General features: G+C 52.5%; 1 protein-coding gene and 2 long non-coding RNA genes across 3 annotated transcripts; 1 reads left to right on the top strand and 2 right to left on the bottom strand.

Moving 5' to 3' along the window:
* Window positions 1-25183: 25183 nt before the first annotated feature.
* Window positions 25184-27333, top strand: LOC142910747 (uncharacterized). The gene is made up of 3 exons (XR_012933082.1): window positions 25184-25275; window positions 25554-25667; window positions 26003-27333. It is a non-coding gene; the product is annotated as an uncharacterized LOC142910747 (long non-coding RNA).
* An 8354-nt stretch (window positions 27334-35687) lies between these two features.
* On the bottom strand, window positions 35688-52250 carry LOC142910705 (volume-regulated anion channel subunit LRRC8E-like). The gene is made up of 9 exons (XM_076060102.1): window positions 51946-52250; window positions 46037-46194; window positions 45471-45584; window positions 41881-42185; window positions 40093-40602; window positions 39688-39835; window positions 38786-38944; window positions 37986-38135; window positions 35688-37793 (listed from the first exon to the last, which is right to left on the bottom strand). The coding sequence occupies exons 2-9, from the start codon at window positions 46178-46180 to the stop codon at window positions 36783-36785; spliced, it is 2541 nt and encodes an 846-aa protein (XP_075916217.1). The 5' UTR covers window positions 46181-46194; window positions 51946-52250; the 3' UTR covers window positions 35688-36782.
* Window positions 52251-66522: 14272 nt separating this feature from the next.
* LOC142910704 (uncharacterized) lies at window positions 66523-71672 on the bottom strand. Its single transcript, XR_012933069.1, has 3 exons — window positions 71130-71672; window positions 69852-70193; window positions 66523-67227 (listed from the first exon to the last, which is right to left on the bottom strand). It is a non-coding gene; the product is annotated as an uncharacterized LOC142910704 (long non-coding RNA).
* Between the last annotated feature and the right edge of the window lie 417 nt (window positions 71673-72089).

Raw genomic sequence — 72089 nt, 5'->3', positions numbered from 1 at the left:
TAGAGGGCTGACGAGTTGCCACACCTGGGCGGCGTGCCTCTCGCACACCGCCTCCGCTTTGGCAGCAGAAGCTCCCCGGCGGTTCTCTAGGCCGTTAGAGCGGCGTTATCTTTTCACCAGGTCGCGTGACGCCGCGCGCGCGGGACCTGCCGTGCCCGTCTCCGCACGACGCTTTGGGGCTTGTCGCGCCACGGTCGCGCCCCCCTCCTCTTCTCTACGCTTGTGACAACGGGGACCCTCTTTGTCCCCGAGCGCCGGTTGCGCCGGTTGCGCAAACATTCAGGCCGGCTCCCCGCCCCCCCCACCCCCCCACCTACGATCCGTCACGGTTTAATCAGGCCGGATTGTGCGAGGAGCAAGCTGGCTGGAGTCACGTAGCCCGCGTGTCCGGCCACCGCAAACCCGCCCAGGCATCTTACGATTTGTTGGATAGAGAGGGGGGGCTGAACGGACGCAAGGGACGCGCGTGAGAAGGGACGGGCCCTTGTGTTGCCAGCGGCGTGAAGATCGGCCTCTGCGGAGGAGGCTCGTTAAGGATGCTACCGGGCGGTGCCGGGCTAGGTGCGCTCTGAGACTACTGGGCAGTTGGAGGCAGCAGCCCGACAGCAACAGCGGAGGGCAGAGGAGCGACTCTCGCAACGACGAGCGCAGCGCCGGGCGGCTAGAACACAGCGAGGGGGGGGGGGCTCGTTGGGGAAGCCCTCATCCGGCGGTGGATCGGCAAGAGGACTGCACGTGCTTGTGCGATCGTGTGGTGGTGGTGACGGAACGTTACGCGTGTGACGCAGAATGCCAAGGGCTCCAGGAAGCTCCAGAACTTCGGCAAACGCTCGAATTCCATCCGGCGGAACCCCAACGCGCCCGTCATGATCCGGGGTTGGCTTCACAAACAGGTGGGGTGGATTCACCGATAGACTCACATAGAGACCCACAGACTCACAGAGACCCACAGATTCATCACACAGAGACGCACAGACTCACACAGAGACCCACAGACTCATAGAGACCCACAGACTCATCACACAGAGACGCATAGACTCATCACACAGAGACCCACAGACTCACACAGAGACCCACAGACTCATCACACAGAGACCCACAGACTTGTATAAAGACCCACAGACTCATCACACAGAGACCCACAGACTTGCATAAAGATCCACAGACTCACAGAGACCCACAGACTCACACAGAGAGCCACAGACTCACAGAGACCCACAGATTCATCACACAGAGACCCACAGACTTGCATAAAGACCCACAGACTCACACAGAGACCCACAGACTCACAGAGACCCACAGACTCATCACACAGAGACGCATACACTCACACAGAGACCCACAGACTCACACAGACCCACAGACTCATCACACAGAGACCCACAGACTTGCATAAAGACCCACAGACTCACACAGAGACCCACAGACTCACAGAGACCCACAGACTCATCACACAGAGAGGCATACACTCACACAGAGACCCACAGACTCACACAGACCCACAGACTCATCACACAGAGACCCACAGACTTGCATAAAGACCCACAGACTCACAGAGACCCACAGACTCATCACACAGAGACCCACAGACTCACACAGAGACCCACAGACTCACAGAGACCCACAGACTCATCACACAGAGACGCATAGACTCACACAGAGACCCACAGACTCACACAGACCCACAGACTCATCACACAGAGACCCACAGACTTGCATAAAGACCCACAGACTCACAGAGACCCACAGACTCACACAGAGACCCACAGACTCACAGAGACCCACAGACTCATCACACAGAGACCCACAGACTCACACAGAGACCCACAGACTCACACAGAGACCCACAGACGCATCACACCGAGACGCATACACTCACACAGAGACCCACAGACTCACACAGACCCACAGACTCATCGCACAGAGACCCACAGACTTGCATAAAGACCCACAGACTCACTGAGACCCACAGACTCACACAGAGACCCACAGACTCACAGAGACCCACAAACTCATCACACAGAGACGCATGGACTCACTCAGAGACCCACAGACTCACACAGACCCACAGACTCATCACACAGAGACCCACAGACTCATCACACAGAGACCCACAGACTTGCATAAAGACCCACAGACTCACAGAGACCCACAGACTCACACAGAGACCCACAGACTCACAGAGACCCACAGACTCATCACACAGAGACCCACAGACTCACACAGAGACCCACAGACTCACTCAGAGACCCACAGACTCACACAGACCCACAGACTCATCACAAAGAGACCCACAGACTTGCATAAAGACCCACAGACTCAAAGACACCCACATACTCACACAGAGACCCACAGACTCACACAGAGATGCACAGACTCACAGAGACCCACAGATTCATCACACAGAGACCCACAGACTTGCATAAAGACCCACAGACTCACACAGAGACCCACAGACTCACAGAGACCCACAGACTCATCATACAGAGACGCATACACTCACACAGAGACCCACAGACTCACACAGACCCACAGACTCATCACACAGAGACCCACAGACTTGCATAAAGACCCACAGACTCACACAGAGACCCACAGACTCACAGAGACCCACAGACTCATCACACAGAGACGCATACACTCACACAGAGACCCACAGACTCACACAGACCCACAGACTCATCACACAGAGACCCACAGACTTGCATAAAGACCCACAGACTCACAGAGACCCACAGACTCATCACACAGAGACCCACAGACTCACACAGAGACCCACAGACTCACAGAGACCCACAGACTCATCACACAGAGACGCATAGACTCACACAGAGACCCACAGACTCACACAGACCCACAGACTCATCACACAGAGACCCACAGACTTGCATAAAGACCTACAGACTCACAGAGACCCACAGACTCACACAGAGACCCACAGACTCACAGAGACCCACAGACTCATCACACAGAGACCCACAGACTCACACAGAGACCCACAGACTCACACAGAGACCCACAGACTCACAGAGACCCACAGACGCATCACACCGAGACGCATACACTCACACAGAGACCCACAGACTTACACAGACCCACAGACTCATCACACAGAGACCCACAGACTTGCATAAAGACCCACAGACTCACTGAGACCCACAGACTCACACAGAGACCCACAGACTCACAGAGACCCACAGACTCATCACACAGAGACGCATAGACTCACACAGAGACCCACAGACTCACACAGACCCACAGACTCATCACACAGAGACCCACAGACTTGCATAAAGACCTACAGACTCACAGAGACCCATAGACTCACACAGAGACCCACAGACTCACAGAGACCCACAGACTCATCACACAGAGACCCACAGACTCACACAGAGACCCACAGACTCACACAGAGACCCACAGACTCACAGAGACCCACAGACGCATCACACCGAGACGCATACACTCACACAGAGACCCACAGACTCACACAGACCCACAGACTCATCACACAGAGACCCACAGACTTGCATAAAGACCCACAGACTCACTGAGACCCACAGACTCGCACAGAGACCCACAGACTCATCTTACAGAGACGCATACACTCACACAGAGACCCACAGACTCACACAGACCCACAGACTCATCACACAGAGACCCACAGACTTGCATAAAGACCCACAGACTCACACAGAGACCCACAGACTCACAGAGACCCACAGACTCATCACACAGAGACGCATACACTCACACAGAGACCCACAGACTCACACAGACCCACAGACTCATCACACAGAGACCCACAGACTTGCATAAAGACCCACAGACTCACAGAGACCCACAGACTCATCACACAGAGACCCACAGACTCACACAGAGACCCACAGACTCACAGAGACCCACAGACTCATCACACAGAGACGCATAGACTCACACAGAGACCCACAGACTCACACAGACCCACAGACTCATCACACAGAGACCCACAGACTTGCATAAAGACCTACAGACTCACAGAGACCCACAGACTCACACAGAGACCCACAGACTCACAGAGACCCACAGACTCATCACACAGAGACCCACAGACTCACACAGAGACCCACAGACTCACACAGAGACCCACAGACTCACAGAGACCCACAGACGCATCACACCGAGACGCATACACTCACACAGAGACCCACAGACTTACACAGACCCACAGACTCATCACACAGAGACCCACAGACTTGCATAAAGACCCACAGACTCACTGAGACCCACAGACTCACACAGAGACCCACAGACTCACAGAGACCCACAGACTCATCACACAGAGACGCATAGACTCACACAGAGACCCACAGACTCACACAGACCCACAGACTCATCACACAGAGACCCACAGACTTGCATAAAGACCCACAGACTCACAGAGACCCACAGACTCACACAGAGACCCACAGACTCACAGAGACCCACAGACTCATCACACAGAGACCCACAGACTCACACAGAGACCCACAGACTCACACAGAGACCCACAGACGCATCACACCGAGACGCATACACTCACACAGAGACCCACAGACTCACACAGACCCACAGACTCATCGCACAGAGACCCACAGACTTGTATAAAGACCCACAGACTCACTGAGACCCACAGACTCACACAGAGACCCACAGACTCACAGAGACCCACAAACTCATCACACAGAGACGCATGGACTCACTCAGAGACCCACAGACTCACACAGACCCACAGACTCATCACACAGAGACCCACAGACTCATCACACAGAGACCCACAGACTTGCATAAAGACCCACAGACTCACAGAGACCCACAGACTCACACAGAGACCCACAGACTCACAGAGACCCACAGACTCATCACACAGAGACCCACAGACTCACACAGAGACCCACAGACTCACTCAGAGACCCACAGACTCACACAGACCCACAGACTCATCACAAAGAGACCCACAGACTTGCATAAAGACCCACAGACTCAAAGACACCCACATACTCACACAGAGACCCACAGACTCACACAGAGATGCACAGACTCACAGAGACCCACAGATTCATCACACAGAGACCCACAGACTTGCATAAAGACCCACAGACTCACACAGAGACCCACAGACTCACAGAGACCCACAGACTCATCATACAGAGACGCATACACTCACACAGAGACCCACAGACTCACACAGACCCACAGACTCATCACACAGAGACCCACAGACTTGCATAAAGACCCACAGACTCACACAGAGACCCACAGACTCACAGAGACCCACAGACTCATCACACAGAGACGCATACACTCACACAGAGACCCACAGACTCACACAGACCCACAGACTCATCACACAGAGACCCACAGACTTGCATAAAGACCCACAGACTCACAGAGACCCACAGACTCATCACACAGAGACCCACAGACTCACACAGAGACCCACAGACTCACAGAGACCCACAGACTCATCACACAGAGACGCATAGACTCACACAGAGACCCACAGACTCACACAGACCCACAGACTCATCACACAGAGACCCACAGACTTGCATAAAGACCTACAGACTCACAGAGACCCACAGACTCACACAGAGACCCACAGACTCACAGAGACCCACAGACTCATCACACAGAGACCCACAGACTCACACAGAGACCCACAGACTCACACAGAGACCCACAGACTCACAGAGACCCACAGACGCATCACACCGAGACGCATACACTCACACAGAGACCCAAAGACTTACACAGACCCACAGACTCATCACACAGAGACCCACAGACTTGCATAAAGACCCACAGACTCACTGAGACCCACAGACTCACACAGAGACCCACAGACTCACAGAGACCCACAGACTCATCACACAGAGACGCATAGACTCACACAGAGACGCACAGACTCACACAGACCCACAGACTCATCACACAGAGACCCACAGACTTGCATAAAGACCTACAGACTCACAGAGACCCATAGACTCACACAGAGACCCACAGACTCACAGAGACCCACAGACTCATCACACAGAGACCCACAGACTCACACAGAGACCCACAGACTCACACAGAGACCCACAGACTCACAGAGACCCACAGACGCATCACACCGAGACGCATACACTCACACAGAGACCCACAGACTCACACAGACCCACAGACTCATCACACAGAGACCCACAGACTTGCATAAAGACCCACAGACTCACTGAGACCCACAGACTCGCACAGAGACCCACAGACTCATCTTACAGAGACGCATACACTCACACAGAGACCCACAGACTCACACAGACCCACAGACTCATCACACAGAGACCCACAGACTTGCATAAAGACCCACAGACTCACACAGAGACCCACAGACTCACAGAGACCCACAGACTCATCACACAGAGACGCATACACTCACACAGAGACCCACAGACTCACACAGACCCACAGACTCATCACACAGAGACCCACAGACTTGCATAAAGACCCACAGACTCACAGAGACCCACAGACTCATCACACAGAGACCCACAGACTCACACAGAGACCCACAGACTCACAGAGACCCACAGACTCATCACACAGAGACGCATAGACTCACACAGAGACCCACAGACTCACACAGACCCACAGACTCATCACACAGAGACCCACAGACTTGCATAAAGACCTACAGACTCACAGAGACCCACAGACTCACACAGAGACCCACAGACTCACAGAGACCCACAGACTCATCACACAGAGACCCACAGACTCACACAGAGACCCACAGACTCACACAGAGACCCACAGACTCACAGAGACCCACAGACGCATCACACCGAGACGCATACACTCACACAGAGACCCACAGACTTACACAGACCCACAGACTCATCACACAGAGACCCACAGACTTGCATAAAGACCCACAGACTCACTGAGACCCACAGACTCACACAGAGACCCACAGACTCACAGAGACCCACAGACTCATCACACAGAGACGCATAGACTCACACAGAGACCCACAGACTCACACAGACCCACAGACTCATCACACAGAGACCCACAGACTTGCATAAAGACCTACAGACTCACAGAGACCCACAGACTCACACAGAGACCCACAGACTCACAGAGACCCACAGACTCATCACACAGAGACCCACAGACTCACACAGAGACCCACAGACTCACACAGAGACCCACAGACTCACAGAGACCCACAGACGCATCACACCGAGACGCATACACTCACACAGAGACCCACAGACTCACACAGACCCACAGACTCATCACACAGAGACCCACAGACTTGCATAAAGACCCACAGACTCACTGAGACCCACAGACTCACACAGAGACCCACAGACTCACAGAGACCCACAAACTCATCATACAGAGACGCATAGACTCACTCAGAGACCCACAGACTCACACAGACCCACAGACTCATCACACAGAGACCCACAGACTTGCATAAAGACCCACAGACTCACAGAGACCCACAGACTCACACAGAGACCCACAGACTCACAGAGACCCACAGACTCATCACACAGAGACCCACAGACTCACACAGAGACCCACAGACTCACACAGAGACCCACAGACGCATCACACCGAGACGCATACACTCACACAGAGACCCACAGACTCACACAGACCCACAGACTCATCACACAGAGACCCACAGACTTGCATAAAGACCCACAGACTCACTGAGACCCACAGACTCACACAGAGACCCACAGACTCACAGAGACCCACAGACGCATCACACCGAGACGCATACACTCACACAGAGACCCACAGACTCACACAGACCCACAGACTCATCACACAGAGACCCACAGACTTGCATAAAGACCCACAGACTCACTGAGACCCACAGACTCACACAGAGACCCACAGACTCACAGAGACCCACAAACTCATCACACAGAGACGCATGGACTCACTCAGAGACCCACAGACTCACACAGACCCACAGACTCATCACACAGAGACCCACAGACTCATCACACAGAGACCCACAGACTTGCATAAAGACCCACAGACTCACAGAGACCCACAGACTCACACAGAGACCCACAGACTCACAGAGACCCACAGACTCATCACACAGAGACCCACAGACTCACACAGAGACCCACAGACTCACTCAGAGACCCACAGACTCACACAGACCCACAGACTCATCACAAAGAGACCCACAGACTTGCATAAAGACCCACAGACTCAAAGACACCCACATACTCACACAGAGACCCACAGACTCACACAGAGATGCACAGACTCACAGAGACCCACAGATTCATCACACAGAGACCCACAGACTTGCATAAAGACCCACAGACTCACACAGAGACCCACAGACTCACAGAGACCCACAGACTCATCATACAGAGACGCATACACTCACACAGAGACCCACAGACTCACACAGACCCACAGACTCATCACACAGAGACCCACAGACTTGCATAAAGACCCACAGACTCACACAGAGACCCACAGACTCACAGAGACCCACAGACTCATCACACAGAGACGCATACACTCACACAGAGACCCACAGACTCACACAGACCCACAGACTCATCACACAGAGACCCACAGACTTGCATAAAGACCCACAGACTCACAGAGACCCACAGACTCATCACACAGAGACCCACAGACTCACACAGAGAACCACAGACTCACAGAGACCCACAGACTCATCACACAGAGACGCATAGACTCACACAGAGACCCACAGACTCACACAGCCCCACAGACTCATCACACAGAGACCCACAGACTCACAGAGACCCACAGACTCATCACACAGAGACCCACAGACTCACACAGAGACCCACAGACTCACACAGAGACCCACAGACTCACAGAGACCCACAGACGCATCACACCGAGACGCATACACTCACACAGAGACCCACAGACTCACACAGACCCACAGACTCATCACACAGAGACCCACAGACTTGCATAAAGACCCACAGACTCACTGAGACCCACAGACTCACACAGAGACCCACAGACTCACAGAGACCCACAAACTCATCATACAGAGACGCATAGACTCACTCAGAGACCCACAGACTCACACAGACCCACAGACTCATCACACAGAGACCCACAGACTCATCACACAGAGACCCACAGACTTGCATAAAGACCCACAGACTCACAGAGACCCACAGACTCACACAGAGACCCACAGACTCACAGAGACCCACAGACTCATCACACAGAGACCCACAGACTCACACAGAGACCCACAGACTCACTCAGAGACCCACAGACTCACACCGACCCACAGACTCATCACACAGAGACCCACAGACTTGCATAAAGACCCACAGACTCAAAGACACCCACAGACTCACACAGATACCCACAGACTCACACAGAGATGCACAGACTCACAGAGACCCACAGACTCATCACACAGAGACGCATAGACTCACTCAGAGACCCACAGACTCACACAGACCCACAGATTCATCACACAGAGACCCACAGACTCATCACACAGAGACCCACAGACTTGCATAAAGACCCACAGACTCAAAGACACCCACAGACTCACACAGAGACCCACAGACTCACAGAGACCCACAGACTCATCACATAGAGACGCATAGACTCACATAGAGGAGTCTCGTCCTAACGCAGTGGCTGTGTGGCTGTCGGCACCACAGGACAGCACGGGGATGAAGCTGTGGAAGCAGCGTTGGTTCGTGCTGTCCGACTTCTGCCTGTTCTACTACAAAGGTGAGTGGTGCACTCTGACCCCTGACTTCTCAACCCGAGCCCTCACCATCTCGTTACCCCGGTTACTTGTGACGTGCTGGCAGCCGAGTCGCCACGAGTGGGCGGGCCCGGTCGCTCCGCCGTCGTGCCGTCGCTGGGGCCTCGATGTCTGACGTTCCGCCCCGTGCCACGGGAGCTCCCTGGCAACGGGCTCGCTGTCCCCCCCCCTGCCCTCCCAACCATGCTGACTCTGCCCCCCCCCCACCCGCCCCGTGGCCCCCTGCTGTGGGGGAGTGCAGACAACAAGGAGGAGGGTGTCCTGGGCAGCATCTCCCTGCCCAGCTTCCAGGTGAATCCGGTGGAAGCCGACGATAAAATCAACCGCAAGTTCGCCTTCAAGGTACGGTGGGCAAGCGAGTGGGCCTAGCGGGCGGGCCTGGCGGGCGGGGCCTAGCGGGCGGGCCTGGCGGTGCGGCGTGTAAACATCGCCACTGAGGAGACGAAGACGGCCGGGCGTGGTGCCAGCCACCCACACCCTCGTCGTGTGCCGGGATGCCCCCTTCCGCTCGCACGCGGGGGGCCCACGGCGCGTGGTCACCGCCGCTCACTCGCGTCACCGACCGTCGCGGTGAAGTACGGTCACCGAGACAACGACCGCGGCACGTGGGAGGTGGCAGTGGGGGGGGGAGCCTTTCATCCCGCGGCGGATTGACGAACGCCCACACACTCTCGTTTTTGTGATTGTCATCACAACAATAATATTCACCATCGTTTTAAGTGGCCGCTGGTCACGTGTGCTTTGTGTTCTCAGATGCGACATGACGTGAATGTGCAGCGTGCTCGTCGTTGCACGGGGGGGGGGGGTTGTTTTTATTAATTTTTTTCGGCTCGCTAACTTTTCGACTGCCCGCCCACTAACGGATTTCCCTGCCGCGCGCTCACTAACGCCCTGCTCAGGTGGGCAGGGGTGGGGGCCTCGGGTGGAGGGTGCGGGGGGTGCGACCGCTTGCCCGCTACGCCGCTCACGCTGTCCCCTCGCTCACGTAGAAGGCGTGATGTGTGACGTACTAGCGTGTGTGCGCGCGTGTGTGGTATTAACGTGTGCGTGTGTGTGTGGTATTAACCGCAGTAATCACCACGCACCATCTGCTTCATTCAAAGTGGACGTTGAGAAATTCTGGATAGCTCCATCACCCCCACCCCACGCCACACGTCTAGACTGTTCTAACGATTGGCGTTGCGGTTTGCTCGCAAAGCGACGCTGCGTCTCGACGCACATGGTAGTAACGGCACGGCCACCGAGGCGACGTCGGTTTGCACCCCCCCCCCTCCGTGCACTTTCAGAAATTACCTTTCCTGCACGGTCTCCGTGCCGCAGCCGGCTGCTGCAGCTGCTACGCCCCGTACAGCGCGCGAGTTTGAGAAACCGCCGCTGTGCGGTGAGACGGTGCGGGGGGGTCTGGGTGCGATGCGGGGACTGGGTGCAATGCGGGGACTGGGTGTGATGCGCGTGGCTGCTTGTGCGTGCATCGCCGTCGTCAATGTGTTCCCCCCCCCCGTGCCGCGTGACCCCCTGGGAACTCTGGGAACGCCTCTTCCTCCTCTCCGTGCCTCTCTGGGTGCCTTCTCGGCTGGACCGTCGCTCCTTTCACTTCGACCTCGCGAGCCACTCGCTCGCAAGGCGGCTTCGCTCGCCGGACAAAGGTACGCGCCCGCATGGCTGGGCTCGGGGTCGCGAGGATTTGGGGATGGACGGAGGGGGGGGGGGGTTCTTGCTGCGTTTTGTTTTTAGCCAAAAACAGCTCATCGGCTTTTCAGATAAAAATTTCCGTGCGGTCGCCATGGGGCGGTGGATCTCTGGAGTGGTTCTGGGACGCCTCCTTCCTCGTGGCGTTCTCCGGACATGCCTGGGCGCTTCCGCGGTGGGCTCCTGCTGGCGGATGCTGCTCTCTCTCGTCTCCAAAGGAGTTCAAAAACCGGCGACGATTTTTTTTCAAAAGCGGAAATTATTGATGTTGCCGTACGTCGATTAAAAAATAAATGAAACCTTTATAAGACGTGGGGGAAAGCCGACGGGAGAAAATACTCGCGTCGAATTTTCTTTTTATAAAACGAGCTGACCTGCACGTCGTCGCACAGGGCTAAAACAATAAAAAATGCAAAGCTACTCGAGAGGAAGCTGTTGGCCAATCAGGTCGGGGGGCAGGGACCCTTCTGAGGAATGGAGTTTCGGAGACTCGCTGGGCCCGAGGCTTTCCAGAGTGGTGAAGTATGGCCAAACAACCCCCGTGGCTGACACGGCATGAGGAGGGCTTCATCCGGCAGTGGATTGGCAAAACGAGGAGTTGATAACAATGGCTATTTTAATGGGCTTTCATTGATGAATCGATGACATTAATGAATATTTATTTACGATGTAATTTTGGTGCTCTGGAAAGCCTCACTTGTATGCGAACAAATACGCACTTGTGTACATGCGTGCGATGTCTGTGTTCGCGCACGCACACGCATTCACGCAAAGTATGTCTTTTTTATCTCATAAGTTAAATGCCAGACGAATACAACTGCAACAGGGAAGTTACACTTCGCCGTTACTTCGAATGCATCAAAGCAATGCAGGCAAAAACGGGAAATACAATCGCGACGGAGTTCACGACGTAAAGTCCGGCCGGGTTATAATGCAGCTGACCGGATTATAATGCAGCTGACTGGGTTATAATGCATCTGACTGGGTTATAACGTAGCTGACTGGGTTATAGTGCAGCTGACTGGGTTATAATGCATCTGACTGGGTTATAACGTAGCTGACTGGGTTATAGTGCAGCTGACTGGGTTACAACGCAGCTGACTGGGTATTAACGCAGCTGACTGGGTTATAATGCAGCTGACTGGGTTATAACGTAGCTCACTGGGTTATAATGCAGCTGACTGGGTTATAATGCAGCTGACTGGGTTATAACGCAGCTGACTAGGTTATAATGCAGCTGACTGGGTTATAACGCAGCTGACTGGGTTATAATGCAGCTGGTCGGGTTTATAATGCAGCTGACTGAGTTATAATGCAGCTGGTCGGGTTATAATGCAGCTGACTGGGTTATAATGCAGCTGGACGGGTTATAATGCAGCTGGCTGGGTTATAATGCAGCTGGTCAGGTTATAATGTAGCTGACTGGGTTATAATGCAGCTGGACGGGTTATAATGCAGCTGACTGGGTTATAATGCAGCTGACTGGGTTATAACGCAGCTGACTAGGTTATAATGCAGCTGACTGGGTTATAACGCAGCTGACTAGGTTATAATGCAGCTGACTGGGTTATAACGCAGCTGACTGGGTTATAATGCAGCTGGTCAGGTTTATAATGCAGCTGACTGAGTTATAATGCAGCTGGTCGGGTTATAATGCAGCTGACTGGGTTATAATGCAGCTGACTGGGTTATAACGCAGCTGACTAGGTTATAATGCAGCTGACTGGGTTATAACGCAGCTGACTAGGTTATAATGCAGCTGACTGGGTTATAACGCAGCTGACTGGGTTATAATGCAGCTGGTCAGGTTTATAATGCAGCTGACTGGGTTATAATGCAGCTGGACGGGTTATAATGCAGCTGACTGGGTTATAATGCAGCTGACTGGGTTATAACGCAGCTGACTAGGTTATAATGCAGCTGACTGGGTTATAACGCAGCTGACTAGGTTATAATGCAGCTGACTGGGTTATAACGCAGCTGACTGGGTTATAATGCAGCTGGTCAGGTTTATAATGCAGCTGACTGAGTTATAATGCAGCTGGTCGGGTTATAATGCAGCTGACTGGGTTATAATGCAGCTGGACGGGTTATAATGCAGCTGGCTGGGTTATAATGCAGCTGACCTGCGTGCGTGCCTGCGTGCCTGCCTACCTGCGTGCGTGCGTGCCCACCTGCGTAGCTCCAGCGGCTCCAGCGGCTTCCCAATATCGGATGGTAGTGTGGCACAGGGTGGCGCAGGGTGGCGCAGGGTGGCACAGGGTGTACACCGCCCGGCACGTACACCGCCTGGGAGTTCACAGCGACGTGGCCACAAACGATAGCTCAACGAAGTGGACATTACTCGCAAGCCATACACTCTAAACCGTTGATTTAGGTGACAAACCTTGCTCAATGTCGGTTGGCTGGTGGGTTCAACGCCATATTTATATCAGTTTAACGCCTAGGCTCTTAGGTTGACTCAGTAATCCCCCCCCCCCCCACTTTGTGCAAGAGCGCAGAAGTGTGGTCACCACATCTACGCCTCTATATAAGGAACGTAGCAGGTGGAGGACTTCTCCACAAATCTGGCTGTCGCCTGATGAATCTGGTTGTATTTACTGGTGAAACGTCACGGTACTCAGACTGTAAATGTTGTGGTTTGGCTCTCCAACACACAACCGGTGTGCTGTACTAGTACACTACACTATACACTACATTATACACTACACTACATTATACACTACACGACTATACACTACACTATACACTACATTATACACTACACACTAGTGCTGTACTAGTGACGAATTGGCCACGTTCTGTTTACGTGACAACCCTTACTAGTTGGCTGTGTCGGGTGGTTGTGGGTTTTAACGACACAACATTTACACATTTACGCGATCTAAACCAAGAAAAAAACCTGGGTTATCGATTCTAAATGTGGAGAAGAATCCACGTGACCCACGGAAGAGAGAGTCGGGATTGAACCCACGACCTCCCACGTACCAGGCGAGGTAGTCAACATCTCCCAGCCACCGCGGCGTCTCACGCGATCTGATCCCAACGCCAGCAATGGCGGTGGCGGCGGCGACGGCGGGGGCAACCGCTCACGCGGGCGAGCGGCGGCGGCGGCGGCGGAGGAGGCGGGGGGGCAGGTGCTCGTCGACGGGCTCCGTGGGGCGCCGGGAGATGTTGCGGCGCTGGCCCGGTGGAGGCCGCCGCGCTCCGACGACGAACGGGGGGGCGGCCCTCGTGGCGATGTGGAGATTGTGACGGAGGAGGGGCCGGCTCGCTCGCGGGCCGGCACGGACGACGACGACGACGCTGCGGCGGCAGCCGTGGCCGCGGAGGAGCTCCGGCGGCAGCTGCGCGACGGCGATGGCGAGAGGGGGGCAGCCGCGGAGCGGCGGGACGGCGACGAGAGGTTCGACCCGTCGGCGGGCCCAGGCCGAACGACCGCGGAGGCCGCCGATCGCCCCACCGCCGGCGCCGCGATCTTACGGCCGGAAGCGGCGGCGAAGTCCGGCGTGGTTCTACGTCACCCGAACCAGCAGCAGCAGCAGCCGCAGCAGCCGCTGCAGCTGCAGCTGCGCCTGCAGCGGCACAGCATGGACGGGATGGGGCTTGTCGGCAGCAGCAGCAGCAGCCTGTCGGCGCTCAACCAGGACGAGTTTGGCTACGGGGCGGCTGGCGGCGCCGGCGAGGGCCACCGGGCGGCGGCGACGGCGGCGCTGGAGAGGCAGACGCGTGACTCCACGGTGCAGCTGGAGCAGTGGATGATGCGGTCGCTGAAGGAGAAGAACGAGAGAGACCGCTTGAGGTGAGGGAGACGCCGGGGTGCGGTTGGGGGGGGGGTAGAGGAGGGGTGGGGGGGGAGCAGCTCAAAGATTGGTGACAGGGAGTGAAGGAGGAGGGGGGGGGTGAAGATGGGAGGTGGAGGGAAGGAGGTGGAGGGGAGGAGGTGGAGAATGGTTAGAGACGAGATGGGGGGGATGGACACGCGTGGCTGTGAACCCTGCGGGTCGCAGCGGTGAGGCGTCGCTGTGAAACCTTGAGCAAGAAACGGGCCCTGACCCCCTCCATCCTCCTCCTCCCCTCTCCTCTCCTCTCCCCCCCCCTCTCCCTCCTCCCCCCCCCCCCCCCGTAGCATCGCGTCCACCCAGACGCTGCCCAGGTCCATGCCCAGCTACCGCCAGTCGCTGGTGGTGGTGGTGGGCACCCCCGGGGGGGTGGACGTGGCGGCGGCCGCCCCGGGGGCGCGCCGGCAACGCGCTGCCGAGTTCAGCCACGGCCACGGAGCGCGGGTACGGCTGCCCCCCCCCCCCCCTCCACACACGTATGGCACTGTCTGTCGGGCTTTCTGTCTATCGGGCTGTCTGTCTATTGGGCTGTCTGTCTATCGGGCTGTCTAACTGTCTGGCTGTCTGTCAGGCTGTCTGTCTGTCGGGCTGTCTGTCTATCGGGCTGTCTGTCTATCGGGTTGTCTAACTGTCTGGCTGTCTGTCAGGCTGTCTGTCTGTCGGGCTGTCTGTCTATCGGGCTGTCTGTCAGGCTGTCTGTCTATCGGGCTGTCTGTCTATCGGGCTGTCTAACTGTCTGGCTGTCTGTCAGGCTGTCTGTCTGTTGGGCTGTCTGTCTATTGGGCTGTCTGTCTATTGGGCTGTCTGTCTATCGGGCTGTCTAACTGTATGGCTATTTGTCAGGCTGTCTGTCTGCCGGGCTGTCTGTCTATTGGGCTGTCTGTCTATCGGGCTGTCTGTCTATCAGGCTGTCTGTGAGGCAGTCTGTCTATCGGGCTGTCTGTCTATCGGGCTGTCTAACTGTCTGGCTGTCAGGCTGTCTGTCTGTTGGGCTGTCTGTCTATCGGGCTGTCTGTTTATCGGGCTGTCTGTCTATCGGGCTGTTTGACTGTCTGGCTGTCTTTCCCTATGGTCTCGCAGTGCACGCAGACGCTGGATAGGAGGCCCACACCGTCCATGGTGCACACGTCCACCCCGCAGTCCACCCCGCAGTCCACCCCGCCCAGCCTGCAGGGCCGCACGGTGAGACACACGCCGCTCACCCCCACGCTCACCCTCGCCGATAACCCCCATGCTCACCCTCCCCACTCACCCTCCCTGCTCACCCCCGCGCTCACCTCCACGCTCACCCTCGCCGCTCACCCTCCCCGCTCACCCCCACGCTCACTCCCGCGCTCACCCTCGCCGCTCACCCTCGCCGCTCACCCCCACACTCACCCTCCCCACTCACCCTCCCTGCTCACCCCCGCGCTCACCCCCACGCTCACCCTCGCCGCTCACCCTCGCCGCTCACCCCCGCGCTCACCCCCATGCTCACCCTCGCCGCTCACCCCCACGCTCACCCCCGCGCTCACCCCCATGCTCACCCTCGCCGCTCACCCTTCCCGCTCACCCCCACGCCCCCCCACCCTTCGCAAAAGAAGTTCAACGAACATTTACCTCTTGACCTCTTGACCTTTCCTTCCGACGGCGAGTCAAACCGCTCTCGCCCCGCCCGACGGCTGCGCCACCCGGTGGCCGTCTGGTCGGTGCGTCCACGGCAATCCCGCTATCGGGGTGGACAACGCCGGTGCAATGGTAACGGGGTGGCGGCCGATGTTGCTCCGTTTGTGCGGCGATGGCGGTGTTGATAATGCTGACGCGACGACGACGATGATGATGATGATGATAGCAGCGACGACGGTGATGGCGGTGGTTACGCACAGCCAGAGGAGCTGACCCTGCTGCTCATCCAGCTGCAGAGAAACCAGTCACAGGTCCGGCACGGGGGGGGAGGGGTCACGAGGTCACGCGGGAGGTCACGGGGCCACCGGGGGGGGTCACACGGGGGTCACACACAGTCACGGAGGGTCACAGGCGGGTCTCCAGGTCACACGATGGGGTCACAGGGTCACACGGGGGTCTTGGGGGATCGGAGGTCACGGGGGGCGTGGGGATGGGGCGCCACATCGGAACGAGGACGGCTGACACGGTAGCGGCACGCTAGCCACGTGCTCGACACGCACACGAGGTGCAAGATCGATTCACTGCCTCTGCGCTAGACACATGCTTAGTACTTTATATATTATAGACACGTGCTCGATTCTCTGTACTCTAAGACACATGCTTAATACTTTATATATTATAGACACGTGCCCGATTCCCTGTACTCTAGACACACGCTTAATACTTTATATATTATAGACACGTGCCCAATTCTCTGTACTCTAAGACACATGCTTAATACTTTATATATTATAGACACGTGCCCGATTCTCTGTACTCTAGACACACGCTTAGTACTTTATATATTATAGACACGTGCCCAATTCTCTGTACTCTAGACACATGCTTAGCACTATATACTCAAGACACACGCTACCTACACATAATACATGCCCCACTCACAACACATGCTCTACCCCTTATATCGTATTTCACACACACACACACTACCCAAAACACACACACACACCACCCTGCCATCCTCCCACACACCACCACCCACCACTCTCACCACACTCCCTGGCCACGCTCACCGCGCTCGCCATCCCGTGTCTTTGCTGTGCCACCCACGACTCCCCCGTGCCCCGCTGCCTGCTCAGTCGTTGGCACCACCACCTGCAAAGGAACCTGCGCTTGATTGAGAGCCAGGTGAGGCAGTATGGCATCATCCTCACCAGCATCCTCACCAGCATCCTCACCACCACCACCACCACCATCCTCACCACCACCACCAGCATCAACCTCACCACCATCCTCACCACCACCATCATCACCACCACCAGCATCATCCTCACCACCACCACCAGCATCATCCTCACCACCATCCTCACCACGACCATCATCCTCACCACCACCACCATCATCATCTCTCACCTGCATGGCCCCCACCGTCCCCATGGTTGCAGCCAGTACCCCCCCCAGCCCCCCATCCATCGCCCCCCAGCCCCATCGTCACCTCGTTACCCGTAAGGTGCCCCCTCGTCCCGTGCCTCGTCACGGACCTCGTCACGTACCTCTTCAAGTGCCGTCACACCAACCCCCCTCCGCCCCCCCCCCCCCGTTCCCCCTGCCCGGTAGCTCCCCAGTAGCCCAGCGGCGTAGCTGCCGGTGGCGTGTGCGGGGCGGGCCGACCGCGGGGGGGGGGGGGGGAGCCCCAAGTGGTCACACAGCGGGAGCAAACGTCGCGAGTGCTGCAGGCGGTGCAGTCGTACCGTTGGTGAGGCCCAGGTGCCAGGCTGACGAAGGGAGGAAGAGAAGGGGTTGGTGGAGGGGGGTCCACGCCACCTGCACCGCTACGCCACTCGGGGGCCCATCGCATGCCTGACGTCGCGTTGCTGAGGCCGCGTTATCCCTTTACCCCGTCGTTTAGTTACCCCCCCGCCCCACGTCACGAGAGGGTCACGAACGGCGGGGTCGCACAAGCTCGATTGCGCCGCCGCCCCCCGCCGGGTCTGGCTGGGTTGGAAAATAATTTCACTGGAGGGGTAGGGGGAGAGACAAAGGCGGCCAGGCATGGTGGCGGTGGTAGTGCCGGCCACCCACCCACCCGGCTCGTGCGCCACAGTGCCGGCCTTCGCAGGCGCCGCTGCAGCGGGCAGCTGCAGCGGCGCTCGCCCCAGCGCCCTCGTTGAGGCTGCGTGCCGCCGAAATCGCGGTGTTATCGGCAAGCGCGGAAAAATATTCGGCGACAAATGAAACCTCCCCCACCAATCCCCTGGGGGATGGGAAATCCCTCAGCCATGAAAACATCGTGGCACGAAATATTGGAAGAAGTCACCCCCTGTGAGTGGCTGGCTGAGGTGCCATCTGTTGAGGAAGTACAGAAGGCGATCCGGAGTCTGAGACCAGGAAAGGCAGCGGGCAGAGATGATCTCCCAAGCGAAATGCTGAGGGAGGGTGGCGTTTGTGCACAGACTGCCCTATATGACATCATAACAACAGTCTGGACCACTGGACGGGTTCCGCAGGATTGGAAGGATGCCCTGGTGGTCCCCCTTTTTAAGAAGGGGGACCGCACAGACTGTAACAACTACAGGGGCATCTCACTCCTCAGTGTGCCGGGAAAGGTCCTGGCAAGGATTATTCAGCATCGCCTTGCCAGGCACGCTGAGGAGAGGCTTGCGGAGCCCCAATGCGGTTTCAGGAAAGGGCGGTCCTGCACATATGCCATATTTTCTGTCCGTCTGCTACAGCAGAGGTGTAGGGAATTCCAACAAGACCTACATCTCTGCTTTATTGACCTGGTCAAGGCCTATGATACCATCAGTAGGCCTGGGCTCTGGGTCGTTCTTCGTGCTTTTGGAGTACCTGACCCTCTGCTCACGATCATTAAGGACCTTCATGATGGTGAGCGGGCCCGGGTAAAACTACGTGGCCGGGAGTCAGAGCCATTCCCTGTACACCTTGGGGTGCGACAGGGATGTCCTCTGGCTCCCACATTATTTAACATCTATTTTGACCACGTAGTTCGTGAAGCCTTCAATAGCTGTACCGGGGGAATCTCCATATGGTACAGATATAATGGGAGGCTAATCGATGCCCGGGTGCGGTCAAGGGATGGCTCCCTATTGCTCAACCACGTTATGTATGCTGATGACTTGGTAATAGCTGCTCAGTCAGAGGAGGAGTTGGAGACGCTGCTGCTGAGACTGGAGCGTGCCACTAAGAGGTGGGGCCTTACCATCAGCCCCACCAAAACTAAGCACCTGCCTGGGTATTTTGTACCATCGGACACTCCACCCCCACAACTCCCAATCGGTGATGGGGCAGTTGTGGAGAGAGTGGAGAGTTTCCCATACCTGGGCAGTGTGCTTATGACTGGCTCCAGTTTAACAGCAGAGGTCTCACTCCGAATCAGTCGAGCGGCAATATCTTTTCATCGGTTGCGTAACGCTGTGTGGAAGCTACCTGGTCTGTCGCTCCGCACTAAGCTTCAGGTCTTCTCGGCCACGGTCATTCCCTCCCTTCTCTACGCTTGCGAAACGTGGACCCCCCTAATGGAACATCTTCGCCGGTTAGAAACATTTAGGCTGGCCTGCCTACGATCCATCCTGGGTTTAACCAGACTGGATTGTCTGAGGAGCTCACAAATCCTTGAAAGATCTGGGCAGGGTCCCATCGGTGAGCTCCTCCGGCAGGCAAGGCTGCGATGGCTGGGTCATGTAGCCCGCATGCCCAGCCACCGCATGCCGAAACAGCTTTTGTTTGGCCGGATTGAGGGGGCTAAGCGGGCGCGGCACGGGCTAGAGAAGAGATGGAGTGATGTGGTACAGGAGGACGTGGAGCTGAGTGGACTTGCCGATGACTGGTACCAGCGGTGTCAAGATCGGCCTCTGTGGAGGAGGCTCGTGAAGGATGCTACTGGGCAGTTGGAGGCAGTCGCCCTCCAACAACAACGGAGGGCGGAGGAGCGACGCTCACAACAGCGAGCGGAGCGCCGGGTGGCTAAAGCACAGCAGGTTGGCACAGTAGGGGGCACAGGTGGTGCATCAGCCAGTCATCTCAGTCAGTCGACCCGTGGCACCTGGGTCTGCCCCGTGACCTCCTGCCAGCGGGCGTTCGACACTTCACGTGGCCTCAGGGTGCACATAGCCTGGCACAAGCGTCGTGGTGACGTCACCGCCACTTAGTGGCGAATGGCGGTTGTTGTTGTTGTTGTGCCTGTGGCCGCGAGACGCGCTTGCCCCAGCGGTCTCTTCAAGGCCTCCACTGGGCAGGGGGTGATCTTTGTCTGTTGTGGCTGCGACAGATGAAGCTGACGCGGCTGTGTGACCTCAACAAAACACTTCACGAGCAGGAGACCAGGCTGAGGCATCTGCGCAACGAGAAGGTAAGTTCACGATGGTGAGGAGGTGAGTTCACGATGGTGAAGAGGTGAGTTCACGATGGTGAAGAGGTGAGTTCACGATGGTGAGGAGGTGAGTTCACGATGGTGAGGTGAGTTCACGATGGTGAGGAGGTGAGTTCACGATGGTGAGGAGGTGAGTTCACGATGGTGAGGAGGTGAGGTCACGATGGTGAGGAGGTGAGTTCACGATGGTGAGGAGGTGAGTTCACGATGGTGAGGAGGGGAGGTCACGATGGTGAGGTCACGATAGTGAGGAGGTGAGTTCACGATTCCCGCTCACGGCCAACACTGGTGACGATTATCTGAACCGGGTACTGGGCCTCCCCTAGGTCGACTCGGCCTCAAATGAGTACCTGGTACGGTGTGTATTAAACATCGCCACTGGGGAGACAAAGGCGACCGGGAGTGGTGTGCTGTGCCAGCCTTCATAGGTGCTCGCTTACAGCACTTTCCCCAACAGTCTGTTAAGGCTACTCAGGGGATGTTTGTCTTTGTAGCGCGCGTGATGCTGACCAACCACCCACCCGCTTGTGCTGGCCTTCATAGCTGCTGCTGCTACTCGCTAACAGCACTTGCCCCATCAGTCTTGTCAAGGCTATACGGGGGATCTTTGTCTCATTCATAAGCACTGCTGCTGCTACTCGCTAACAGCACTTGCCCCATCAGTCTGTGAAGGCTATACGGGGGGTCTTTGTCTCATTCATACGCACTGATGCTGCTACTCGCTGACAGCACTTGCCCCAACAGTCTGTTAAGGCTATATGGGGGATCTTTGTCTCATTCATAGGCACTGCTGCTGCTACTCACTGACAGCACTTGCCCCAACAGTCTGTCAAGGCACTTTTATTTGATTTTGGAGAGCGATGGTGCAGTGATTAGGGCCACGCTTGCGCTGAAACCCCATCTACCCGAGTTCAATTCCCGCTCAAGGCCTGCATCGGTGACGGCAATTATCTGAACCAGTCCTGGTCCTCACCGAGGTCGACTCGGACTTAAATGAGTGCTCTGTGCGAAGTGGAATCATCGGCAGTGGGGGGACGTGGCGACGCTACTCGCCGTGACGGCACTTGCCCCGACAGCTTGCAAAGGCTACCCGGGTGGATGGAAGGCATCTTTATCTTTGTGCGTGTGTGTGTGCGTGCGTGTGTGCGTGCGTGCGTGTGTGTGTGTGTGCATGGGTACGTGGGTTCGTGCGTGGGTGCGTGGGTGCGTGCGTGTGTATGTGGGTGCGTGCGTGTGTGGGTACGTGTGTGGGTGCATGTGTGGGTACGTGGTTGCGTACGTGTGTGGGTACGTGCGTGTGTGCGTGGCGGCGCAGGCGTGCATCGAGTCGTCCCTGGAGGTGCTGCACCTGCAGATCGCTCAGCGACGCTCGCACGAGCAGCAGCAGCAGCAACGGCTGCTGCTGCAGGCCGACCTCGTGCACCTCCGTGCAGACGGCGCCCGGCTCAGCCGGGTGAGAGGGACCCCCATGCCCCATCCCCTCACCCTCCCATCCCCTCAACCTCCCATCCTCCCACCCACCCATCCCCCACCCGATCACCCCCCCCCCATCCCTCTCATCCCCCACCCAATCAGAGGCGACCTGGCCACAAATGTTGTGACCGTCACTCGTTGTTGTGACCGTTTGCTCGTTGTTGCGAGCGTCGCCCATTGTTTGTCACCGCCGTCGTCATCATCGTCACCATCGTCGCCGCCATCGTCATCGTGGCCATCGTTTTTGTCATTGCTAGGAGCGGCCCAAGAGCGCGATGGACGCGCTGTACCCGGCGGGCGGTCCCGCGGGCGGTGCCGCCCGGGGCAAGATGACCGCGGAGGAGCAACTGGAGCGGCTCAAGCTTAATCAAAAGGCGGCGGCGGCGGCGGCCGGGAGCGGCGTCGGGGGGGACGCGGCGACGACGGTGACCCCGGGGGGATCGGGCCGACGCGGCCACGCGATGACGCTCGATCGCCGGACCGTCCTGGCGGCGCGGTCGCCCACACGGCCCGCGTCCGTGGACGTCTCGCGGGTGTGTGAGTGTGTTGGGGTTGGCACGTGCCCTGTATGTGTGGGTTGAAGATGGCACGTGCCCTGTGTGTGTGTTGGCACGACCGTGGTGCTGGCCAGCCCACCCCCTCGTGTGCCGTGCCGGCCTTCATAGGTGCTGCTACTCGCTAGCAGCGTTTGCCCCGACGGTTTGTTTGTTGGCACCAGTAGGGGGGCACAGGTGGTGCATTTGCCAGTCTATCTCAGTCAGTCAACCCATGGCACGTACAAAGTAGCACAGAGAGGACGGCCATCCCAGTCAGTCGACACGTTCCACGAGCCGTGGCTTTTCGCGCCGTTGCTACGTTGAGGTGCCGCCATTTCCGCGTCATTACCACTCGGTGGGCCTGGCGTCAACCGATGTGGCGCATTTTATCGCGGGGGAGACACCGTGGCGAGACTGTGGGCGATGCCTTGGGCCATGAGGTTTTGGGCCACGAGGCCATGGGCCATGAGGCCGTGGTGGTGTGGTGTCCGCCTGCCTTATCCAACACCGCCGCCGCGTCATTGCAGCTCACGAAGTTGAGGCAGCGCCAAGACGACCTGGACATCGCCGAGATGGAGCGCGCTGTGCAGGACGCGCCGGCGCCCGAGACGCCGGCGCAGGAGATCGCGCGGCTCCGCACCGCATTCACGGAGCTCGACGGCAGCTACGATCCGGGGTCAGAGGTGAGATGCAGCCGGGGGTTCGGGGTGAGAGACGGTGAGGGTCAGAGGTGAGAGACAGCCAAATCCTGGGTGAAAGTGGGAGGTGAGATGGCAGGGTCATAGGGGTGGGACACAGCCTGGGTCAGAGTTGAGACACAGCCGGGGTCAGGAGTGAGACACACTAGGGCCAGGGGTGAGAGACGGCCAAGGTCAGAGGTGAGACACAGCCAAGGTCAGAGGTGATCCAGGGTTAGAGATCAGTGGGTAGAGATCCGGGTCTGGATTGAGAGCTATATCCGGTTGATGAGTGAGAGGTGGGGGGGGGGGGGGTGTTGGGATGGTGAGAGATGTGGTGCTTGGCGGTGATGTTTCAAATGCTGCTGAGAGTTCTGGGATTTTGGGCTTACGAGGCCTGGGTTCCAATCAGGAGTCGGAGGTCAGGAGCGAAAACAGCTGGACCCGGGCAGGAGGTCACGGAGAGAGAGATCCAAATCTGAGCATTGTTCTGTGTCTGTTGTTAGGTGCTGGTGATCACAGCCATAAAGGCAATGGTAGCGTTGTGATGTAGAAAATGATTTTGATTATAGCAATGCTAATTATGTATATGATGATGGCAAAGGCAGCAATGATAACCGTAGTTACGACGACGATTGTCATGACGATGACAGTGGTAAAGAGAGCCATGACGATGTCAGTATTCATGACCATGGTTACGATGTTTGCAACGGCATTTGATGGTGACGATGACAGCGAGCGATGACGACGATGTTTACCGATGATAACGGGAGCGATGATGTTGATGACGAGCCGGTCACGGTTATGCCCCCTCCCCCCGGCCCGCAGGTGCCCCCCCCTCGTCGCCACGTGACGGTGCCCGAGCTCCACGTGGACGAGGACCCCGAGGAGCCGCCGATCCCCCTGGGAATGGAGGCGTGGCAGAAGAACACGGAGTGGATCAAGGCGATGCTCGCCAAGTCCAGGTACAGCGTCGTCACGCTCGCGTCGTCACGCACGCGTCACGGTGCGTCGCGGTATTAACCGGGGCCGCCTTCCGGTTTCGCACCGCCGCGACCGCCCGCCGTCACATTTCCCCGCCCCCTCCGCGTTGCCAGCGTGCAGAACGCGGCGCCGCCGCCATCGCCGGCGAGCTGCGAGGCGACGCGGGGCAAGGCGGAGGTGCACGTGCAGGAGCTGGAGCGCATCGTCAGCATGTCGTGCGCCCTCGCCGAGGAGGCGTGCCAGCGCAGCAAGGCCGGTACGGCGCCACCGCCGCGGGCGGCTCGGCCGCGCGTCGGCGGCACCTGGCACGCGGTATTCCAGGGGTCCCCCTCACGGGGTTTGGCGCCTCGCCATTTGTTCACCGGGTCGCCGGTAAACTGCGGTAGGTGGCGCTCGACTCCGTGGTATACCGGACGCGGTGTGCCGGAGCGGGGATATATTTTCCGGGTGACCAACCCGGCCGAAGCGAGTCTCCGCGTTCCTCACGCCCGTCGCTCCGCTCTCTGGTTTTGTTTCCTGCCGCCCGCCCGACAGACAAAGTCGCTTCCCCGACGAAGGAGGCGTCCCCTTCCCAGGATGCATCGGCGCCCGGCGACGGCAGCCATTCTACGCTTGTTTAAAACGCCAAGGTTTCCGCTCAGCTCAGCGGTGAGAGACTCACTCGCTCACCCACTGGCTCATCCGCTCGCTCACCCACTGGCTCATCTGCTCGCTCACCCGCTCGTTCGCTTGCTCACTCACCCACTCGATAACCCGCTTGCACGCTCACCCAATCGCTCAACCTGCTCGCTCATGGACTTTCTCACCCACTCGCTCGCTTGCTCAGGCACTCGCTCACTCACTCGCTCACCCACTCGGAACAATCTCGGGCTCACGGCCACCGCTGTGGTTGACATCTCGGCATGAGTACTCGTGTTGCCGGTGGTACCCTCAGTTTCACCGTTGCTCTTGAAATCCCCTACCCCCCCCCCCCCCACCCCCAGGTGTCATACACCTGGCGGAAGAGGTGAAGGAAGAGGACGACGACGATTAAGGGAACAAGAAGAGGTGTCCGCGAGAACGCGGCCGCACGGGGAGGAGGGGGCGGGGGGAGAATGCAGGACGCCGCCGCGAACGGCCGTGCGTCTGTCGCCGTCGTCATCCCGACGATCGTTACAGAGCCCCAATGACGAGCGGCGTCGTTACCGGATGAAGAAGTGGCGGTGCGGGCGGTGCAGGTGGTGTGGGCGGTGCCCCTTCTCCGCTCACAAAGAGTTTCTTCAAGTGTTCGATTCTCGTAGAAGGGAGAGGGAAAGTTGTATCGGCATTCTTAGCAGATTTTATAAAAGTGTACAGTAGATTTAGCGACCCTAGGGAGCTACTGTTTGTATGCCCACGTTAAATGGTGATAACTTTAAAATGACCCCCAAACGATTTTATAACCACACTTGCGTTTGGAATATTAATGAGGATGACGACGATGCTCAACCGTCAAAGACAGGATAACAACACGTGACGATTTCCAGACGCACGCATTTTGTTCAAATGCTCTCGCTGCGGGGAGAAAATGGCCTTTGATTGTATTCTTACCCCCAGGTATCCTTTTTTGCAAGAGACTTTAGCCCCCCCCCAACGCCCATATCGATGTCTGGGTTTTAATGTGGAGGTCGGCGAAGGTAACTCTCTCTATGGCCGTCCTGGGTGCTCTGGGTGAGTCGACCCACGCACGCGGCACCTGGGTCTGTCCCCTTCGTCACGGCCTCAGGAGGGCCGCCACCTCGTCTGGCGCACAACGCCGTGGCGGACGTCGCCGCCACCTCGACAACGAGTAGCGGTTGTTGTTTGTTTGTTGGTTGTTTGTTGGTTGTTTGTTGGGCCAGCGACGCGCGCCCTCTCCCAACATGCGCGTGCCGCACCCCGACCTCAAGCGCGCCCGTGTCCGTTGTGACGTGGCCCGTTGTGACGTGGTCCATTGTGACGACGAATGGCGTCAGCCAATCAAATCCATCGTCGCACGCACGCGCCTTGAGTCACCCCCCCCCCTCCCCCCCCAAGGTTGCGTTTTTAGACTTTAAGCGACAGCATCTCGGTGCCTATATATTGACGTGCCGCATTTGGCAAAGCAATGCACCCCCTTTTACCCGATGGGTGGCATTTGCACCCAAAAGTTGCTGCAAAAAAATAAAAATAAACTACTAGCGGTGTATTAAAAGTTAATAAAAAAAACAAACGAAGTGATGCAAAAATATGTAAAACACGCAAAAAAACATGACACTTCAATACAGCACGTTGGTAAATTATCCCGTTACATTTGTGGTGGTTATAAATTGACGAATAAAACTTCTGATCAGGCAACACATGTATCATCTTTTATAAAAGGTCCCTAACACAAAGGGTTTATCGGTGTTGAGTGTGTGTATCAGTCCCTTAACCCGATGCCTGGGGAGGTATGGCCTCTATGAGCCCTGTCACTGGGCAACTCGCTCTCTATCACTGGGCAACTTGCTCCCTATCACTGAGCAACTCGCTCCCTATCACAGGGCAACTCGCTCCCTATCACTGGGCAACTCGCTCCCTATCACTGGGCAACTAGCTCTCTATCAGTGGGCAACTCGCTCTCTATCACTGGGCAACTCACTCCCTATCACTGGGCAACTCGCTCCCTATCACTGGGCAACCCGCTCCCTATCACTGGGCAACTCGCTCCCTATCACTGGGCAACTCGCTCCCTATCACTGGGCAACTCGCTCTCTATCACTGGGCAACCCGCTCCCTATCACTGGGCAACTCGCTCTCTATCACTGGGCAACTCGCTCCTTATCACTGGGCAACTCGCTCTCTATCACTGGGCAACTCGCTCTCTATCACTGGGCAACTCGCTCCCTATCACTGAGCAACTCGCACCCTATCACTGAGCAACTCGCTCCCTATCACTGGGCAACTCGCTCTCTATCACTGGGCAACCCGCTCCCTATCACTGGGCAACTCGCTCTCTATCACTGGGCAACTCGCTCCTTATCACTGGGCAACTCGCTCTCTATCACTGGGCAACTCGCTCTCTATCACTGGGCAACTCGCTCTCTATCACTGGGCAACTCGCTCCCTATCACTGGGCAACTCGCTCCTTATCACTGGGCAACTCGCTCTCTATCACTGGGCAACTCGCTCTCTAACACTGGGCAACTCGCTCCCTATCGTCCTCCGGCTGGGACCTAGGGGAGGCTATCTGACCCCACCGTCCCGGTCCGTGGGTTCTGACCACTGGCCTCACTGAGCTCCGGCCCTTAGAAGGACATCAGAGCTTGGGGTCCAGGGTCCTCTCTTCAGCCCAGGTCTTCGTTCTTCAGCTTGCAGATGACTGAGCCAGACCTCTGAGAGGTCCGGCTTATATACTGGTTCGTAGCTTGCTCCGCCCTAGCCACGCCTTCCTTCTGGAACATTCTGGAAGGTTACGTCATCCCCCGGTTCCCCCCTCCCGGGGCCCCGGGCAATGTGTCCCAGGATCCGTTTGCTGGGTTTTGTCGTTGGTCCCTTTTTGGGCCCATGGACATTTGCCTTGTCGTGGTTTATTTATTTCAGTTTTTTTTATTTTTTTATTTTGGTATAGCCCTGTGAGCCATTTGGCTCTTGAATCGGGTGCAACCACAACAAACAAAAAACATTGCTCAACCTCTATCATCTGACCTAATAATTAAGAGTAATCAAATTAGTAAACATTAAATTTATGTTTTAATGGAGCTGTGAATATATAAGCGTTTTGCGCATGTGCAAATGTGTGCTGTCGCGCGCTGAGCGGTAAAATAATAAGTAAAAATCTCACTAAATCGTGAATTAAACTACCTTAAAGTTTAGGGATGGGAAAACGGAATAGCCTATGCCAAGCAGGGGGCTTAGGGCTTGCCGCCCAGCAATGTTATTTTTCTACGCGAACCCCGCGGTTAGAAAGCCAAATCCCTCGCAAGCGAGCGTCGTCGCTTCAAGACGATTCTAAAGGAATCTACAACCTTTGATTCCTTTGCGCGATTGAAATAATCGATTCTTGGCGCGCTCGGATTTTATTTTAAACGGATTTTATTTTAAATTAATGAGTTATCTTTTCATTTGTATGTTAAGTTTTTAAGTTTTCAGACGTTTTAAAATGTTTCCCCGCTAGTAGCAGTATATATCGACTCTATAGCACAAAGTACTCACCTGACAGATTGCCGTGACGAGGCCTAGTCCCGTGCAAAGCCTCCGGCCTCGCCTAGATTGCCCGGCCGGCCGTGGCTGTGGGCTGGGCCGCTACCCCCCCCCCCCCACCCCACAATAATCCTATTTAATCGCTATATTTTTAGTATCTACGACCCTATAATAGTAAGTGCACACATTGGGGTGGAGGGGGACAGAAGAGGACGTGACACTTTGATGAATTTACCTCAGCGTCACGTGTAAATTTTTAGCATTTTGAATGAGAAATGGCGTCCCCCCTGCGGCGACGGCGTCTGTGCATTGCCAGGGGCAACGGCGTTTCGCGCATGCGCAGCAGTGAGCCGGTCGGCAAAAGTAAATAAATAAAGATAAATCGCACCAAAACGTTAATTAAAACACTTTAAAGGCGACGGACGGGAAAACGAAATAGCCTATACCAAGCGGGGGGCCCAGGGCGTGCCGCCTGGCAAAAAAATTTCCACGCGAACCCCGCGGTCCGAGAGCCAAATCCCTCGCAAGCGAGCGTACACAGACAGACAAAAAAAATGAGTTTTATAGGTTAAATAAAACAAAGTCAGTACAGTCGAAACTTGCACCTTTTAGTCCAAATCAAACTCAAGATCACCAATTTTTATACTTCCGACTGTATGTCGCTGTTAAATCCTCTAAACTTGCAGCAGTTTCTAGGACATTGCCGGGTGAATATTAGCAAATTAACACGAAGCACTGAATCATGCAGGGCGATGTACATCCTAATTCATTGGGGTGAAAGCAACTGCCTATCCAGCTGGGTGGTGCTGAAGGTTGGAGCGTTGAGCTAAGCATGGGAATGTTGCGAGTTCGAGCCTAAGCTGAGGTTCAACTCAGCCCATTAACCATCCTTCATCGGTAAAATGAGTTTGATTTCATGGGAAATCAGCAGTGGTTATGTAATAAAAATGCTTGCTCCTTCCATAAGAATGTGGAATGTGTGACCACTATTTCAGAGCTTCCAACATAATATGAGCTTGTTTTGGGGGGGAGGAATGCTGCCATCATCATTATCGTCATTATCATCAGTTGACAAGACTTTATTGCATTACATCTCTCAGTTCATTAAGCTTTGCTCACTGTGTGATTAGCTTTCAAAGTAAGGTGGAATATCACAACTATGAGACTTAATACATGGACATGGCCGATATATAGTAATAATAGATATATGATGGTTCTGTTGTTGGTGGCGTTTTAGACAGATATAATATTTGGACATGGCCGATATATAGTAATAATCGATAAATGATGGTTCTGTTGTTGGCGGCGTTTTAGACAGATATAATATATGGACATGGCCGATATATAGTAATAATAGATATATGGTTCTGTTGTTGGTGGCGTTTTAGACATATAATACAAGGACATGGCCGATATATCGTAATAATGGAGAGATGATGGTTCTATTGTTGGCTGCGTTTTAGACAGATATAATACATGGACATGGCCGATATATAGTAATATAGTATTATATCTGTCTAACACGCTGCCAACAACATAACCATCATCTCTCTATTATTACTATATATCGGCAATATCCATGGATTATATCTGTCTAAAACGCCGTAAACAACAGATATAATACATGGACTTGGCCGATATATAGTAATAATAGAGAGATGATGGTTCTGTTGGTGGCGGCGTTTTAGACAGACATAATATATGGACATGGCCGATATATAGTATAATAGATGGATGATGGTTCTATTGTTGGCGGCGTTTTAGACAGATATAATACATGGACATGGCCGATATCTAGAAATATAGCATTATATCTGTCTAAAACGCCGTCAATAACAGAACCATCATATATCTATTATTACTATATATCGTCCATGTCCATGTATTATATCTGTCTTAAACGCCGCAAACAACAGAACCATCATCTCTCTATTATTACTATATTTTGGCCATGCCCATGTATTATATCTGTCTAAGACGCAGCAAACACCAGATATAATACATGGACTTGGCCGATATATAGTAATAATAGAGAGATGATTGTTCTGTTGTTGGTGGCGTTTTAGACAGATATAATACAAGGACATGGCCGATATATAATAATTATAATAGATATATGATGGTTCTGTTGTTGGCGGCGTTTTAGACAGATATAATTCATGGACATGGCCGATATATAGTATAGTATTCTGTCTAAAACGCCACCAACAACAGAACCATCATCTATCTATTATTACTATATATCGGCCATGTCCATGTATTATATCTGTCTAAAACGCTGCCAACAACAGAACCATTACATATCTAATATTACTATATATCGGCCACGTCCATGCATTATATCTGTCTAAAACTCCCCCAACAACAGAACCATCATATATCTATTATTACTATATATCAGCCATGTCCATATATTATATGTCTAAAACGCCGCCAACAACAGAACCATCATCTATCTATTATTACTATATAATCGGCCAGTTCCATGTCTTATATTGTCTAAAACGCCGCCAACAACAGAACCATCATATAACTATTATTACCATATATCGGCCACGTCCATGTAATATATTGTCTAAAACGCTGCCAACAACTGAACCATCATCTATCTATTATTACTTTATTTCGGCCACGTCCATGTATTATATTGTCTAAAACGCCGCCAACAACAGAACCATCATCTATCTATTATTACTATATATCGGCATCGTCCATGTATTATATCTGTCTAAACCGCCGCAAACAACAGAACCATAATCTAAATATTATGTCTATACATCGGCCATGTCCATGTATTATAGCTGTCTAAAACGCCGCCAACAACAGAACCATCATTTATCTATTATTACTATATATCGGCCACGTCCATGCATTATATCTGTTCAAAACGCCCCCAACAACAGAACCATCATATATCTATTATTACTATATATCGGCCATGTTCATACATTATATCTGTCAAAAACGCCGCCAACAACAGAACCATCACCTATCTATTATTACTATATATCGGCCACTTCCATGTATTATAGCTGTCTAAAACGCCGCCAACAACGGAACCATCATCTATATATTATGTCTATATATCGGCCATGTACAAGTATTATATCTGTCTAAAACGCCGCCAACAACAGAACCATCATCTATCTATTAGTACTATATATCGGCCACGTCCACGTATTATATTTTCTAAAACGCCGCCAACAACAGAACCATCATATATCTATTATTACTATATATCGGCCATGTCCATGTATTATATCTGTCTAAAACGCTGCCAACAACAGAACCATTATATATCTAATATTACTGTATATCGGCCACGTCCATGCATTATATCTGTCTAAAACTCCCCCAACAACAGAACCATCATATATCTATTATTACTATATATCAGCCATGTCCATATATTATATGTCTAAAATGCCGCCAACAACAGAACCATCATCTATCTATTATTACTATATAATCGGCCAGTTCCATGTCTTATATTGTCTAAAACGCCGCCAACAACAGAACCATCATATAACTATTATTACCATATATCGGCCACGTCCATGTATTATATTGTCTAAAACGCTGCCAACAACAGAACCATCATCTATCTATTGTTACTTTATTTCGGCCACGTCCATGTATTATATTGTCTAAAACGCCGCCAACAACAGAACCATCATCTATATATTACTATATATCGGCATCGTCCATGTATTATATCTGTCTAAACCGCCGCAAACAACAGAACCATAATCTAAATATTACGTCTATACATCGGCCATGTCCATGTATTATAGCTGTCTAAAACGCCGCCAACAACGGAACCATCATCTATATATTATAACTATATATCGACCATGTCCATGTATTACATCTGTCTAAAACGCCGCCAACAACAGATCCATCATATATCTATTTTTACTATATATCGGCCATGTCCATGTATTATGTCTGTCTAAAACGCCGCCAACAACAGAACCATCATCTATATATTATGTCTATATATCGGCCATGTACAAGTATTATATCTGTCTAAAACGCCACTAACAACACAACCATCATATATCTATTATTACTATATATCGGCCATGTCCATGTATTATATCTGTCTAAAACGCCGCCAACAACAGAACCATTATATATCTATTATTACTATATATCGGCCACGTCCATGCATTATATCTGTTCAAAACGCCCCCAACAACAGAACCATCATATATCTATTATTACTATATATCGGCCATGTTCATACATTATATCTGTCAAAAACGCCGCCAACAACAGAACCATCACCTATCTATTATTACTATATATCGGCCACTTCCATGTATTATAGCTGTCTAAAACGCCGCCAACAACGGAACCATCATCTATATATTATGTCTATATATCGGCCATGTACAAGTATTATATCTGTCTAAAACGCCGCCAACAACAGAACCATCATCTATCTATTAGTACTATATATCGGCCACGTCCATGTATTATATTGTCTAAAACGCCGCCAACAACATAACCATCATCTATCTATTATTACTATATTTCGGCCACTTTCATGTATTATATTGTCTAAAACGCCGCCAACAACAGAACCATCATATATCTAATATTACTATATATCGGCCATATCCATGTAATATATCTGTCTAAAACGCCGCCAACAACATAACCATCATCTATCTATTATTACTATATTTCGGCCACTTTCATGTATTATATTGTCTAAAACGCCGCCAACAACAGAACCATCATATATCTAATATTACTATATATCGGCCATATCCATGTATTATATCTGTCTAAAACGCCGCCAACAACAGAACCATCATCTTTCTATTATTACTATATATCGGCCATGTCCATGTATCATATCTGTCTAAAACGCCGCCCATCATCTGTCTATTATTACTATATTTCAGCATCCTCCATGTATTATATGTCTAAAACGCCGCCAACAACAGAACCATTATCTGTCTAAAACGCCGCCAACAACAGATCCATCATATATCTATTATTACTATATATTGGCCATGTCATGTATTGTCTGTCTAAAACGCCGCCAACAACAGAACCATCATATATCCATTATTACTATATATCGGCCATGTCCATGTATTAAATTGTCTAAAACGCCGCCAACAACGGAACCATCATATATATTACTATATATCGGCCATGTCCATGTATTAAATCTGTCTAAAACGCCGCTAACAACAGAACGATCACCTATCTATTATTACTATATATCGGCTACTTCCATGTATTATATTGTCTAAAACGCCGCCAACAATAAAACCATCATATATCTATTATTACTATATATCGGCCACGTCCATGTATTATATTGTCTAAAACGCCGCCAACAACAGAACCATCATCTATATATTATGTTTATATATCGGCCATGTCCATGTATTATAGCTTTCGTGACTGCAGGAATTCATATTCTTTGGTTCTTTCGGTAAAGTCACGTAGGTAGAAAAAATATAATAGATCACGACGTTTCGATCGCAACACAAGCGACCATCTTCAGGTGTGAAACAAACACAGGCGGACTGCTGACGTAGGAGAAAGAGCCGCTGCAACAAGAGGTTATATAGGATATTGGTGGGCCCAACCCACTGATAAGTGGGTGGAGCTAGAGAAGGAATTTGTACCTAAATGTAAATGTGGGAGATTAGCATGTCAACGTGAGATGGCCCAATGTCAGAGAGCCGGGCAACAGGAACAAAAACCCCTAAGAGCAAGAGGTACACATGATGAGAGACACACAGAGAGTCGGAATAACAGCTGACATAGGCTGGTAGGAGGGAAAGATCACAGTCAGTTAAGAATTTACTTGGTTAATAAAGTCCTTCCAATGATTGCTCAGTTTGTACCCATCTTCTCGGTTGAAGTTGTTTGTGTTTATATATCTGGATGGCTTCATGAGCAAATCTCTGAAGGTAGCCGGTAGGTTTGCAGAGTAACTCCGTATTGGAAAAATATATTTCGTGTGAGCCCACAGCGTTAAAACAATGATCGGCAATGGCAGAGGTATTGGTCCTACCGTGTTTCAGATCTGCCTTGTGTTCACGAACACGGTCCGAGACATGTCATTTCGTTTCCCCAATGTAACTGCTGCCGCAACCATAACTCCGTTTCTAGACAACAGGGTATTGCATGTCAGGAATCACATCCTTTACAGATGGGATTAAATCACACACACAAACTGACACACACTGACACACACAGAGGATTTATAATGGTTGTCTCTCTCTCTCTCAGGGGATTCATAATAGCGCTCTCTCTCTTTCTCAATGGATTCATAATGGCTGTGTATCTCTGGGGATTTGCAATGGTTAAGACGGAGACATCGAGATGCTGGGTTTCCAGCTCTGGGTCCATGTGTATCAGCATCTCCTTTGGCCGCGCGTCTCTTCAAGGAGGGTCCTGGCGGCATGGCCTCGCAGAGACAATCAGAACACCCAAGGCAACGAAATCAACAGGACGCAGCAAACAAAGACAGCCTGGTCAAGATGGGGAAGCGTTTTAATGTTTGCATTCACGCTCTCGAGCATCCCGGCGGAAGCGGCGAGAAGAAGCGATTCACGGACCGCCCTTAAAAGCTGGGGGTTATGATCAAGCGCTTGGAGCCAACGGAGAAAAACAAAAAACCGGGGGTCCAAATTGGTCAACGGTGGCTTCCCCTAATACAGGTTTTGTATTTATTTTGGTGTTAGATCCCTTATCAGTGACTACACTCAGACCTGTCAACCCCTTATCAGTGACTACACTCAGACCTGTCAACCCCCTATCAATGCCTACACCCAGACCTAACAATCTCTAATCAATGGCTACACCCAGACCTGTCAACCCCTTATCAGTGCCTACACCCAGACCTGTCAATCTCTAATCAATGCCTACACCCAGACCTGTCAATCTCTAATCAATGCCTACACCCAGACCTGTCAACCCCTTATCAGTGCCTACACCCAGACCTGTAAATCTCTAATCAATGCCTACACCCAGACCTGTCAATCTCTAATCAATGCCTACACCCAGACCTGTCAACCCCTTATCAGTGCCTACACCCAGACCTGTCAATCTATAATCAATGCCTACACCCAGACTGTCAATCTCTAATCAATGCCTACACCCAGATCTGTCAATCTCTAATCAATGCCTAAACCCTGACCTGTCAACCCCTTATCAGTGCCTACACCCAGACCTGTCAATCCCTATTCAGTGCCTACACCCAGACCTGTCAACCCCTAATCATACAAACTCCACTCACTCTCACTGTAGAATAGGGGGAGATAGAACAGGGGGAGATTATACAAATTATCAGACAAGCTACTTCACGTGACTTTCAGCCACGGATTATTCAATGCGCATAACTGTAGTTTGCGGCTACATGAACCAACTGTTCGATCAATAAAACACAGACACAAGACCGTGTATTATTAGGCCCACCCTAGACTTACTGGACGTGTGCGACCCACTCGGCCCAAACTCAGTCCGCTGGTCGTCTGGACCTTCATTGGTGTCTACGCCTTGGTAATTGAGACGTTAACTACCTTACCTGATATACAGGAGGTCGTGGTTGTAATTACTGGTAAAAGCATCTCAGTGTCTTGGGGTTCCCTCCCAGTTTCTTGCGTTTCTCTCCCGGCTTCCAGAGGGGCTCTGCGTCGTTCTGCTGGGCTCGCCCCGCATCGCCTCCTTCACCCGCGCGGGCAGCGACTCGAAGAGCTCTTCCTCCACCACCAGCCCCCCGCGCCTCAGCTCCGCGCACTCCCCCAGCTCGGCCGGCAGCTCCGTCAGCCGGTTCCCCACCAGCTCCAACCTGCGCAGCCTCCTCAGCCTCCCCACCAGGCCGCTGAGTTCGCACAGCTCGTTGTTGGCGAGCGCCAGCGTCCGCAATCCCTCGCACCGGAACAACTCATCGGGCAGACGCCGCAGGGCATTGCCCGACAGAAGGAGGGTGCTCAGCTGAGTCAGCAGCCACACGTCGGGCGGCAGGGCAGCGATGGCGTTGCGGCTCAGGTCGAGGACGCGCAGGTCGTGCAGGCGGAGCAGCCCCGCGGGCAGCTCGCCCTCGATGAGATTCCCGTCGAGGAAGAGCGAGCGCAGGGCCGGCGACCCCGCCCCCGCCGCGAACCGTGGGACGCTCACGAGGGCGTTGTCCGAAAGGCGCAGGACGGCGAGGCGCTCCCAGGCGGCCGCCGGCAGCGACGCGTCATCGCCGTCGCCCAGCGAGCGGAGGCCGTTGCGGGACAGGTCGAGGTCGCTCAAGCGTCCCAGCGCCAGCAGGGGCCGCGGAAGCTCGGCGGGCTCCAGGCCGCAGCGCGTCAGCCGCAGCGTCTCCAAGCCGCGCAGCTTGCTCAGGGGCGCCGGCGACTCGAGGCGCACGCCGCCGTTGTCGAGGGCGAACGAGCGCAGGCCGCCGCCAGCGACGGCGGCCAGGCCGGGCGGGAGGCGGGCGACGCTTGTCGTCAGGCGCAGGCCCCGCAGGCGCCTGAGGCCGCCCAGCGGCTTAAGGAGCGCGGGCGTCAGGGGCCCCTCCAGGGACAGCTCCTCCAGGTGGCGCATTTCACGCAGCCAGCCCGGGACCTCCGCCTTGACCGCAAACTTCACCTGCAAGAGGGCGCGGGGGGGGCGGACGCCGCGAACGGCAACGGTGAATATCGGTCCCCGACACTGCGACTTAAATACATTTGGTGGGGGAGGTGACTTTTTGGTGATGTCACGGCCGGGTCAGTGGAGCCGAATGGACCGCTCCGACCGACCCACCCTCGCGCCCGCCCGCCCATCCACCCACCCACGCACCTCCAACTGGTGCAGCTCCTCGCTGAGGAAGGCGAGTGCGCGATTGTCAACGCTCACGGTGCAGTTCAGCAGCCGGAGTTGGTGCAGGTTCACCAACTGCACCACCGCCGCCCCCAGCGCCACCCCGTGCATCGAGTCCAGCGTCAGCACCTTCGGTGGGGGATTGGGTATGAGGGTGAGTGAGTTGGTGGGTGAGTGGGTGTGTGGGTCAGTGGGTATGTGGGTGAGTTGGTTGGGCGAGTGGGTGAGTTGGTAGACGAGTGGATGTGTGGGTGAGTGAGTTGGTGGGTGAGTGGGTGTGTGAGTTGGTGGGTGTATGGGTGAGTGGATGGGTGTGTGGGTGAGTGGGTTAGTGAGTGAGTGGGTGTGTGGGTGGGTGTGTGCGTGGGTGGGTGTGTTGGCGAGTGAGTGGGTGAGTGAGCAAGTGGGTGGGTGTGTGCGCGAGTGGTTGGGTGGGTGTGTGGGTGAGTTGGTGGGTAAGTGGGTGTCTGGATGAGTGGGTGGGTGTGTGGGTGAGTTAGTGGGTCAGTGGGTGTGTGAGTTGGTGGGTGTATGGGTGAGTGGGTGGGTGTGTGGGTGAGTGGGTTGGTGAGTGAGTGAGTGGGTGTGTGGGTGGGTGTGTGCATGGGTGGGTGTGTTGGCAAGCGAGTGGGTGAGTGAGCAAGTGGGTGGGTGTGTGCGAGAGTGGTTGGGTGGGTGTGTGGGCGAGTTGGTGGGTAAGTGGGTGTCTAGGTGAGTGAATTGGTGGGTGAGTGAGCAGGTGGGTGGGTGGGTGGGTGCATGGGTGTGTCCACGGGCACCTGTATCTGAGTGAGGCGGTATGTGTCCACTGGCACCGCTGCCAGCTTGCAGAGGCGTAGCTCGCTCTCGCCCTGCGCGTTGATCTCCAGTAGCCCCGTCAGATGCGACAGGGTCCACGCTTGATCCACGTTGACCTGCCTCAGCTTATTTTCGCTCACCTGCAGCAGCAGCAACAGCACCAGCAGCCAAGCGTGGATGGATTTTATTTGTTTCAGCAGCGAGGGCCCAATGAGCCGTACCGCCCCATGTTATACATATGTAGTGAGCAGCTTCCGAGACACATCGCGTAGAGGCCTTCTTATTTATTCTCACACTGGACGATACGTATATGTAAACATCTCTACGTAGCTACACAACCCCATCGTCGGCGTCCAACTACACAGTTACTTGACTTAGCGCAGCCAGGACTCAGGACCCCCTCATGTACACCCCGGTGCGGCCAAGCCCCGCCTCCGGCCACGTCCCCTTCCAGAATCTTCAAGCAGGTTCCCGGAGCTTGCGGTCTGACTCAGCCTTTGACCTTTACTACCGATACGCCCCCCCCCTTATAATTAGTCATTACATAACTTGCCCATAACTATAATTACCCCTCCAGGCCGACAGGTGGCACCCTGTCATTACACATAGACTAACACGGCCCATAGACTCAGACAGAGACCCAAAGACTCAACATCCCCCCGTATAGCCTCGATGGACTGTTGGGGCAAGTGCTGTTAGCGAGCACCGATGCAGGCCAGGCCAGAACGGCACACGAGGGGGTGGGTGGCCAGCACCACGCTCACCACACAGAGACCCACAGTTTGTTGTCCTAACCCCGCATCTCAGATCAGCGCGGTCGGCTCCGTCCAGTGTACGGCGTGCGTGCAGCGCACAGCGTGCTCTGCGAGCGGCTTCTCCTCACCTCGGACAGGAAGACGGAGAACTTGGATGCGTAGCAGGGGTCGTACTTGTCCACTAGGTGCAGGAGGAAGGCGAAGTCGTTGCGCACATCCGGAATGTCGTCCACCCCCGTCTCCTGGCGCGTCTCCGCGAAGCTGTACTCCTTGAGCCTGCAGTGTCAGCGCCCCCCCCACCCCCCAGCACAGAGAACTCAGTGCCCGTCGACCCTTGTCCCGACGCGGAAGATCTCCCACGAAGCCAATAGTAAAACGTTACATTTAGATCTTTGTTGCAGTGTCGCCGTCCGCGCTAACCGCGTCTCCACGATCGCCGAAAAGCCCGTAGGCCAAAGCCAGAAGGCTGCCAGACGGCGATCCGGTGCCACACAACCGCTCTGCGGCAGCACCGCCGCCCCCCCCCCTCTCACCTGCAGGTCACCACCCAGTAGACGACGTAGGCACAGGTGAGCGCGTAAACACACATCGTGGTCGCGTAGGCCATCCACATCATGCGGAAGATGCGCCACAGCCCGTGGACGCAGTAGAAGTTCCCGTAGCCCGTGATGTACTCGCCTTCCACGCAGTGGATGTGGTAGCGCATATTGGGGCAGGCGTAGCCGGTGTACGCGAGCACCACCAGCGCCTGCAGCAAGCGGGCCGCCGTCTGCAACACGTATATCCTGTGGAGCCCGCCGCCCGCCTCCGTGTGAGCGCGGAGTTTCTTCACCTTCTCGAAGAGAGCCTTGGCCTGCTCGCCCTCCTTCTTGTCCAGGATGCGATCATCCGATGGCGTCCGCCGGTCCTCGCTCTGCCCCGGGGGGGACCGGTCGGGTGGTGCGGCCTCGCCGGGGTCGACAAACTGGACGGAGGGCCGGGGCGGTCCCGGCGGAGACTCAGGAGGCAGCTTCTCCATGGGGATTTCGCCGGATCTCGGGTCGCTGCGTACGTGGGATTGCGTGGACATCGGGCAACGCGTCATGACGCAGAGAAGCACAGAGACCCATAGAGACTCACAGAGACCCTTAGAGACTCAGAGACCCATAGAGACTCACAGAGACCCGCAGAGACCCACAGAGACCCATAGAGACTCACAGAGACCCATAGAGACTCAGCGACCCATAGAGACTCAATGAGACCCATAGAGACTCACAGAGACCCATGGAGACTCACAGAGATCCTTAGAGACTCAGAGACCCATAGAGACTCACAGAGACCCACAGAGACCCACAGAGACCCATAGAGACCCACAGAGACCCATAGAGACTCACAGATACCCGCAGAGACCCATCGAGACTCACAGAGACCCGTAGAGACCCACAAAGACCCATACAGACTCACAGACACCCACATCACACACGCACACAAAGATCCCCTGTATAGCCTTAACAGACGGTAGGGGCAAGTGCTGTTAGCGAGCACTTATGAAGGCTGGAATTGTACAAGAGGGGGTGGGTGGCCAGCACCACGCCTGGTCGCCTTTGTCTCCCCAGTGGCGATGTTTACCAGGTACTCATTTGAGACCGAGTCGACCTAGGGGAGGCCCAGAACTGGTTCAGATAATCGTCGCTGGTCTTGGCCGTGAGCGGGAATCGAACCTGGGTCGCCGGGTTCATAGCGCAGGTCGCTAACCGCTTCACTACCGCTCCCCACAAAAACAAAACAAAGATCCCCCGTATAGCCTTAACAGACTGTAGGGGCAAGTGCTGTTAGCGAGCACCTATGAAGGCTGGAACGGTATACGAGGGGGTGGGCAGCCAGCACGACGCCCGACCGCCTTTGTCTCCGCAGTGGCAATGTTTTTATTCACCACACCAGGTACTCATTTGAGGCTGAGTCGACCTAGGGGAGGCCCAGGACCGGTTCAGATAATCGTCACTGGTGTTAGCCGTGAGCGGGAATCGAACCCGGGTCGCCAGGTTCATACCACAGCAGCGCGCTAACCGCTATACTACCGCTCCCCACACACACGTCACACACACGTACACACACACGCACACCGCCAACCGTAAGCCAAACCGGTTATGAAACGCAGGGGGATAGAGATATGTGTGAACGGGCTCGCTGCCCCAAACCCACGCGGGGTCCCCCTGCAGGGAGAAAGGGGAACTTTTTAGGTTTTTTTTACTTAAGGGGGGAAGGAATGACAAAGGCAAGAGAGGGGATAATAATAACCAGGAAGGAGCCGTGGGCCGTCTCTCCGTCAGCCCCCTTCTGACCTGCAGCTCCCCGCCGTGGCGGGCAGCGACGGCCGCAACGCCGCCGCCGTTGTTGCCACCCCATCAAGCGCGGCCTCGTGGACGGCGTGCGTGGTCCACTGCGAATCCATGCACTTGCCCAGCACGGACACAAAGTGCTCAATCTTGGAGCTCGTCTCCGGGAACCTGAACCAGAAGTTTCTGGTGGCCGTCAGGACGAGCGTGTGCAGCACCACGAGGTGCGGGAAGTACTTGCTGATCCACAGCACCGCGTTGTCGTAGCAGAACTGGTTGATCAACCGGTACTGGTACTGGTCGAAGCCGGTCTGGGCGAGTGTGGGAACGCACGCAGAAGGGCAAAGTGAACTGGCGTGGCGGTGATATCGCATGCCCCTCCCTTGCAGGGTGACAGAGCTGGCTCAAATATGGCTTTCGCCTGATGATGCCGGTTGTAATTACTGGCAAAACGTCACCGTACTCAAGATCGTCAATGTTGTGGCTTTGCTCTCCAACACACTGGTGTGCTGTACTAGGATATTACACTATACACTACACTATACACTACACTATATATTACACTATACATTACACTATCACGTACATTACAATATACACTACACTATAAATTACACTATACACTACACTACTATACACTACACTATACATTACACTATACACTACACACCACACGTTATACTATACACTACACTATACATTACACTATACACTACACTATATATTACACTACACTATACATTACACTATACACTACACACCACATTATAGTATTCACTACACTATACATTACACTATACATTACACTACACTATACATTACACTACACTATACATTACACCACACGTTATACATTACACTACACTATACATTACACTATAATGTACATTACAATATACACTGCACTATACATTACACTATACACTACACTACTATAGACACTATACATTACAGTTTAACACGTAGGCTTTCGCGACCAATATTATTCTTAATAAAGGTTTTTGGGTTAGATCGCGTTTATTTTAATGTGTCGTAACCCTCCACCACCCGACACGGCCAATCAGCAAAAAAAAGTGTCACGTTGACAAAAGACAAATAATTCACTACTTTAGCCCACCGGTGTGTTGAAGAGTGAATCCACATTTACAGATTGAGTACGACGTTTCGCTGGTAAATACATCCAGCATCATCGGGCAATTCGCCAGAATGGTAAAGCCCTCGCTTGCTCCCGGTTTTATATAGAGCAGCAGGATGACGTCATCACTTAACTCATATCAGGTGCAGTGATTAGAGGCGGAGGGGGGGGGGTATTGTAATTATATAATCGATTAGTAATCAGTCATTGGTTATGATTAGTAATGAGTTGTAGATTAGTAATTCTTTAAATCAAAATGTAATGTGTATTATTTAATAATACGCTTCCAGGCCGCACTAAGCCGGTAGCTGTCAGAGCGATTAAAGTTATTCTTGTTCCTCTCAATTTCAATGGATTCTCTAATTAGTCTTTGCCAGTAATAATTAGTTTTACACACCACTGCAACATTGTCAAAATCAATTGAGTGTCCTTGTTGACAAGCATGTTCTGCCACTGCCGACAGTTGTGTTTGAGATAATTTAATATTTCTCTGATGTTCTTTTAGTCTTACGCTGATGTTACGTCCCGTCTGCCCAATGTAGCAGCTGCCACATGAACAATTAATCCGATATACACCTTCTGTTGATAGTTTAGGTAATGCGTCTTTAGTGCAAGATACTAGTTTTTGAATATTGTGTACTGTACCAAATCTTACTGTAATGTTTTGCTTTTGCAAAACACGGGCTAATTTGTCAGTTACTCCTGAGATATATGGAATTTTTATTGTTTTAACAATCTGGTCGCTTTCAGCAGTATTGCTTTGCGATCGTGATTTGGCATTCAATGCTCTGTTAATTTGAGCATTATTGTAGCCATTCTGTCGTAGTGCGTCTTTAACGTGTTTAATCTCTCTCACTAGACTCTCACCATCTGACACTGTTTTAGCCCGATGTATGAGCGTCTTGATAAGAGAGGATTTCTGAGCTGGATGATGATGTGATTCTGCATTCAGATAGGCATCAGTGTGCGTTTGCTTTCTGTAAACGCTGTGTGTTATTTTACCGTTTAGGCCATGTCCAAGCAAAATATCTAGGAATGGGAGTGTGTTATTCACCTCCATTTCCATGGTGAACTGGATGGCCGGGTTTTGTGCATTGAGATGATTTAGAAAATCATTAAGTGTATCTTTACCATGTGGCCAGACAACCAAAGTGTCATCCACATATCTAAACCAAAAGGATGGTTTTAATGTGCTCGAGGCAAGTGCTCTTATTTCAAAGTTTTCCATGTACAAATTTGCTATAGCAGGAGATAAAGGAGAACCCATTACTGCTCCTTCTTTTTGTTTAAAGAAATCCCCTCTCCATAAGAAGTAAGTGTTATTTAAACAATGGCCAGCAAGTTTCGGAATATCTTTTGGTAAACCGGTTTTCTTTACTAGTGTATCAAGTAATTTAAGCGATTCGTCCACTGGAACCTTAGTGAATAGAGAAATCACATCAAAACTTACCAGAATATCATCAGGAGTAAGTTTAATATCTTTAATCACATTCACAAGATGTTCTGAATTTTTTATGAATGAAGATGTCTTACCGATGTAGGGCTGTATTTGTTTGGTTATATATTTTGCTAATTGATATGTGGCAGAGCCAATTGTACTGACTATGGGTCGTAATGGGATGCCGATTTTATGAATCTTTGGTAGCCCATAGAGTCTAGGTGGTTTTGAGGCCCTTGGCTTAATTAGGTATTGCTCATTTTTAGGGATTAATGAATTTGCAATTATTGCAGTGGTCTTACGTTCTAAAGTATTAGTTGGATCTCGTTTAATTTTAATGTAAGTACTTTCCTCTAGTAAATTTCTAATTTTATTATCATAATCGGCTCGTGACATCACTACAGTAGTGCGGCCTTTATCAGCTGCTAGGATTTGGATATCCTTATTTACACCCAGCTCTCTTAAGGCTTTTGCCGTTACCCCACGCACAATTCCAGTGGATGAGATAATTGCTGAGGTAGAATCAGCAGTTAGACTCCTTCCACATAATGAGGCAGAGATAACTAGACATGAGGTTGCTAAAATAATTGAGAATAGCAAAGTTCCAAAAGTAAATATTAGCTCTACCAGCGAAACGTCACAGTACTCAAACTGTAAATGTGGATTCACTCTTCAACACACCGGTGGGCTAAAGTAGTGAATTATTTGTCTTTTGTCAACGTGACACTTTTTTTTTTGCTGATTGGCCGTGTCGGGTGGTGGAGGGTTACGACACATTTATAAATAAACGCGATCTAACCCAAAAACCTTTATTATGAACTATACATTACACTATACACTACACTATACACTACACTACTATAGACACTATACATTACACTATACACTACACTATACACTACACTATACATGACACTATTCCTCGGGCAACTGTCGGTGGCGCAGCCGGCCTTTCCGCTGGCAACCAGCGGTTCCCCCCCTGCACGGTGGTGCCGAGCCGGCCCGAGGGGGACCCTCACTCACCCTGTGGGCCCTGGGGTTGGCCACGAGGTCCCTCAGCACGGTCTCGTTCCACTCCTTCAGATCCACGTCGAAGCCGCTCGGCACCGGCACACACAGGATGCGCTCGTTCATGTTCTGGGCAGAGGCGGGGGAAGTGGGTACCGCGTGACCATGACGAGCGGTCGTCATGGTCACGTGACGCTGTGTGGTCTCCTGGAGGACGCCGCTCCACGCAGGTGGTTCACTTTGCGCGATTTCCGGTGTGTACGGGGGGGGGGGGGGCAACCCATATCGACCCAAGATTCGCTCTCTTTGAGTTAGCTCGCACGCAGAGTTGGAACCCACGACCTCCTGCGTGCCAGCCGAGGTAGTAAACATCTCGCGGCCACCGTGCTGATGAGACATACGCAGAGTCCGAATATGCAGCAGGGGTCGGGGATGGAACCTGTGACCTCCTACATACCAGGCGAGGTCGTCAATATCTCCCGGCCACCGTGGCGCGATGTTATACAATATCCATGAGCAAGGCGGCGACATTGATGAATGTGCGTGGGGGGGCTCTCTGGAGCGTTGTTGGAACGACGCACCTGCAGCATCACGGCAAAGATGCCGATCATGAACATGGGCACGGAGAGCATGTCGCACAACACGTCCCACCAGGGCTGAAGGATCTTGAGGTCCTGGTGACCCTCCAATGAGAAGGAGGAGGTCAGGGCTCCGATGGGAATCATGACTCGGGCCGAGACTGCACACAAGCATACATCAGGCGCGCAGAAACACGCACAGAGAGACACTCGCACAGAGGCGCGCACACAGAGACACACACACAGAGACACACACACAGAGACACACACACAGAGACACACACACAGAGACACGCACACAGAAACACACACACAGAAACACACACAGAGACACACACAGAGACACGCGCACAGAGACACACACACAGGCAACAAAGACACACACAGAGACACGCACACAGGCAACAGAGACACACACACAGAGACACGCACACAGAGACACGCACACAGACACACACAACAACAACAACCGCCATTCGCCACTAAGTGGCGGTGACGTCACCACGACGCTTGTGCCAGGCTATGTGCACCCTGAGGCCACGTGAAGTGTCGAACGCCCGCTGGCAAGAGGTCACGGGGCAGACCCAGGTGCCACGGGTCGACTGACTGAGATGACTGGCTGATGCACCACCTGTGCCCCCTACTGTGCCAACCTGCTGTGCTTTAGCCACCCGGCGCTCCGCTCGCTGTTGTGAGCGTCGCTCCTCCGCCCTCCGTTGTTGTTGGAGGGCGACTGCCTCCCATTACGACCCATAGTCAGTACAATTGGCTCTGCCACATATCAATTAGCAAAATATATAACCAAACAAATACAGCCCTACATCGGTAAGACATCTTCATTCATAAAAAATTCAGAACATCTTGTGAATGTGATTAAAGATATTAAACTTACTCCTGATGATATTCTGGTAAGCTTTGATGTGATTTCTCTATTCACTAAGGTTCCAGTGGACGAATCGCTTAAATTACTTGATACACTAGTAAAGAATACCGGTTTACAAAAAGATATTCCGAAACTTGCTGGCCATTGCTTAAATAACACTTACTTCTTATGGAGAGGGGATTTCTTTAAACAAAAGGAAGGAGCAGCAATGGGTTCTCCTTTATCCCCTGCTATAGCAAATTTGTACATGGAAAACTTTGAAATAAGAGCACTTGCCTCGAGCACATTAAAACCATCCTTTTGGTTTAGGTATGTGGATGACACTTTGGTTGTCTGGCCACATGGTAAAGATACACTTAATGATTTTCTAAATCATCTCAATGCACAAAACCCGGCCATCCAGTTCACCATGGAAATGGAGGTGAATAACACACTCCCATTCCTAGATATTTTGCTTGGACATGGCCTAAACGGTAAAATAACACACAGCGTTTACAGAAAGCAAACGCACACTGATGCCTATCTGAATGCAGAATCACATCATCATCCAGCTCAAAAATCCTCTCTTATCAAGACGCTCGTACATCGGGCAAAAACCGTGTCAGATGGTGAGAGTCTAGTGAGAGAGATTAAACACGTTAAAGACGCACTACGACAGAATGGCTACAATAATGCTCAAATTAACAGAGCACTGAATGCCAAATCACGATCGCAAAGCAATACTACTGAAAGCGACCAGATTGTTAAAACAATAAAAATTCCATATATCTCAGGAGTAACTGACAAATTAGCCCGCGTTTTGCAAAAGCAAAACATTACAGTAAGATTTGGTACAGTACACAAAATTCAAAAACTAGTATCTTGCACTAAAGACGCATTACCTAAACTATCAACAGAAGGTGTATATCGGATTAATTGTTCATGTGGCAGCTGCTACATTGGGCAGACGGGACGTAACATCAGCGTAAGACTAAAAGAACATCAGAGAAATATTAAATTATCTCAAACACAACTGTCGGCAGTGGCAGAACATGCTTGTCAACAAGGACACTCAATTGATTTTGACAATGTTGCAGTGGTGTGTAAAACTAATTATTACTGGCAAAGACTAATTAGAGAATCCATTGAAATTGAGAGGAACAAGAATAACTTTAATCGCTCTGACAGCTACCGGCTTAGTGCGGCCTGGAAGCGTATTATTAAATAATACACATTACATTTTGATTTAAAGAATTACTAATCTACAACTCATTACTAATCATAACCAATGACTGATTACTAATCGATTATATAATTACATTACCCCCCCCTCCGCCTCTAATCACTGCACCTGATGAGTTAAGTGATGACGTCACTCTTCTGCTCTATATAAAACCGGGAGCAAGCGAGGGCTTTACCATTCTGGCGAATTGCCCGATGATGCTGGAAGTATTTACCAGCGAAACGTCGTACTCAAACTGTAAATGTGGATTAACTCTTCAACACACCGGGGGGCTGAAGTAGTGAATTATTTGTCTTTTGTCAACGTGACACTTTTCTTTGCTGATTGGCCGTGTCGGGTGGTGGAGGGTTACGACACATTTATAAATAAACGCGATCTAACCCAAAAACCTTTATTATGAATAATATTGGTCGCGAAAGCCTACGTGTTAAACTGAAGGGAGGGAATGACCGTGGCCGAGAAGACCTGAAGCTTAGTGCGGAGCGACAGACCAGGTAGCTTCCACACAGCGTTACGCAACCGATGAAAAGATATTGCCGCTCGACTGATTCGGAGTGAGACCTCTGCTGTTAAACTGGAGCCAGTCATAAGCACACTGCCCAGGTATGGGAAACTCTCCACTCTCTCCACAACTGCCCCATCACCGATTGGGAGTTGTGGGGGTGGAGTGTCCGATGGTACAAAATACCCAGGCAGGTGCTTAGTTTTGGTGGGGCTGATGGTAAGGCCCGACCTCTTAGTGGCACGCTCCAGTCTCAGCAGCAGCGTCTCCAACTCCTCCTCTGACTGAGCAGCTATTACCAAGTCATCAGCATACATAACGTGGTTGAGCAATAGGGAGCCATCCCTTGACCGCACCCGGGCATCGATTAGCCTCCCATTATATCTGTACCATATGGAGATTCCCCCGGTACAGCTATTGAAGGCTTCATGAACTACGTGGTCAAAATAGATGTTAAATAATGTGGGAGCCAGAGGACATCCCTGTCGCACCCCAAGGTGTACAGGGAATGGCTCTGACTCCCGGCCACGTAGTTTTACCCGGGCCCGCTCACCATCATGAAGGTCCTTAATGATCGTGAGCAGAGGGTCAGGTACTCCAAAAGCACGAAGAACGACCCAGAGCCCAGGCCTACTGATGGTATCATAGGCCTTGACCAGGTCAATAAAGCAGAGATGTAGGTCTTGTTGGAATTCCCTACACCTCTGCTGTAGCAGACGGACAGAAAATATGGCATCTGTGCAGGACAGAGACACACACACACAGACACGCACACAGAGACGCGCACAGAGACACACACACAGAGACACAGAGACACACACACAGAGACACACACAGAGACACGCGCACAGAGACACACACACAGGCAACAAAGACGCACACAGAGACACCAACACAGGCAACAAAGACACACAGAGACACGCACACAGGCAACAGAGACACACACAGAGACATGCACACAGAGACACTCGCACACAGAGACATTCGCACACACACACAGGCAACAAAGACAAAGATCCCCCATATAGCCTTAACAGACTGCAGGGGCAAGTGCTGTTAGCGAGCACCTATGAAGGCCGGAACGGTACACGAGGGGGTGGGTGGCAAGCACCACGCCCGACCGCCTTTGTCTCCCTAGTGGCAATGTTTACACACCGCACCAGGTACTCATTTGAGGCTGAGTCGACCTAGGGGAGGCCCGGGACCGGTTCAGATAATTGTCACTGGTGTTGGCCGTGAGCGGGAATCGAACCCGGGTCGCCAGGTTCATAGCGCAGCGCGCTAACCGCTACACTATCGCTCCCCACAAGGCAACAAAGTCGCACACACAGACACGCTCACAGACACACACACAGAGACACACACAGAGACACACACAGAGGCAGACACACACACAGGCAACAAAGATGCACACAGAGACACAGACAGGCAGACACGCACACAGAGACACGCACACACAGAGACACATGCACACACAGGCAGACACACACAGAGGTGCACACAGAGACACACACACACAGACACACGCACACAGAGACACACACACAGAGACACGCACACACAGAGACACACACACACGCACAGAAACACGCACACAGAGACACTCGCACAGAGACTCGCACAGAGACACACACACAGAGACACTCGCACAGAGACACACGCACACAGAGACACGCACACACAGAGACACACACACAGAGACACGCACAGAAACACGCACACAGAGACACTCGCACAGAGACTCGCACAGAGACGCGCACACAGAGACACACAGAGACACGCACACACAGACACACACAGAGACACACGCACACACAGAGACACACACACAGAGACACGCACAGAAACACGCACACAGAGACACACACACAGACACACACACAGAGACACACACACAGAGACACACACACACAGAGACACACACACAGACACACACAGAGAAACACACACACAGAGACACACACAAAGAGACACACACACAGAGACAGACACACACACACAGAGACACACAGAGACACACACAGAGACACACACACAGACACACACACAGAGACACACACACAGAGACACACACACAGAGACACACACACAGACACACACAGACACACACACATACACACAGACACAACACAAATGTCTCCCCGTGTAGTCTCCCTGACGGGCTGCGTGATGCTGACAGACACAGAGACACACAGACACACACATACACACACACAGACACACAGAAACAGAGACACACACAGAGACATACCCACACACAGAGACACACACACACAGACACACCCACACACATAGACACACACACAGAGACACACACACACAGACTCACACAGATACACACAGACACAGAGAAACACACAGACACACACAGACAGAGACACACACAGAGACAGACACAACACAAATGTCTCCCCGTGTAGTCTCCCTGACGGGCTGCGTGAGGCTTACAGAGACACAGAGAGACACACACACAGAGACACACACAGAGACACACACAGAGACAACACAAATGTCTCCCCGTGTAGTCTCCCTGACGGGCTGCGTGAGGCTAACAGACACACACAGAGACACGCACACACAGAGACACACACACAGAGACACACACACAGAGACACACACACACAGACACACACACAGAGACACAGAGACAGACACAACACAAATGTCTCCCCGTGTAGTCTCCCTAACGGGCTGCATGAGGCTTACAGACACACACACAGAGACACACACACACAGAGACAGACACACACAGACACACACACAGAGACACACATACACAGATACACACACACAGAGACACACACACAGACACACACACAGAGACACGCACACACACAGACACACACACAGAGACACACACACAGAGACACACACACACACAGAGACACACACAGAGACACACACACACAGAGACACACACACAGAGACACATACACAGACACACACAGACACAACACAAATGTCTCCCCGTGTAGTCTCCCTGACGGGCTGCGTGAGGCTTACACACACACACAGAGACACACACAGAGACACACACACAGAGACACACACACACAGAAACACACACACACAGAGACACACACACAGAGACACACACACAGAGACACACACACAGAGACACACACACACAGAGACACACACAGACACACAGACACAGAGACACACACACAGACACACACACAGACACAACACAAATGTCTCCCCGTGTAGTCTCCCTGATGGGCTGCGTGAGGCTGACAGAGCCCGCGCGTCTTTGTGGGCCTCAGGCTGTGAGGGCGAGAGGTCGGCTCCACTCTCTCACTCACCGCCCCCGTTGTGTCGCTCGCTCTCGTTCACGTTTTTGTTTTATTATAGTCGTAGTAGTTGTTGATATTACAGTATTAGTTATTATAGCAGTTCATGTTTTTATTACTATTGTAATTGTTTATATTATTGCTGTTGTAAGTTGTTGATGTTATTATTAGTGTTATAGTTACGATTGTAGATGTTATTGTTATTATAGTAGTAGTTATACTTATGATTATAGATGTTGTGGTGGTGGTTGTTAGTCTCCTCAGAACACACAGCCGCCTTCTCCCGCCAAAACGCGACACTTTGGTGGTGGAGGGAGAGGGTCGTGGGCGAAACCAACACGGGCAGCGGGCGAGGGAGGGGTGAATGCCACCGGCAAACTTAAATTGTTTTAATTTAGGGGGGTACACAGCAAACCCAACCGTTCACTAACGCCAGCGAGCCCCTCTTGCTTCTTTTCGCTATGGATGAAATAATTAAACATCAAACAAATTCGCTACATTTATTCAGCGCGTCTTGAGTTTTGATGCTTTTCATACCCCTCCCCCTCTTCCGGGCTATGCTTGGTATAGTCTGAAACGCAGCAGCGCCTTATCTAGTCTATGCTATTTACCATGGGCCTTAATCGGGCTATGAAATAAAGTTCAATGTCACGTGCAATGGAGCTGACCAATTAAAAAAAACACCCACAAAATATCAACACCACGTGACTCGTGGTGGGAGGGGGGTTGCCATCTTGGTAAGGGAGAAGCCACCACACACCCCCCTACCCAAGATGACCGCCCAAACGTTGTTTGACTGGTTGTTGGGGAGAACCTCTGATAGCCAATAGCGACTATTAGGCGACTATTCACACTCGACTATTGCGGAGCTGTAGAAGCCCATCACGCTTTTACCCCGTCGTGGTCTTTGCGCAGGCAAAGTGAGTTCTCAGGCCCGTACGGGCGTACAGCCGTTTCAATACGGGCAAACAACAATACAAATCCGTGTCGATTTGTTTGTGTTTCTTCCTTGTGATGGGACTTGGTAGGATTAACGTTGAGATTTATAAGGGGCACGGGGTGATCAGTAAGGTCTGAATTGGTCTGTAATAAGGTAGGACACTGATAAAGGGTTGACAGTTGTGTAGTGTATAGTGTAGTATAATGTATAGGATGAACGTTGAGATTTATAAGGGGCACGGGGTGATCAGTAAGGTCTGAATTGGTCTGTAATAAGGTAGGGCACTGATAAGGGGTTGACAGCTGTGTAGTGTATAGTGTAGTATAATGTATAGGATGAACGTTGAGATTTATAAGGGGCACGGGGTGATCGACAAGGTCTGAATTGGTCTGTAATAAGGCAGAGCGCCGATAAGGGGTTGACAGCTGTGTAGTGTATAGTGTAGTATAATGTATAGGATGAACGTTGAGATTTATAAGGGCCACGGGGTGATCAGTAAGGTCTGAGTTGGTCTGTAATAAGGTAGGGCACTGATAAGTGGTTGAGAGTTATGCTACTGACACTAACGGTGTGACTATGCATACGTAGTCGTTCAGAGTGTTCAACGTCGGCCTGGGTGCTGCGGTCGTCCAGGCGGGCACCGTTCTGGCCCACGCAGTGGCCGCGTGTCGCGGGAAGGCCGGCGAGGCGACCACAGATGTCTCGTGGCCACGGTGAAGCGGAGGAGCGAGCCGGGCGAATCATGGATGGACGCGCTGCGTTGCAAGAATTCCGATTTTATCCGGCGAGCAGCGGGGCGAATTTTCAAAACATTTTCAGTCAGGGTAAATATGACACTTTGGCCGCACGTCCCTGATGGCAGCACCGCATTGACACGGGCAACGCCGCTTCCGTACGCCAGAATTCACACGGGCTCAGTCGTCAGGAGGAGGACCACGTTCGCCACTGCGGTCGACGAGGGGAGCTCACGTTGGTCCCGTTAAGAAACACGATGGGAGTCTGCGGCTTCGCGCGGATTTACGCCAATTGAACAAGATCTCCGTGGCAGATGCACACCCGCTCCCACGGTTGGACGATTCATTGGATGCCCTGTCGGCTGTGTGGGTTTTCTACCACACTTGACTTGTCGTCGGGGTGTTGGCAGTTGCCTCTTGATGAGAGCTCTAAACCAAATCCTGCGTTCTGAACACCTCGGGCTCTAAATTTTGATTTAAAGCTTTCGTGACTGCAGTGATTCATATTCTTAGCTCTTTCGGTAAAGTCACGTTGAAGGGAAACAATAAAATAATAAAATATATATATAAATAAAAATTCTCACGACGTTTCGACCATAACGCACACGGTCATCATCAGTTTGTGTTATGGTCGAAACGTCGTGAGAATTTTTATTGTTTTATATATATTTTATTATTTTATTGTTTCCCTTCAACGTGGTGACTTTACCGAAAGAGCTAAGAACACCTCGGGCTCTGTTCCAGTTTAATTGTCTCCCGATGGGACTCCACTCGGCTCCTGTCACGTTCCAGCGACTCACGCAGCTGGTCCTAGCAGGCCTCCAATGGGACTCGCGCCTCGTTTATTTGGACGACGTGATCGTCTTCGGACGCACGTTCCAGGAGCAGCTGCAGCGGCCGCGATCGGTGTTTGTTCAAAGTTCGGGCGGCCAATCTTACGTTTAAACCACAGTCAAGTGTCACCTCCTGCAGACATCGGTTCGCTACTTGGGGCGCGTCGTCAGCGAGTCCGGGGATAGCCACGGACCCCAACAAAACTGCGTGCGTGCGCAACATGGCCAACCCCCACGTCGGTGGGTGACGTTTGCAGATTTGTCGTATTACCGCCGCTTTGTGCCCAAATTTTGCAAAAATTGCAAACCGCTCCACGCTCTCACCGCGAAAAGGCCAAAGATTTCGGTGGGGGGGGGGGGGGTGGAGGAGGAGGAAACCTCGTTTGTCGCGCCGGGGGACGGCCTCGTGACTGCTTTGTGATGTCATACACCAACGTGCATTGAGGCCCTTGTAAGGACTGCTTTGTGACGTCATACACCAACGTGCATTGAGGCCCTTGTAAGGACTGCTTTGTGACGTCATACACCAACGTGCATTGAGGCCCTTGTAAGGACTGCTTTGTGACGTCATAAACCAACGTGCATTGAGGCCCTTATAAGGACTGCTTTGTGACGTCATACACCAACGTGCATTGAGGCCCTTGTAAGGACTGCTTTGTGACGTCATACACCAACGTGCATTGAGGCCCTTGTAAGGACTGCTTTGTGACGTCATACACCAACGTGCATTGAGGCCCTTGTAAGGACTGCTTTGTGACGTCATACACCAACGTGCATTGAGGCCCTTATAAGGACTGCTTTGTGACATCATACACAAACACACCACATCCGGGGGCTCGCTCTAATGAGTTGAAAAACATTCCAAGGGGCAATTCAGTGGCCCTGTATCTACACAAGTTTTTTGGGACGACCTCCGGAGGGAGAATACTAGCGGGGAGGGGGGGGGTTGATGACATTAAACGCCAGGAGGTCCGTGGAGCCAGAAGCAAAGATGACCCAAGGCTGGCCCCATGAATCCTCAGGAGGCGTGAAAGTGGCAGGAGCTTTGAGCTTTTGATGCGTCTAAGAGAATTAATGAAGCAAGGTAGAAATTCCTACATAACAGGTACCGTGTACAAACTTCACATTCGTCAGTCCTGCACAGATTCCGAGTAGTACTCGCAATCAGCCTTAAGTTGAGATTTGCAGAAGCAAAAGCTCTGATCAATTAAGAGTTCAGTTATTGCTCAAGCACATGAAGTATCACTGAAAGTTTTATTTTATTTTTTTTCTTAATATTTCGAGTCACTTGCAGAGTCAAGGACCTCAAGAAGGTGTACTGCACTAAGCTAAGAGTTTGTGATAAAGTTAAGACTCGTGACAAATGGAGACTTGAGTCGCACACCGATAACAAGTGCGCATTAACTTATTGTCCAAGGGATAGGCTGACCGGGTGTTCAACTCCCCCCACTCGCCTCGGCACTCTCGCAGGCCAATGGCAATTTCTGGTTCGGACTGCAGAAGGTTGGAATCGCACCACCAGGAGCAGGCAACAAGCAGCAGTGGTAGTGGTGGATGGATGAATTTTTATTATGAACGGGTGTTGATTTACCTTGCATCAACACCATCATCAACATCACTAACAACATTCAAAACATCATCGACATCAAAATCATTAACACCATCTTCAACATCATCAACATCATCTCTCTCTCTGTCTCTTTGTGTCTCTCTGTGTATATCTCCCCGTCTCTTTCCCCATGCCTCTCCCTATCCATCTCTCTGTGTGGCCATGTATCTCTCTGTCTCTCTGTGTCTCCGCTGTCTCTGTGTCTCTGTATTTCTCCCCGTCTCTTTCCCCATGCCTCTCCCTATCCGTCTCTCTGTGTGGCCATGTATCTCTCTGTCTCTCTGTGTCTCCGCTGTCACTGTGTCTCTCTCTCTATTTCTCCCCATCTCTTTCCCCATGTCTCTCCGTCTCCAACTCTCTCTCTCTCTGTCTCTCCATGTCTCTCTCTGTCTCCCTGTCTGTGTCTATCTCGCTTTTGGTTTGAGCGGTCGATGTCCCGCAGAGGGCGGTGGAAATGATAAAACATTTTTTTTTTTACAATGAACATTAAGTAAATACAATTAAACATCCCGGCATCGCGGCGATCTGCCGCAGCGTCCGTCTCTGCTCCGCCGCCGCCCCCGTCTGCGGCCGCCCCCCCTCCACGTCCCGGCGGCCTCCCTCTCTCGCTCTCCCCACCTCTCGCCTCGTCGCCTCCACCGCCCTCTCCACCAGTCTGTCGACCGTCCTCTCGTTCTCCCTCGCGGCAATATCAAACTGAGCTTGCTGCGCCTCAGTCCTTGGCCGCGAGTCGCCGACCCTCTGATCCACTCGCCTCCTCGCGTCTGCCTGTCTGTCCCACGCAGCCCTCTCCGCCTCCAGCCTCTCTCTCCCCGCCTCCTCCCTGTTGAGCGTCCTCTCTTCGCCAATGGCTCGTCTCACCCACGCCGTCAGCAGCCTGGCTCTCTCCGCGTTGGGCATCGCCATCTCCACGTCCTCCCCGCGGGGCACCGACCGGTTCACCAGCCTCCTCACGGGCATCTCTCTCCGCCACTGGTCCCTGTCTGCGATGAGCCCCTGTCGGGCCCGCACGCCCGCAGCAGCCGGCTCTCTCCTCGGCTCCCTCTCGACCCCCCTCTCTCCCCCTCGCCTCGCTTCCTCCTCCCTGCCGCGTCCTCTCCTCGCTCCCCCTCCCCTCTCCATGGCGCTCCTCTGGATGCTGCTTCGGCCCACACACGCTTCCCGTACCGTCACAAACATCGCCATCATCGTCAAAACACACGTACACACACAGATACACATGCAGATACATACACACACACAGACACACACACAGATACACACGCAGACAAACACATATAACAATAACCGCCATTCACCACTAAGTGGCGGTGATGTCACCACGACGCTTGTGCCAGGCAATGTACACCCTGAGGCCACGTGAAGTGTCGAACGCCCGCTGGCAGGAGGTCACGGGGCAGACCCAGGTGCCACGGGTCGACTGACTGAGATGACTGGCTGATGCACCACCTGTGCCCCCTACTGTGTCAACCCGCTGTGCTTTAGCCACCCGGCGCTCCGCTCGTTGTTGTGAGCGTCGCTCCTCCGCCCTCCGTTGTTGTTGGAGGGCGACTGCCTCCAACTGCCCAGTAGCGTCCTTCACGAGCCTCCTCCACAGAGGCCGATCTTGACACCGCTGGTACCGGTCATCGGCAAGTCCACTCAGCTCCACGTCCTCCTGTACCACATCACTCCATCTCTTCTCTAGCCCGTGCCGCGCCCGCTTAGCCCCCTCAATCCGGCCGAACAGAAGCTGTTTCGGCATGCAGTGGCTGGGCATGCGGGCTACATGACCCAGCCATCGCAGCCTTGCCCGCCGGAGGAGCTCACCGATGGGACCTTGCCCAGATCTTTCAAGGATTTGTGAGCTCCTCACACAATCCAGTCTGGTTAAACCCAGGATGGATCGCAGGCAGGCCAGCCTAAATGTTTCTAACCGGCGAAGGTGTTCCATTAGGGGGGTCCACGTTTCGCAAGCGTAGAGAAGGGAGGGAATGACCGTGGCCGAGAAGACCTGAAGCTTAGTGCGGAGCGACAGACCAGGTAGCTTCCACACAGTGTTACGCAACCGATGAAAAGATATTGCCGCGCGACTGATTCGGAGTGAGACCTCTGCTGTTAAACTGGAGCCAGTCATAAGCACACTGCCCAGGTATGGGAAACTCTCCACTCTCTCCACAACTGCCCCATCACCGATTGGGAGTTGTGGGGGTGATAGTGTCCGATGGTACAAAATACCCAGGCAGGTGCTTAGTTTTGGTGGGGCTGATGGTAAGGCCCCACCGCTTAGTGGCACGCTCCAGTCCCAGCAGCAGCGTCTCCAACTCCTCCTCTGACTGAGCAGCTATTACCAAATCATCAGCATACATAACGTGGTTGAGCAATAGGGAGCCATATCCACACCATCTACACGTCAGGCACAGAGGAATGCACACGTGACTTACACGTCTATACTTATTAATATATTCATGATGTAGTGAAAAATTTTCTCAAATTCATCAGATTTGATGAACGTGCAAATGCCTTCTCGCACAGAGTGCACCTGAAGGGTTTCTCTCCACGGGCTGTTATGGCACACAATGAAAGGGCAAATGTCATAAATATGCCTGGAAGCATTCATATCTTCCAAGATGAATGTTAACTCAAAACTCCGAGCACACAATTTCGGCTGTCTGACTACAAAATGAATATTTATGAGAGCTAAATTCAGCTGACATAGCAAAGGGTGTTGAAAACAATACTATTTGTGTTATGCAGAAATGCAGAAATGAATGTTCAATCGCAAGTTAGAGGTGTGAATCCAGGCTCAGATGTCCTTGAATGCTGGGATGAACAGTTCCGACTTCAGCTGCATGTGTGTGCTGTGTTCACCTCCTGTTTCCATTCTTATAAAGAGTCCCAGAGGAAAACAAAAATAAATTATTGTTTTGATATAACCTCCGTGTGCAATAGTTAATAGACTTTACTGCAAACACAAACTTGACACTGTCACACACTGCCATGAGTAAACAGGTGGCGGTGTGACCAGAACCATGCCTGGCTACCTTCATCTGCTCAGCATTAATTCTTCCTCACTCCACCAAGTAATGAATCGAGGATCAATCAACATAGCCGAGGCTATCCGTGTCTCTGTCTCTCTCTCCCCGTGGTGAAGGTGTTCCCCTCCACACATTCAGAGTCAACAGCGGCACGCGCTTAGCGTCTTTGACCGATAGATACATTGACGCACGTATTGTTGGTTCTTTCAGTAAAGTCACGTAGATAGAAAATAAAAATAACAGATTAAATTTAATAAGATAAAGACCACTTGTGTTGCGATCGAAACGTCGTGGGTTTTTTTGCTTTATTTTAAAAATTTTATTTTTCATTTATTTTTATTATTTTATTTTCTATCTACGTGACTTTACCGAAAGAACCAAGAATATTAATGCCTGCAGTCACCAAAGTTTTAAGTCAAAACATTCACACACGTTGACAAAGCCTCACCTTGTGTTGTTGTGGGCAGGTCGCTTCTGATAACAAGAGCGGTATAGCAGCTCAAGCGGGCTTGGCCTGGTAACAAAAGAACGAAAATAAAAACTGCGTGAATATTTACAATAAAACAAAGTTACAAAGTGGCGAGCCGGGTGAAGACAAATTAAACTTAAGCGAGATAATGAAAGTGAATGCAATCATCTTCTTTGGTTCTTTCGGTAAAGTCACGTAGAATGATAATAAAATAATAAATTGATAAAATAAAATAACACAATATTCTCACGACGTTTCGGCCACAACACAAGCGGCCTTCATCAGGTGAAGGGGGCGAGACTGTCTGGTAGGACAGCGCTGGAGTGAAAGAGCCACGTTCAGATACGGCCTTTAAGCCTCAAATTTCAGCACCAGGCTTAAAGGCCGTATCTGAACGTGGCTCTTTCGTGGCTCTTTCACTCCAGCGCTGTCCTACCAGACAGTCTCGCCCCCTTCACCTGATGAAGGCCGCTTGTGTTGTGGCCGAAACGTCGTGAGAATATTATTGTGTTATTTTATTTTATCAATTTATTATTTTATTATCATTCTACGTGACTTTACCGAAAGAACCAAAGAAGATGAATCATTGCAGTCACGAAAGCTTTAAATCGAAAATTGAATGCAATCAGGCGAGGGCAGGAGGCAAGGCCCCGCGTGGCTAGGCCCCGCGTTGTAAAGTTCCAACCTGGACATCGATTCCCATGCTCGCTGCTACTCAACTGACATCCCTACGAGAGAGAGAGGCTCTACCTTGGTAAACAACAACAACCACCACCATGAGAATTTCTCACCTCGGATTTCAGTGCAAGCGTGGATCGGCAGCCTCCTGTTACCTCGTGACGTCACGCGTGTAAGCAGGTAACAAACGTCACTTCCGGGGTAAGAGACACGCCCCTCCCGTAAAGAGCGGCTCTGTAACTGAATAAATTATGTTAATGTTAACTGGCCATATGTCGAGGGATGGGGCGTGGCTGCTGAACTCGACGGCTACAACGAATACATTATGTTTATGAACCGCAGTCACTGGGCGTAGCTTTGCCCAAATAAGGATTGCCACTGGATTGATATCGGCAGTGACCCAAGCGGAAGTGACATCACGCACAAGAGCGCTGTTGACGGGGTTGGGGGAGCGTGAATACCTTGGTGACATGACGTCACTAGCGAGGTACACCTCCCGCTGGCACTTCTTGCCGATGAGGTCATGTTGAGTGGTGACGTCACAGAGCGGGGATGGAGTTTAAGTTGATTTAGCATCATTTTCCATTGCCCCCTTCCTTGGGTGCGTGAACTCAGCAACAACAACGTGGACATTGTTCTGTATACTGTGTGTGTGTGTGTACACACTGTGTGTGTACACACACACACACAGTGTGTACACACTGTGTGTGTGTGTAGTGGGGGGCAATGGCGGTGCATTGGCCAGTCATCTCAGTCAGTCGACCCTCATAGGCCAAATCGCGTCTGTAAAATAAGTGAATAGCAGTTCAGTGGGCTTTGCCTGGTAGGACGGGGATGGTTTAGTTGCGTGTGTGTGGGCGATTTATTGACCATTGTTGTACTTTGCACTACCATCACGTGTTCTACTTTGTGTTGTTTTAACGTTCTCACCCCGTGCGCCTACTGGACATCTGTGAAAAAGAGCTTCATAGCTCATCGGATTTCTCCAGTGTAAATAAACATTCTGCTTCCGAGGTGCTCGCTAACGGGCACTTGCCCCAACAGTCTGTTAAAGATTACCACGGGGGGGATCTGTGTCTTTTGTTGGCCGGGCTAACGCTACGTTAATTCCCGATGCTTCAGAGACATTGCACACGAGGTTTCTTTGCTAGTGGGAGTCATCAAGTGAGTACCTTTCAGTCAAGCGTCTCAGCCGTGCCACTGCAAACTGCAAGGGAGGTCCCCCCCCCCCCCCCACAAGACTTGTAGGGTTCGTGTCGCTGTGTTGAAGGCCAGGAGCGTAGACGTGGGTTCAGTTTAGTTTATTTTGGTATAGCCCTGTGAGCCATCCGGCTCTTGAATCGGGTGCAACCACAACAAACACAAAAACAAAAATAAGAACCCAAAAAACCATCTTATTACAATGGGGGAATTGTAATAAAAAATAATTGACATTTATAATGCGCAATTCGTCCAGGGATCACGCTACAACAATGGATTCTACGGCATGTAATTGCTCGTTATTTGGTGCTACTGCATTGGCAGTGTGGTAGTGACACAATCGTGTGACGTGTTGCTTTCTTGTTAATGGCTCGACACGGGGCTGCAACGTGACTGTGCTGGACGTGTCACGTGACGGCAACACAATCGCGTATCCGTGACGGCCCGTGTGTTCCAATGACACGCGTGCCTTGTTAGACTGATGGCCTTAATCTTAGTTTTCTTGTTGTTGTTGTTGTTTGACTTGCATCCCACTGGGATTAAAGCACACAGCGTTGGTGGTGTACGGTGCTATCTCAGGAATATTTTGATGTTTTTTTTTTCCTGGATTTTCTGTTTGCACAGTCACACAAAGTCACTTTAAGATGTTTTCTTGTTCATGTTTTGGTTTTTTGTTTGTTGCGGTTGCACCCGATTCAAGAGCCAAATGGCTCACAGGGCTACACCAAAATAAATGAAACTTAAACAAACCAGGAGAGAATGTCACGTGATTATGTCTTTGACGACCCAACGGGGGCGGTGACGCGACCACTTGCACCCTGCCATCCCCCACAGCCACCCCACCCTCCCGTCGTGCTACACAATCTTCCCGTCCTGACAGGGCCTCCAGCCAATTCCTTCTTGACCTTTAAGCTCGGCGGGTGGCGATCGTGGCAGGGGCGGAGCCAGGATTTTCAGCCCGGGGTGACATTCAACAAATGTTAATTTCAAGAATGATTTAGAGAGAGTCGGGCTGTTGAACCGGACGCCATCGGTTGGCGACACGCTCTGACATTGCAGTTGCACGGAGTTCGCCAGACCGAGTGTCGTGCACTTACACGCAGAATGTCACCCCCCCTGTCAGCCCCTGGCTCCACCTCTGGATCGTGGTATATGCAAATCCTGGCCATGCGCACAAGACACCGGGGTCAGCCCTTACCATAGCCACCGCGTCTCCCCCGCCTGCAGGCCCAGACTTGATTGGCCGGTGGGACGTGCTGCTGGGTGGGCGGCGAATCTCAAGGCCCGCGCGGCACACGGAAGGGTGGCGTGGCCAACTCCATTCCCGGTTGCCGCCTTTGTCTCCCCAAGCCGAGTAGACCCAGGGGAGACCCAGGACCGGGACGAACAGAATCCCTCACTCGTGTTAGCCGTAGCCGGGAATGGAACTGGGGTCGCTGGGGTATATCGTGCTGTTGTCTCGCTACTGCACCCACCACTCCCCCCATAATAGATACACACAAGTATCCCTTGTACAGCATTAACAGACTCTAGGGGGAAGTGCCGTTATCGAGTGGCGCCGATGAAGGCCGGCACATCACACGAGGGGGTGGGTGGCCAGCACCACGCCCGGCCGCCTTTGTCTCCCGAGTGGTAATATACCCCTGCATACACACACACAACAACAACCTCGTTGGACATGTTTGTTTTGTTGTAGTACTGATGGCCTTAATCTAAGTTTTTGTGGTCGTTGTTGTTGTGGTTGTTGTTTGACTTGCATCCCACTGGGATTTTTTGCACACAGCCTTGGTGGTGTACGGTGCTATCTCAGGAATATTTTTGCTGTTTTTTTTTTCCATGGATTTTCTGTTTTGCACAGTCAACACAAAGTCACTGTAAGATGTTTTTATTGTTCGTGTTTTAGTTTTTTTGTTTGTTGTGGTTGCACTCCGATTCAAGAGCCGGATGGCTCACAGGACTACACTCTTTGGTTCTATTCGGTAAAGTCACCACGTAGGTAAAAAATAAAACAACAAAAATCACGACGTTTCGGCCACAACACAAGCGGCCTTCATCAGGTGTGGCCGAAACGTCGTGATTTTTGTTGTTTTATTTTTTTACCTACGTGACTTTACCGAATAGAACCAAAGAGTATGGATCCTCGCAGTCACGAAAGCTTCAAATCTAGAATTCACAGGGCTATACCAAAATAAACTGAAATTGAATAAAACTGAACTGATGACGACCGTTTGTGTTACGGTCGAAACGTCGTGAGAATTTTTATAGTTTTATATATATTTTATTATTTTATTGTTTCCCTTCAACGTGACTTTACCGAAAGAGCTAAGAATATGAACTGAACCTACTATTGAAGGCACCGCTTTGTCTGATGCCCAATTCGTGTTCGCCCCCTGGCGGACTGAATGTGAAACCACTGGCAGGCAGTCGGTGCGCCCTCTCACACCTAAGTGGAAATTCCACACTCGCGCGGCAGGGACGAGTGTTTCAAAAAGGACAAACGCCGTTGACCTCTCACCAAGTCGTTTTTTTTGTATCGACGCCGCGGAGACGACGCGCCGAGGCGATCGTTGACCGCGACGATTGAACCGTCCACGTGACGATCGCGACGCAGTCCCCGTGTCAATCGCTGATGTATCAATTCTGGTGCGCATCGGCCTGGTGGTGTTCTGATGCGGTTGTCGATGAAACAGGTGTCTTCCGAGGAACGCCAAAGCCAGGGAGGTTGCCGTGTTTTGGGGTTTTTGAACGAGTTTTTTTTATTCTGGACGTCCGCGCTAATAATGGTTGTGATGGGTTTTTTTTTCCTGCATGCCGCTCGTCCGGCCCGCGTGAAGCCTGGAAGAGTTTCGATTTAAAGCTTTCGTGACTGCAAGGATTCATCTTCTTTGGTTCTTTCGGTAAAGTCACCACGTAGAATGAGAATAAAATAATAAAATAACACAATGTTCATTGAAGCTCTGTCGTGCCGACAGGTATGTTCCTTTCACCTGAAGAAGGCCACTTGTGTTGTGGCCGAAACGTCGTGAGAATTTTATTGTGTTATTTTATTATTTTATTCTCATCCTACGTGGTGACTTTACCGAAAGAACCAAAGAAGATGAATCCTTGCAGTCACGAAAGCTTCAAATAAAAAAATCGAGCTCAGTTAATTTCGTCGCACCGCAAATCGACGGTGTGCTGTAGTGTCTCCATCGTTACAATTCGCCGTGCGCCTGCAACCGTAATGATTTGCTATTATGGACCCGTATCCCATGGGTGGGTGTCGCATCCTTTCAAATACTCTCCCCTTAGTTGAATTCTGTTATGGAATGTTGGTCGATGGTTGGTTGAGGATAGTGATGGAATGACAGCCAAGGAATGGAATGCGGCCAATAGGATGCCCATCGAGACGACGGGATGATATCAGCTGATGAGTATCACCTGCAGGTACTGGGTGGATTAATACTTTTCGGGATCTCGGGAGATGGTGAGAGCTTTTTGAGAACCTCATCCAGCAGTGGATTGACCATGGATTCTGATGGTGATGGCACTGGACCACTCAGCAACTGTCGGTACAAGGCACAATCAATGTTGAAGGCCTCTTTTTATCTGTTTCACAAAGCCAAGATAATATAACACGTCTGTTCCATTTTTTTATTTAAAGCTTTCGTGACTGCAGGGATTCATATTCTTGGTTCTTTCGGTAAAGTCACCACCACGTAGAAGGGAAACAATAAAATAAAAAAAATAATAAACAATAAAATTCTCACAACGTTTCGACTGCAACACAAGCAATCATCATCAGGTGTGAAAACCACAGCAAGAAAATATGAAAAAAAATATTGCTGTGGTTTTCACACCTGATGATGATTGCTTCTTGTGTTGCAGTCGAAACGTCGTGAGAATTTTATTGTTTTATATTTCTATTATTTTATTGTTTCCCTTCTACGAGGTGACTTTACCGAAAAAACCAAGAATACTCATCTGTTCCAGTTATCGACGTCACTGATGATTTGAGATTAGAATGTATATGCTCTGAACCCTCAGCCCTGTTCACAAAAATGTAATGCTGCTTTGGTTAATTCACGAGAACCAGACAGGAGTTAATTAAGGGTAGACACTCGGATAGTAATACAAAAATGGTTATGACAAGAATGTTTATTAACTCAATTATAATTGCCCAAACGTCGAAGCAGTGAAATGGTTGTGGTGGCTTTTGAATAGTGAAAAACTCCTTTTAAAAACGGTTTTATTTTAAAGTGCACTAAAAAGTAAAGAACCCGATTGGATAACGGGAAGTGGACGACATCTTGAGTACAAGATTTGACCACGACATCAAACAGAGGAATGAAGTTTAATAACTTTTTTGTCACAACTTCGTCCAACTGACCGTCGAGAAGTAGGTCAATGATGCGGCGCCTGCTCACACATCAACGCTTACTTGAATTAATTGGTTATTTTATAAATCAATCTTCAATGTACAAATTTTGTTTGTGTGGAGTGAGGGTGCCCGTAACTCGTTCACACGGAGCAGGCGAGGCGATTCCACAGTTTAGGGACCGCGGCGTTTTTGACCTACACACAAATATATATGAATAATAAGGCGTCCATACAAAATGTTAATAGTTTTAAGGGAGCCAATTAATTGATGCCGATTTTGATATAGGCATGCATTTTCACCGGATCTGAGTACCGTGTGCAAAATGTGGAATTGATTGGATGACGGGAAGTGGACGAAATTTTTATCACAACATTTGACCACGACAAACAGAGGAATCAAGTTAAGTAAAAACATTTTGAACGCGAATGAGAAATCCCCCCCCACCCTCCACCGATGACGCGCGAGCGTTGCTAGGGGCAACCCCCGGGCAGCTTTAGCGGAGCAAGGAAATACTTAAATAATGCGAAATAGCACTAAATTGTTAATTTAACAACTTTTAAAGTTTACGGATGGGAAAACGGAATGGTGCTGGCTCACCACGGGGCTTACGGCGTGGTACCCGGCTACTTTTTTTAAAAGTAAACTCCACGATTCGCGAGCAAGTGTGCGTCCACACAGAGACAGACGGACACACAGAAAAAAATGCCTTTTATAGGTAAGAAAAGAAAAAACGATGACGAGACTCAGTGTGTGAAGAACACGGGATTTATTCGGTTCACAAGTCAACGGATATAACTTCAAAACACTTTTATCGGTCATCTTTTACTCGAGACAGCGTTCCCGTGGGATTATTTCCAAGTCGACAGACGACACCTTTTTTTTACTCATCCTGGCAGACACACACACACGCCTCTGTCTGTGTGTGTGTCTGTGTCTCTGTGTGTGTGACTGTGTCTGTGAGTATGTCTGTGTGTGTCTGTTTGTGTATTTCTATGTGTGTGTCTGTGTGTGTCTATGTGTCTCTGCGTGTGTGTCTATGTGTCTCTGCGTGTGCCTGTGTCTCTGTGTGTGTCTGTGTCTCTGCGTGTGTCTATGTGTCTTGTGTGTCTGTGTCTATGTATCTCTGCGTGTCTGTCTTTGTGTGTTTGTCTATGTGTCTGTGTCTCTGTGTGTGTCTGTCTCTGCGTGTGCCTATGTGTCTCTGTGTCTATGTGTCTGCGTGTGTCTATGTGTCTGTGTGTGTGTGTCTGTGTCTATGTGTATGTGTGTCTACAGTGACACGCGGTGGCGGTAGTGGTGGCGGCCGTGTGGTGCGTGTCGAACTTCTTTCACGCCGTGCGTATCGTAAACATCGCCACAGGGGAGATTAAGGTGGCTGCGGGTGCTGGCGATGATTACTGGGCGCCCCCCTGCCCACCTACGCCGCTAAACGTCGCTCGCCAGTCTGTTCCAAGCTATGGGGTAGGGGGAGCGAGATAGAGAGGGGGGGGGTGGTGGTGGTAGACCTTTGTCTTGCGGCGTGTAAATATTGTTGCGTGCGTGCGGGGTTTGTCCATGTGGTGGCGGTAATGGTGAGTCGAGCAAAAGCGGTGAAAGTTTGTGGGGTCGCTCCGAGCTCACCCTGTCACCCATCGCTCTCGAGCTCCCTCCTAGGGGAGGATGACGAGGTTGACGAGGTTGATGATCCTCATCGTTTGTGAATGCAGAAATAAACATCAGTTTCATTCTGACCTCCGATCCTGGTCAGCAATTGAACGTCGGGAAACCCTCGCGCCGAGGGGCCCCACCAGTGGGCGTGGCCGTGCCCCACCAGTGGGCGTGGCCGTGCCCCACCAGTGGGCGTGGCCGTGCCCCACCAGTGGGCGTGGCCGTGCCCCCATCACGTGGCGTGTGTAGTGACGGCAGCTACGCTCGGAGTGGCTGGATAATGAAGCTTGAAACGCACAGCAAACCACGTGGCCTCTGATTTATTTGGTGACACGCGATGCGAGGAGGACAGGCAGCCTATACAAAGACAAAGGCACCCCCAGTAGCCTCAGCACACTTTTGTGGCAAGTTCTGTTGGGAGTAGCAATTAAGGGCAGCACTGTAGGGCACTCCGGGGTGGGGAGATAGGGGGGTGGACAGCACCACAGGCCATCAGCCAGCTGCAGAAACATTCCCCTCCTCCACTCACCCCACTCACCCAGTCACCCCTCCACTCACCCCTCCACTCACCCCACCACTCATCTCACTCACCCCTCCATTCATCTCACTCACCCAGTCACCCCATTCATCCCCCCACTCACCCCTCCACTCACCCCACTCACCCCTCCACTCATCTCACTCACCCCTCCACTCATCTCACTCACCCCTCCGCTCACCCCTCCACTCACTCCTCCACTCATCTCACTCACCCATCCACTCACCCCTCCACTCACCCCTCCACTCACCCCTCCGCTCACCCCTCCACTCATCTCACTCATCCAGTTACCCACTCACCCCTCCACTCACCCCTCCGCTCACCCCTCCGCTCACCCCTCCACTCATCTCACTCACCCCTCCACTCACCACTCTGCTCACCCCTCCGCTCACCCCTCCACTCACCCCACTCACCCCTCCACTCATCTCACTCACCCGTCCACTCACCCCTCCGCTCACCCCTCCACTCATCTCACTCACCCCTCCACTCACCCCTCCACTCATCTCACTCACCCCTCCACTCACCCCTCCACTCACCCCTCCGCTCACCCCTCCGCTCACCCCTCCACTCATCTCACTCACCCCTCCACTCACCCACTCACCCCTCCGCTCATCTCACTCACCCCTCCACTCACCCCACTCACCCCTCCACTCACCTCACTCACCCAGTCACCCACTCACCCCTCCACTTATCCCACTCACCCCTCCACTCACCCCACTCACCCCTCCACTCATCTCACTCACCCACTCACCCCTCCACTCACCCCACCACTCACCCCTCCACTCATCTCACTCACTCACCCCTCCACTCACCCCACTCACCCCTCCATTCATCTCACTCACCCAATCACCCACTCACCCCTCCACTCACCCCTCCACTCACCCCACCACTCATCTCACTCACCCCTCCATTCATCTCACTCACCCAGTCACCCCATTCACCCCCCCCACTCACCCCTCCACTCACCCCACTCACCCCTCCACTCATCTCACTCACCCCTCCACTCACCCCTCCACTCATCTCACTCACCCCTCCGCTCACCCCTCCACTCACTCCTCCACTCATCTCACTCACCCATCCACTCACCCCTCCACTCACCCCTCCACTCACCCCTCCGCTCACCCCTCCACTCATCTCACTCATCCAGTTACCCACTCACCCCTCCACTCACCCCTCCGCTCACCCCTCCGCTCACCCCTCCACTCATCTCACTCACCCCTCCACTCACCACTCCGCTCACCCCTCCACTCACCCCACTCACCCCTCCACTCATCTCACTCACCCGTCCACTCACCCCTCCGCTCACCCCTCCGCTCACCCCTCCACTCATCTCACTCACCCCTCCACTCACCCCTCCACTCATCTCACTCACCCCTCCACTCACCCCTCCGCTCACCCCTCCGCTCACCCCTCCACTCATCTCACTCACCCCTCCACTCACCCACTCACCCCTCCGCTCATCTCACTCACCCCTCCACTCACCCCACTCACCCCTCCACTCATCTCACTCACCCAGTCACCCACTCACCCCTCCACTTATCCCACTCACCCCTCCACTCACCCCACTCACCCCTCCACTCATCTCACTCACCCACTCACCCCTCCACTCACCCCACCACTCACCCCTCCACTCATCTCACTCACTCACCCCTCCACTCACCCCACTCACCCCTCCATTCATCTCACTCACCCAGTCACCCACTCACCCCTCCACTCACCCCACTCACCCCTCCACTCACCCCACTCACCCCTCCACTCATCTCACTCACCCACTCACCCCTCCGCTCACCCCTCCGCTCACCCCTCCACTCATCTCACTCACCCCTCCGCTCACCCCTCCGCTCACCCCTCCACTCTCCCCTCCGCTCACCCCACCACTCATCTCACTCCGCTCACCGCCCAGCCCCCCAGTAGCCCGAGCTGCTGCTGCTGCTGGGGGGCGTTGTCCCCCAGCGCCGCGTTGGCCCTCAGCAGGAACCTCGTGCGGTGACGCCGCCTCTCCCCCCCCCCTCCCCTGCCAGCAGCGCCCTCCTGCACCACCACCTCGTCCGCCTCCTCCTCCTCCGCGTAGGCCGCTGCCAGCAGCAGCTCCGCAATGCCTCCCACCGTGTCGCCGTCCCTCAGGGCCCTCCCCGGGGGGGTCGCCCCCCCCCCCCACCGCCCCCCCCGCCGCGTGGATCCGCGCCGAGCGGCGCACCGGCGTCACGAACCGCGGCCGCAAGGGGGGGGCCGCCGGCGCTGCGGTGGAAGGGGGGGCCGTGATGTTAGGGGGGGCAGCCAGGGTGGTGGTGGTGGTGCAGGAGATGTGGGCGGCTGGGGTGGTGGTGGTGGTGCAGGAGATGTGGGCGACTGGGGTGGTGGTGGTGCAGGTGTGGGCGGCTGGGGTGGTGGTGGTGGTGCAGGAGGTGTGGGCGACTGGGGTGGTGGTGGTGCAGGTGTGGGCGGCTGGGGTGGTGGTGGTGGTGCAGGAGGTGTGGGCGGCTGGGGTGGTGGTGGTGCAGGAGATGTGGGCGGCTGGGGTGGTGGTGCAGGAGGTGTGGGCGGCTGGGGTGGTGGTGGTGCAGGAGGTGTGGGCAGCTGGGGTGGTGGTGGTGCAGGTGTGGGCAGCTGGGGTGGTGGTGCAGGAGATGTGGGCGGCTGGGGTGGTGGTGGTGGTGCAGGTGTGGGCGGCTGGGGTGGTGGTGCAGGAGATGTGGGCGGCTGGGGTGGTGGTGGTGCAGGAGGTGTGGGCGGCTGGGGTGGTGGTGCAGGAGGTGTGGGCAGCTGGGGTGGTGGTAGTGCAGGAGGTGTGGGCAGCTGGGGTGGTGGTGGTGGTGGTGCAGGTGTGGGCGGCTGGGGTGGTGGTGCAGGAGATGTGGGCGGCTGGGGTGGTGGTGGTGGTGGTGCAGGTGTGGGCGGCTGGGGTGGTGGTGCAGGAGATGTGGGCGGCTGGGGTGGTGGTGGTGCAGGAGGTGTGGGCGGCTGGGGTGGTGGTGGTGCAGGAGGTGTGGGCGGCTGGGGTGGTGGTGGTGCAGGAGGTGTGGGCGGCTGCAGTCACGAAAACTTTAAATAAAAAATGTTCGACTTTAAATTAAAAAAAATTTCGACTAAATTAAATTAAAAACTTAAAACATTTTTCGACTTAAATAAATTAAAACAAATTTTAAAAAAATTCGCCCTCAAAAGCACTCAAACCTTGGGCAGCTGAGGCGCGCGAGTTCTCTTTGTCCATCGTAGACATCGCCGGAGAAGTTGTTGTTGTTGTGCTGTTGTTTAGTCGTCGTTGTATAGCTGTTGTATAGTCGTTGTTGTGCTGTTGTATAGTCGTCGTTGTATAGCTGTTGTATAGTCGTTGTTGTGCTGTTGTTTAGTCGTCGTTGTATAGCTGTTGTATAGTCGTTGTTGTATAGCTGTAGTATAGTCGTTGTTGTATAGCTGTTGTATAGTCGTTGTTGTGCTGTTTAGTCGTCGTTGTATAGCTGTTGTATAGTCGTTGTTGTGCTGTTGTATAGTCGTTGTTGTGCTGTTGTTTAGTCGTCGCTGTATAGCTGTTGTATAGTCGTTGTTTATTTGTACTTTAATGTTTAAAGTCGTAAAGTTAAATGGTTAAAGTCGCAGCCTAAGTGGAGGCCTTCGAGGCGGCCATCGACAAATTCTGAAATTTCGCGACCCTTGCCCCCTGAACTCGCCTCCGATGGCTGCGGGAGGGGTGATGCTCGCCTCTGATTGGCTGTAGGCCCAAGGGAGGTGAGGGGAGGGGTGATGATGCTCGCCTTTGATTGGCTGTGGGCCGAGGAGGGAGGGGGAGTGAGGGGAAGGGGGTAATGCTCGCCTTTGATTGGTTGTGGGCCGAGAGGGGTGGTCAGGGGGAGGGGTGATGCTCGCATCTGATTGGCTGTGGGCCGAAGAGGGAGGGGAGTATTCTTATCTCTGATTGGCTGCATCTAAGCGACACAAAACTCGCCGCTGATTGGGTCTCGGGGCAGTTCGTGTTCCCGCGTTTTATTGAAACGTTCATGGACGATTCGATTCGTAGTCACGAATAAACGTTTTTCGATTCCAACACCCACCCCGCCTGCACATTGCCTCTGAATCGATTCGATTCCAACATTCACCCTCCTGTACATTGCCTCTGAATCGATTCGATTCAAACAT

The sequence above is a fragment of the Petromyzon marinus genome, unplaced genomic scaffold, assembly GCF_048934315.1.
Source record: "Petromyzon marinus isolate PM22_M1 ecotype Great Lakes invasive population unplaced genomic scaffold, UKy_Petmar_22M1.pri1.0 PM_G_Scaffold_15, whole genome shotgun sequence".
In the NCBI taxonomy this organism is placed as follows: Eukaryota; Metazoa; Chordata; class Hyperoartia; order Petromyzontiformes; family Petromyzontidae; genus Petromyzon; species Petromyzon marinus.
Note: the sequence above shows the minus strand (reverse complement) of the source record. Positions and strands in the feature narration are given on the sequence as shown.

What these genes read in the sequence shown, in the direction of transcription:
- LOC142910705 (XM_076060102.1), bottom strand. Translation starts at nt 46,180, where the DNA reads ATGATTCCCATCGGAGCCCTGACCTCCTCCTTCTCATTGGAGGGTCAC. An exon ending in TCTTTGCCGTGATGCTGCAG is followed by an intron (nt 45,585 to 46,036) that starts GTGCGTCGTTCC and finishes GCCTCTGCCCAG; the next exon opens with AACATGAACGAGCGCATCCT. An exon ending in GCCACGGCGGGGAGCTGCAG is followed by an intron (nt 40,603 to 41,880) that starts GTCAGAAGGGGG and finishes CCACGTACGCAG; the next exon opens with CGACCCGAGATCCGGCGAAA.